This window comes from Ceratosolen solmsi, unplaced genomic scaffold (assembly GCF_000503995.2).
Source record: "Ceratosolen solmsi marchali unplaced genomic scaffold, CerSol_1.0 scaffold3, whole genome shotgun sequence".
Classification (NCBI taxonomy): Eukaryota; Metazoa; Arthropoda; class Insecta; order Hymenoptera; family Agaonidae; genus Ceratosolen; species Ceratosolen solmsi.
Genome location: NW_011948428.1, coordinates 3,537,874 through 3,609,962, shown reverse-complemented (window position 1 = coordinate 3,609,962; position 72,089 = coordinate 3,537,874). Strand labels below are relative to the sequence as shown.

Below are 72,089 nucleotides of genomic sequence, written 5' to 3'. Positions count from 1 at the left end.
TTTAAAATCTCAAATTTCAACAAGCTGCTTTTACTAATACACTGAATAATATGTGCTTAAATATGTGAAGGCTAAAATTTCTATGAAAATTTCCTCGAGTCAACATTATGCGTAAGTAAAAAGAAAAGACTCTTAGTATTCAGTAAAGACACGCTTATTAAAACATAAAAGAAGTATTGTCGCTGATGAAATAATAAATATTATACGAAAGATTGTGTAATGCAACGTAACGAGACGGCGACACAATTTGCTATTCTTTTAAGCAACATCTTCACAAATTCAATTAAATAATTGCGCCCATCGGGATAAAAATGCCATGTAAGCTTGACATAATGGATAAAAGAAGGATGCGGCCAAGGATAGCCAACACTCGTAGCCGCGAGCGAAATAAATAATAATCTTGGGTATTAGCGACTTGGAGTAGACGCGCGAGTCTTGGCTCAAGCTCCGCGCAAAATACGATGGGAAACGGGCCAAAATTGGCAATGAGACGAGACAAAAATCGTAAATTGGCTTATAGCTATAATTTGACGAGGTGGTGAGACGTTTCGCAAGCAAAAGAACCGAAAGGTCGGATAAAAGGATACGCTTCGCGCCCCCGCGCCAGGAATCCACATTCGCTCACCACGTATTGAGCCCGTGTACGGGGCCACGAAGGGAGCTGCGTGGGTTAGGGAAGATAGCTTGGGCGCAGTTTCTTGTAATTAGGGATATGTTGATGAAGGTTGAAACAAACTTGTGCACGCAGATGCACGCGCACGCCGTAATTAATTCGCGTTCTTTGCCCGCGGCATTTCTCTTTCTTCGTTTCTCTTCATTTTGTTACGTATAATTAAAATATACGCGTCGTTTTACCGTAATTCGAGTAGGGCTGCGAGAGTGAGAAAAAAGGTACCGCACAACATTGTCACTGCCAAACTAGTATTCAAATTTGTTTAAAAATTTAAATTTTATCTAACATAAATTTGTGGATATTGATAATATATACGACAATTAAAGATCTTTTAATGATTCTTATATATTTATCTAAACTTAGATATTTATAAACGAAGGATATTATTATTGAATAAAGTTCCAGTATTGTCCATTCAATTGATGACCAATTAATTATAAGGATATAGTATAGCATAATTATAAATTTTAAATATTTAATGTAATTTTATGTCTAATGAGGCGATAGAATGTTTGATAACCAAAGAATAAAGAAATTTTTTTTTAAAAGCATTATATTTTCAATATCAGCGTTTTATTCTCTATCCTCGATATTAAATGAATCTTCAAAGCTAATTGAAGATTAAATAAGAAGATTGTTTGTCGTATTTTTTGAAATAAAAAGATCTGAAATCATTGTCATTTGGAATGTCAATAAAGCTCGTATGAAAATTCGAAAATCCTTAATTTCTATGAATAGTGCAATGCAATAGTTTCAATTGCCAATGTTTTCAATCTATATCATTTAACACCCGTGAAAGCAATTAAGGACTAAACAACCATTCGATAATTCAGCGTTCGACAAAAAACGAAATTTCATTACGTATAAAAATATATAGGTAACGATTATAGCATTCGTAATACAAACGGTGCTCATTCAGATTTCAGTTAATTAATTGCTATATGTACAAGCACGAAGATTTGTTTACCCTCTGTTCCTCTTCATCGCTGTTTCTTTCCATTTTGTTTATCATTCATTAGCTTTTTATGTACCGACGCTTCCTTCAAACTATCCGCATATGCCGGTTATCACTTTTATAGGCTTTAATATAGAATCGTTGTATTTTATATGTAAACAATGCGCTAGTTTACATTTATCGACAAATTTCACAATTAATTGCATCCCATTAAATATAGAGTTCTCTTCTTTTTTTTTCTTTTTCTTTTTTGAGATTGTATAGAAACGTATAATGATAGTCGCAATGCAGACATTTAATAGCTTTAAGTGGCTACCATATGTTTATGGTAAAATAAGCTCCAGAATGGCGATGAAATCCACGGGTAATGTAAGCTCTATTCACCATATAGTGATACATTCTAGGGGAAACTTGTTGTTACTGAAAAGTATCTTTCTGTACATTTGTATATGCAAGAGAAATTCTTGGTGCAGATTACTCGATTTCAAATCAAATATAAGATTGCATATTTGTTGATAATGTTGATCGATTACCTGTATTAAAAATTATTTGTGATTATTTTGGGAAACCTTGGTGTTTTCAATGTTACTAAATACAATACAAAATATTATTAGCCAAAGATTATCTTGAACGGCTCTATGTATTTCATTATATTGGTATTTGATTATTTATATTTTCTATAAGTTTGGAAAATATATTATGCATAAGCAAATGTTTTGTGTATTTAAAACTAAATTAAACAAATTACATTTAGATTCAATGATTATCTTGCATACTTTAAAGTGGATGTAATTTAGTATCGAAAGGTTCTTATATAAATTTCGAAATATACAAATTTTAAAAAATAGAAATATATTAATAAAAATATTACGTTTTGAGGGCCGAAAATACGAAGTAATATGCTCTTATTTTCATCCAACTTGATCGATATTAAATCAATTTTCAGCGCTCAATACGATATTATATTCTATTCTTAATTCGTCATTAATTAAATCGTTTAGATAAATTCGCTTCATTTTTATGATTCGAGTTTACATAATAAATTATTTTATTATTTACTTAAAAATGACAAATATCGGTTGATCATTCATTAATTTTCATTAATTGTTGTCTTGATTGTATTCTTTAATTAATCATCGTTAAAACTGTTACGAATTTTGCTAATCTATTGTGATTAAAGTTAATAAATGCTTCAAATTGATTAAAAATTTTAGTTGTGAGATTAAAAAACTTAAAATGATTACTTGTTAAATTATCTTATATGAAATTATAATCATTCGCTAGATAAGTACGTTAAAAATTAAGTTTTAGATTGTTTGTTGTACTAATATTAAACTACATGAATTTACGAGTCTTTACAAGCTCGTACAGACATCCTCCCAAAGGAAAAGGCAACGTCGAGAGTTTAAAAAGCTCCAAGAAACTTACCATAATTATTTACTTTACGCATTGCAACAGGAATTTTTTTCCGCGACGGAAAAATTTCCCATTCCATCGTCGTTCCCTCATTCCACTCCTACAATGCGGAGTGAAGTCGCTTATTATGCTCGTCAATACTACATCGATTTATTCGATGATTAGTTGCCTATGGATGTACTTTCTTGCCACTCTTTCACCCTTCAAATTCAAATCCTTAACCGCAATATCATCAAGAAATGGAGAATATTGGCATTTATCGATATAACTTTTTCAATAAGAAAATTAATCAACTGACAAATAAATGAATAACGTACATCTTCATTACTCGTGTAACAGCAGCAGCATTGCTTGAGATTAGAATGAAAAAAATTTTCATGACAAATAAAGGACGACTTATCAAAAGTAATTCCTTCTCTCTCTCTCTCTCTCTCTCTCTCTCTCTCTCTTACTTTTTTCATTTTATCGCTCACCCTATCGTTAGCTTTTCTTTTATCTTCTCGTCATTACCTCTTTATGACAATCTTTTTGCCACTTGTCTTTTTCATCGACCGTACATATATCCTTATGATACTGACGATTAGAAATTAATGCTCCTTCCTGCTTTCACCTCCCCTCCTCACTCTCTTCTTACATCTAACAACTTGAATTTTTATGCATTTCACACACTCTTTATCAAGTATACGAACCGGATCTTTAAAAAGGCCATAGGTTTTTCTGTATGGCTACGTAAAAAAAAAAAAAAATGGACTTCTGTGAAAGATATTTAATATTTGTGCCTTTCTTAATTCACAATTTTTAACATATTCTTTTATTGAAAATTTTTATCTATTTGAATCAACATAAAATCATCGAATAAGATATTGATAGAACGCATATTAAAATAAGAAGAAAATTTTTTTTATTTAATAAAGAGATTTTCAAAGTTATTTCTACTAGATTAATTATAAGATTAAGACATTTTAATAAATTAAATTATTTAAGATTATTAAAAAATTATTTTCTCTTCCTCGACTTTCACATTTAGAGAAAAATGTTTGAAAACTATGCTGATAATATTATTATGATACATTTAAAATTCTCAAATATTATTGTCAAATATAAGTCGTTTTTTTACATTTTTTATGAATGTAATTATGCAAATCCATATTCTCTGCTTATCTAACATGCAATAATCGGAAAAATTTTTTAATTTTCAAAATTACTGCAAATTTTCACAATCTAGTCTATCGAAACTCCAAAACTTTTTAAAATATAGCTTTAAAGGATTCCAATAGTATGATACTTTTTGAAACGAAATTGGGGCAAATTAAAAATATACATTTTAATAATACATTCATGCAGTTGAATTCGTTTTACGCGATAATATAAAAATCAGTTTATTAAACTAAATTAAATAAGTAATATGAAGTATATCAATAAATATTTACTAATGAATTATACAATTGATACAAAATAACATTACTATAAATCAAATTTTATTAAGATTATCGTTTTAAATAGCCACTTTATATCAACAGTTTTCATTGTTTATTTAAAACAAAAGCAATTTTTAGTACGTAAGATATTTTTAAATAGATTTACGAAAAATACATCGATGTTATCAACGAGGACATTGGAATTAACTACAGTTACCTTCCTTCAGAAATACTAGCAACGCATAAACTCGGAGTACTCCTTCTTACGTAGGAATAATTTTTAAATATAATTTGCAATTTCCCTCTATTCTAATTGTTTAGTATTATACATGGGCGTACATTAAGCGGTTGCAAAAAAAAAAAAAATAAATAAATAAATAAAAAAAAAAAAGAAAAAAAAAGAAATAAATAGTCCCCTAATTAAAACACAGTTTTTTTAAAACGTCACTTTAATTTTTTAAATTAATATATCATATGCAGCTGTATTTTCGCATTAGATAGTAATTAGAGCGATTGCACGTTTGAGACCAAGTCGTACATTTGCTCCTTTCCCTGGATTCACTCGACGATACCACTACACTTTTACGAATGCATCCACCCCCTCATAGCCTCGGTATACATCTTCTGGTTCTCCTGTACCGCCTTACTCTTGTTGCCTTTAGTTGAGCCCCTCAGCCACTTTCCTATCTTTTACCTCTAATGAGATTAAAGGATCATCCGATAAGCTCTTTGGACATCCTCTACTTCGTCGGAATATTTCAACTTGGTTGAAAAGCAATGCGGACACCCCCCCCCCCCCCCCACACACATATATATATGAATGAGTGCGTTGGTGTGGGTGGGTACGTCGGTGTGCGTGAATTTACGAGGCCGTGAGAGTACGGAGATGCTCATACACATGTATCTGCATGCACGTCCATACCTATATATATCTACATATCTACACACATCAACACATATACGTAAGTATATACTATAAACAAAATTATATACATAAAGTCTTATTTATGCTAGCAATTTCGGCTCTACCTCTGAATACAATACAGTGACAGAGAGAGAGAGAGAAAGAGAGAGAGAGAGAGAGAGAGAGAGAGAGAGAGAGAAGTTGAAGGGAAGCGAGAGCGTCGACAAATATAATTGCTAGCAGCGCGGAAGTAAGAAGTGGAAGCAGCTGCTACAGTCTTAGCTCCTCGTCGCGAAATCTCGATAACGTTCTTACGGAACAAAGACGGAGGCGAGAAAACGACGCGCGCTTCGCGATGGGTTAATTTTTTTATTCAAACGTTACACCTTAAGGCGACAATGCGATTTGACGGCTTTTCTTGCCCGAGAAGCAAAAGAGAAAGCACTCATATAAGTTCCCAGTTTTCCTTTCTTCGCCACCTCATCTTATTCCTTCCTCCTCTTCTGCTCTCATTATTCCACTTTCTTTCTTTCATTTTCTTTTTTTGTTTGTTTGTTTGTTTGTTTGTTTGTTTGTTTGTTTGTTTGTTGTTGTTGTTGTTGTTATCTGTCTTTGTTAACCGGCCGATACTCTAGCCGTTGAGTTCACAAACGAGTATCGAGCGGAACTTTGTCCTCCCTTTGCACAGCGGTCACAATAAAGATATTTTCCTCCGAGCGGCATAACATGACGCTTCTTCCGTGGCTCAAGTACGTAATACATAAGACGTCTTTGGGAAATATCTCGGGAGCGCCGCCTAAAGCCTGTCGGGCAGATTTTGCGACTAGCCGAGATGTTGTCGCCATTATTCCTTCTTCCACAATTTATTTTTTTCTTCCCTGTCTTCTCGTTGTTCCCTCCGTTTATGCTTTCTTTTTTCCTTTATCATAAGCTGGCGCTCCCGGCATAAGACCGAGGCGTGAACTCGAGCTGTGGGTGGGTTGGGGGGTTTGGTGGTCGGGTTCCGCGAGGGACGGGATGGGGGAGGGGGAGGTTCGGGGTGGTTTGGGGTGGTTTGGGGGACTCGAGGCGGGAGGGGCCGAGAGGAGTTTTATATTACGTTTACGAGCGTGCCGCTGGAAAGCGCTCGGGCGACTGTTTCCCGGCTTTATTGCTAATATTCGCGAAGGTTTTTTAACGGGGCGATATTTACCGTTCGCGCCAGCGTGTCGAAAAGCAGTAAAGCCGCGTGAAGTACGAGCTGCGAAGCTTAACTGGAGCGGGGCAGACACATACGTGACGCTGCGGCTGTATGCATTCCCGATAAACACATTTTAAAAGTTCGATTCGTGTCTTAAGGCTGAGCGCGAGATATTGTTGGAGGTTAAAAGGCAAAATGAAAAAGTGAATCAGAGCGCCGATATCGGCAACAATAATACGGCATTTCCAGCGCACCATATCACGCGTATTTTATTAATTTTTATTAAATGATTGCGTTTTGGTTGCGAAATGCGCGTGCGCGACTGAAATTGGCAATGAAAGGTCTCGTAAAAATTTTAATCCAGCGGAGAACTTATGTTAATTGCAATTTAAATAGTAGTAATTTAATAACTTGAGTACTCGGCGAACCATTGTAATACTAAATTATTTAATATCGTAAGCTAAGAATTTTTAGCCAAGTACTTGTGCTCGCGCAAATTTCATCGAGGAATGAAGAAAGGGAGAATTGTAAGAGATCGTGAAAAAAAATTAAATTAACGAATGATAAGATATCGTAGTCCGAATGAAACTTCTTATAAACAATGTATTATGAAAAATGTTAGTATGCTTCGATAATCAATAATTTATTCTTTTCCAAAATTTTGTTAGTTCATTTCTTTACTGCAATTTACATCATAATATATTACCTATTATTAACTTATTATTACTATTTAACTAACCTATTATTACTATTATCTAAACACAACTTTCATTATTATAACTCATATTAGATTTTGTAATAAATGTAATTTATTTTTTAATTAAATATCTTATCGTTTCTATTACTTCGCGATTATCATTTAGATAATCATACTAATTAATTACACTTTATTCTAATCTAAAACAGCCTGCTATCAGTTAATTAATTTAAAAAATTTGCATTCGGATACGTAATTTTTCATTATTTATAACAAATACAATTATATTAATTATGCTACTCTTTACGATATTTAATAAGAAACTATTTTTTACATTCCCTGAATGCTTTTCTATATATATATATATATTTTTATGTGTAAATTTAGTTATAAATTTTTCAATTTATTACTCACTCGTAGCAGAAATAATATTCATCCAGTTAAAGCATTAATGTGTATTATGAGCAAAGAATATGAAACATCAGAAAATGAAAAGAAAAAATTCATATATAATGAGCTTGCATTGATAAAGAACAAAATTTAAACAATAAATAGTAAAAATAAATCAAATAATGAAGGTTAAATTACATAGATAATAAAGAAATTGAAGAAAAGAAGAAAAATGTGCGTACCTTGTATAGAGAAAAAGTCGTATGCGCTATCGTGTAAACAGAAAACTTGTCTTCATCTGTTTTTGTTTGCCAACGCGAAAAATCGAGATGAATCTTTCCAACTAAACGACGATTCGGCCGAAGAACAGATTTGCTCAAAGACGACGGGAAAGCAGCAAAGAACTTCGCTCCTATCCTTTTCTTTCTACACGCATTCTCTCTCTCTCTCTCTCTCTCTCTCTCTCTCTCTGCTTCTTTGCCTCAATTTCTCTTATTATTATGATTATTATTATTTCTTCTAACTCAATTTTATTTAGTGTACACGAGAAATTGCTTTGTAGTGATAAAAATCTTCTAAAATACGAGTTTTCAAGAATAAATATTTTGAAAGAGTAAACCATTGATTAAATAGACTATAAAATAATATTTTATTTAAATAATTTTTTATTTTATTAAAGAGTTAATTAGAATATTTTACCTGTTAAAGATTAAAATCTATTTATATTCATCATTATTGTATGATCTAACATAAATCTTACAAAATTATGAATATAGCATTTCAATTACAGTAAGTTTATTAGATTAGGAACAGTAATAATTTTTTAAATCCACTGAATAAATAAAGAGGTACTATCTAAAAAATTAATGTGAAACATTTTATGTAATTAATTACCTAGATGCTTAGAAATAAGGAACTATTAAATCGTAAAAATACCTTAAAAATTTTCCAATTAGTAAGAATAATCGAATCTTATGGATATTGACATAACGTAAAATAAATAATTGATACAACTTTTAATAATTAATACAATTTCATTATAAAATTATAAAAATTTATAAAATTTTAGAGAATTTTATTTAAAATTGGTTGTCACCAAATACTAATTGCATTGAGCAATATGAAATTAATTATTTCCATTCTCTTCATTGCTTTTCCCATTCGATATAAATAATTGATTACATAAAATACAATTGTGTTCGACACTTTGAAATGTAAAATTATAGTTTTTTCAAGTAAATATTATGAATCTACTTGTAGAATAATATTTAGTCGAATGAATAATATATAATTTAAAAGTATCCAGGCTACTGTTATTAATCGAGCTCATTATAATTACTCTAATTTAAATTTATTAAATATCTATAGCGAGTGTGGGGAAAAGTATATTCTGTATGTTCGTACAGGAGTTTTTCATAGTATGATGATTTTAAAAATTTTCTAAAATATATTTAAATTCATAAACACAATCATAATAATTTCTGAATTTTCATTATGAACTTTAGTAATATTATGGGAACGTAGTTTTTTAAAAAGTCTTTACTCACATTAAATACAACATTTTGTAAAACTTTCAAACATTCGTGTGCACGTTTGTCTCACAAAAATCCTACTTGACTTTTCAATTAAAAGACTTAAATGAAGGAGAACTACTATTTTTTAATGTTACATAAACCATATATAAAATGATTTTTGTAGCAAAGATTTATTCGCATACAATAGAAATGTCGCTATCGTCAATGTTAACTAGCGTAGTAACATAACTAACTCTAAGCTATTGAATAAAATTTGTTGTTGACATGTAAATATCAATAAAAATTTTATACTCATTAATATAAACATAAGTAATAATTATTTACATTTTTTTTTAAGAATCAAAATAGTGACCTACATTGCATAGAACCGATATAGAAATATAATTTTAAAGACATTCGATAATCATTATAATTACTGTATTAGCAAACATTTGATATTCATTTATTAAAGATATATGGAGCAAAAATATTGCCGTAAAAATTTATTTATAAAAACGTGCCTTAATATTTAATGAGGGAAATGTATTATCCGACGGTGCAAGAGTAATTATAAGCTTAAATGCAATAAACACACGTGGAAGAGTACAATAATTCCCCCTTCGTCGCGAAAATAAATCACCGGGCATAAACAAAAACTGTTGAATTACCAAAGGCGCAGTATTTTTTGCCACTCGTATCGCGACCGCGAGTTCTCCGCAGAATCGCTAAAGGCGCGTAAGGATTTCACGTGGAGCCGTAAGCAGGATCTCGCGCGACTCACAAAAGGACTCACGATCGACGTGCCCTCGTGTTTTCGTCTTAAAATCTGGCCTCCTTTTAACTTGGCCGTCAATTTATATTTTTCTTTCTCGCCAAACACAAAAGATCGTCCATTCAATTTCCAACGAGATTGTTTTCCCCGGCGGAGTAAAATAAGAGGCTGCGCGTCAACGACGAGGATCCCAAAGAAAATAAATTCCTCGCCGCCCACAGCAAGTATATTTTCATCCCCCGCCGCCCCCTCGCTCCTTCCTCGCTAAACGCAGTGCAAACTCTTTGCGGCGGCGTTGCTGGTGGTGGCGGCGGTGGCGTCGGCGGCTGGACGTCGTCGTTTTTCACGTTTAAAAGGATGCGTCGTCTCCAGACGTTTATAAGGGGACAGACGTGGAAAGAGGAGCGAGGAGACTCCGCTGTCTTATCGTTTACGAAACACGCAGAACATGTGACAGTGGCCATTTGTTACGCTAAATGGTAAGATTTATGCTGGCGAAGAATCGCGATGTTGCTCCATGCCCTACTTGAGACACGAACGATCGCAAAGCTTTTGTTATTTGTTTAATCACTTGATTTTCAATATTATTCTCATGGCTAATTGTCATCTCTTATTCGTACTTCATTCATTGCAAACCTTGGCATTTATCGCCATAACATTGAAAAACGCATTCCCTGATCTTATTTTAGCTCTCTAATGCTTTGTTATAAATTTTAGTCATATATAATACGTCGATTATATTGTGATAAATAATTTTCGAAAAACCTACGCCACTTAGCAATGCAACCATTTTGTAGTAGCAACTAATTATTATCTTTTTTTCTCCACGAGTTGTCATTGCTATAGTTTATCGTTATTGTACAAAACAAAAAAGAAGGAAAAAAAAAAAAAAAAAAAAAGAAATAAAGAAAAAGATTAACGAAACTGAGATAATTGTACGTGTAATATAAAAATTATTTAATATAGAAAAATTCTAACTCTATCAAAGATATATTAAACACAAGTTTTTATTTCATAAATGTATTTCATTGTGTAAACAATCATTATTGGTTATTTTAATATGCATGGATATTCTCTATACACATACTGTACTACAATATGAAATATTATTAAATTTATTAGGAATTTGCATGATTGAATAATGTAAAGAGTCCAAGTATCATATAATATATCTTATTTCTTTCTCACTAATTTCAGTAGTAATTCATTTTTCATAAACTTCCCATAAACTCTCCCAGTAATCACACATTCATAATTACGAATAAATAAATCTCAATCATTTATATTTGTAGCTTATGCAGTCAAAAAAGGCAAATAATATAATCAATTTCTATAATATCTTTTTCATACGTAGAGCGAAAATCCTTTCGTCTTTAAAATTCATGAAAGCCTGCAGCTACGTGATAGTTATAATATACTTGCAAAAACGAAATATCAATGTGCGCGGTATACATCGACTTCTTCATGATGAAAATGAACAAACAAAAAGTCAAAGCACATGTTGAAGGTAAAGAGAGAGAGAGAGAGAGAGAGAGTGAAAAAATGGTCGTCCTCCAAGGGATAGACTCATAACAAGACGGTTTTAATGCTCGATATAATCCTTTCATACAGTCAGAAAAGCTCGAGTAGAGTCCCTTCATATAACCATATTCTCGCATAGACGTAAAACTCAGGTTCGAGCGTTTCGGCCGCGAGATTAAGTCGCAGTTAGAAAACGGACGGGGCTACTTCACCGCTCATTTCCATAAGAACAATCGAGGGAGGCGCGTTTTCCAAATTAACTCGTTGCCGAAGTGGAAGGGGGAACATGCACACGAAGCATCGTCCATCTGTTTTTCAAGTGTAAATTTAGCGCTTACTCGCGTCTCCTCTCTATCTTTCTCATTGTTCTCATCCCTACTCATGTACGAGAAGCTGGAAGTTTCACGCACTCTTAGGAACTTCTTTAAAAAAAAAGAAAAACAGCTCTCTACGATTTATGATTTAAATGCAAGGATTAAATTTGAAAATGAACGAAGGGCGAGAGTCGACTTGAGAATGGAAAAGGAGATAAACGTCAATTTGAGAAGTAAAATCTGGGAATTCCGTTTATTAAATTAATTTTCACATGCAAGTATAACGTTCGACTATAATGAAAAAATAATTTATCCTTACTCATTGACGCAATGACTCGATGTCAATATCATATATGTAATTATGATCTTAATTGTGAAATGAATCAAGCAAATCGTGTTAAAAGCCTTTAAATCAATATTCTGCATTTTATATCTTTATAATTTGCAATTGAATTTTATATTTTTACATAGTCGAAATATAGAATCTTTCAAAATATCAAATGTTCTTCAAGTCCATAGTCAAAGATAATAGATTTTTTAGCTACTGGAAACCTTAATTATTATTAAAAATTCCAAATTTATAAACATTTAATAATATTCTCTAAGACCATTTAGGCTCACAATCCTTTATCTGAATCCTATATTGAATATCTGCACTTTTTCCGTTATTTTTCACCATTACAAACAATTTATTAAATATTTCATCAGAAAAATCGGTATTTCTTTACGAAATATAAAATCAACTGCAATACTCGATAAATACCTTTACAATTCTATGTTCTTACTCGTGATATTTACAAAAATTGCTGAATAAAAGAAGAACAAAGGATGCTTGAAATCAGTGATATAGAAGTAAAACATCGAGCGCTTCGAATAAAAGCGTCAAGTACTTTCGAGTGTCTAAAGGACGACAAGGAAGAATAATGAAAGATAGTAAAGAGAGTAGGAAAAGAGTCCACAGAAAACATCACTTCAATGTCCCTCGTATAAGGTAATACAAATGTTCAGGATAACAAAACATTATTTTAGACTTGTATAAAGATCAAATTGGCAACTTAATATTGCATTCGATTAAACAGTTTCTTAATATTTGTTTTCATAAACTAAAAAATATATTTCAAGGATATACATAATATGCATAATGGATAGATACGATAATTCTTAATAACTATTCTTCGGTAATACATTTAAAATTATCATTAATATAAAGAGATTAATTTTTATAATTATTTCTATCTGCGTAAAAAATACCTATCAATATATTCACAATGTTATCTTTTAAACTCAAATACAATTCATTATTATTTTAAGATTCATTATAAGTTAAAACCTAATGCAAACTAGTTGCAGTTGTAAATTATTGTCAGTCAACGCAATTGTGTTAAACAATGTAATTTATTATTAATACAGTTTTGTGTGTGCGTGTGCGTGTGCGTGTGTGCGTGTGCGTGTGCGTGTGCGTGTGTGCGCACGCGCGCGCGTTTGTGTGCGATTTCATAATAATTTAAAAGCCTCTAATAAATTCTTACAAATATTTTCAAGATATTCCATAGAATGATCTCAGTGTATTATTAAATAAGCCAAATTGTTTCCTAAGCTATATTAACTTACTTAAAATTGTTTAATAACATTAAAATGACATATTGACTATTATTCTATTATAATTACAATTAATATTCGATATCTTGTAAAGAATAATTATCATTATTGATGTAGATAAAGTTCGAAGTTTATGAATTAGATTTTTCAGTTACTGTGCATTCAATATAAATTTTGAAAAGAATCGTGAAAACGGTAAGGTAAACTTCACCTAACCCAATACCAATATATTAAAACGCTTGTTTGTACGAATCTTATTAAAGCCGTATATTTTAAAATACATAAGTTTTGGGACGAAGTGTTTTGAGAAAAATTGCACGACTAAGGTGAGCTGAAATAAAGCGATTGGTAGATAAATGAGAGAATTGAGAGAGAAATGAGGAAGAATGAAGAACAGGCAATAAGAAGATATAAATGCATGTATAGCCAAATGGACAGTGGTAGTAGTATAGTGAAGAAGTAACAGAAGTTAAAGCAGTGGGGATGGCAAACAGCGAAGCGACAACCTTATACCGTTGATTTTTGCCTCGCTCGAGAAATAGAGTAAGATGAAAGAGAGTGCAAAGTCAGAGGGCGAGGTAAGAATAATCCCGAGCTACGATTGATTATTTAAGACTCGGAGCATCTGGCCTCTCTAGCCCTTCGATTCTAATCCTCTTTTTCTATCTCCGCGTAGAGGGTCGAGAGTCGGAGCGAGGGCCGGATCTTTCCTCGTATATTTGTAAATTCACTGCCCGCCTCCTTCCACCCTAACGAATTCGGATTAAAGCTCCTCTCTGTTGATTCGCGTCAGATGCCATGCGGGAGGAGGGAGGGGGCCGACCGCCGATAAGCGCGAAATTGAAAAGCCGAGAGGAGTTCTCCTGTGCTACGTACAGTCCCGATCCCTCCCTCCCTCCTCCCTCCTCCCTCCACCATATACCCCTGTCCCTGCCCATCCACAAGTCTCTTGGAAGGGCTGCACAATTTCACACGGTACGATATACTTACGCTGGACCGCGGACTGAGACAGAGAAGGAACGAGAGAAAAGAAACCCGATCGAGGTCTGAATTGTAACGAGACCCGGGTATAGACGTATGATAGGAGTGGGTTGAGTGGCTAAAAGTGCCGATATCTATTTAGTCTCTGGCAACATGACAACTTTAAAATCTTGCGTGCAAACGATGAATTGAAAGGGATTACATAGACGTAAAGAAGCTCTGCTCCTAATTTATGGACCGGGGAAACGATTCTACATTACATCATGAAAATGAATTCTAGATGGGACAATTGTTCCCCGAGAAATTAATTTATATAAGAGTTCATTTCATGGGAAAGAAATGCTCTTTCAAAATGCAACTATTTCTTTCTAAACAAAAAATTTATATCTATATTCATGTCAAATTCTACATATTAAATTATCAACATTTTTTACTATAATATGCGCTTATATCGTAACCTATTATGAAGTATCTATGATTCAAGAATTGACAACTTTTTTTTTATCCGATGACACTCGACAGTCTGTATAAAAAATAATAGCGATAATCTAAATCGATATAAAATCATATAAAACACATAAAAAAATGGGAATTATAAGTAACTACGTCATTTTCATCATCGAAGATATAAGTCTGTTAATGCATTACGTTTGAAGTAGAAATATCTTAGTTTAGTCAGTCTGTAATAAAGCAAATTCGCTGCAATTGATCGGATTCTCAAGTTTGAAAACAAGCATCATCAAGTATTGATAACTCAACTAGAATTAATTTTATACTGTGAATATGAATTACCGATCGTTCATTTACTTCATAAATCAATTCGTGCAAGTGTTTAAGAAATAAAACATTCTGCGCTGTGGTATATTGAATGCAAAAGTCAAAACTTTGTTGTATATACATTAATTTATCAGTTATTCATAGTTGCTTAAACTCTTATTATCTAATGCAGAAAATTCTTTGCAATGTAATGTCCAAATTCTTAATATAAATGCTTATTTTACGCATGAATATTAAATAACTTTTTTTACAAAATCTTTCATTGACTGTATTGGTAAAAATTTGTAACGATCCTTTGTTTTCCATACATTTTTCAATTAATTTTTGATACAATTAATAATTAATTCATTCGTCGTTAGCGATGTTCTTAGAAATTAGTTTACCACTAATAAAATAATTATTGTCAATAAGAACATCTCGAGTTTGTTGACGACGATATCTATATCTATATATATATATATATATGTCTGTGTATATGTATACGTTTCTCTCTCTCTCTCTCTCTCTCTCTCTCTCTCTCTCTCTCTCTCTGTGTCTGTGCGCGCGCGCGCGCGCGCGCGCGTGTGTGTGTGTGTGTGTGTGTTGTGTGTATGTGCGGTGATAACCATACTATATTTCAATACTAAATGATATTTTGAGTGGATTCAAAATTTTAATTATCAATTCAAAATAGATGTACATTGGAGTGAGAATTGTTTAACGAGAAACGTAGCAAAACTAGAGTCATACAATTATTGCATTATATATATATATATATATATATATATGGATGAAAGGACGAAAATAAGAGAATGGAATTGGTAGAGAAAGTGATGGGACAACTATTCATTAAAGTTGTCAACTTAGTGATCGGTTGATGCGTAATGGTCGAGGTACAGCTGGGACATCGATATTGAGTATACGTGTATTGGTGACTAATCGCGGGCGCCTACTGTACTACTCAAATTGATTGGAATTGTTGTCGACTGATATCTCAAACTCTATAGTTCTTGTAGGGATAGATGATCCGAGTAAATCCTCGAATCATAAAGTAGGAGAACTAGAACTCACGCGTCAAGACCTTTCCATCGTAGTATTTTAATAATTTGCACGTAGTTGTACGACAAGCTGATATCCATCGGAGGGTATAGTCGAAGAAAGTATTCAAAGGTGCATAATTGAAAGCAGCCGAATAATATCTAACGGAGCTCAAGAGTAAGATGGTGAGGGGGGAGAACTTAAGATGAGAAACAGGAGAGAGATGGGAAGCAGGGAGGTATCGTGAAGGGTTCTTCTCCGGAATTAATTTTCAAGCTTCCGCTAAGAGATCCACTCAGCCCGCTTATCATATCACTCGATTTGAGAATGTATTGAACATTATCCATAACAAAGAGGTTTGGCCTGACTGCCGCATGGATTTTAATTCCTTTAGAATTTAATTTTCTTTGAGCTTCATATTTTTGAACGATTGATTTACTCAAGTGAAGCACTTTTCCGTCCTATTATCAAATATATGCAGCAGCTGCAACTGCGAGGAGTATTGCGACAAAATTTCAACTTATATAAAATGCGAGAGAGTAACAATTGAATTCAATTACAATAATAGTCAGCTTAAGTGTGACTGCCGCTTACGGCAATGAGCTATCAAATAAAAATTAATTTGCTATTCGCATTTGATGTGCAAGTGTGAAAATATTCCATCTTATTAAATAATCGCGTACTAGTGCGTCTAATGTAGGAGCAATCATATCGCCATGGATTAAAAATATCGCTAAATGTTAAAAAAAAAAAAGAAAAAAAGAAGAAAAAAAAGAAGAAAAAAGAAAAAAAAACGATGAAATTTGTGGCCGAGCCAATAAATAAGAAATAACTACGAGAAGAATAGCAATAAAACCATAAATATAAATTTACGTATAATGTAGTCATTTAACATATATTGATGTTGATTTTCTGAATTAGTAATTTGACAAACACGACCCTTACTATGTAATCTATGGTCAGTCGAGTAATACGCGCTGTACATGCAATATACAACGCTTACAGTATCGTCTGAACAAAGTTCGCATATGTTCCATATTGGCTCTAGTTAATCGGTCGGTGAGGGGTGGGGGATAGATTTGATATGAAATTTCCTGATTTACATATGGAGCACAGGAGTCAGCAATAATTCGAAATATGATTATTTGCTACTACATACACCTGTATAGTCAAATATTGTAATAATTCACAAATAGCGATTAATTTTCAATAAATTTTCGCCAATCGCACTAGCGAAATTTGCTATTAAATAATTCATTCGCTTCTTTATTTTGCCTTGTAATTTTCATATAAAATAATCGAGAGAAAAAATTCCCCATAATTGAATATTGAATGAAAATTCGATGATATCAAAATCATGTAACGCGCTTGATTGCTTGATTCTGATTGATAAAAGATCTTATTTATAGAGAAGAGATATTTTTTTTTTTTTTATTTTATTTTTTGTTTTTGAGTTTATCTTTTAATAATCAAAATTAAATCATTTTTGTCAACAATTGAAGAGGCTGATTAAATCGGAATAGATGCAAAATGAGTGAACAACAGAATGAACGTGAGTACAATATTGAAGCTTATGTTAATATATTAAAATAACATTAGCAATATAATTTAAGCGTAAAAGAATGTTCTTTTCATCGTTAGTGTGGAAATGTACGTGAACTTTTTAATCTACTTTTACTCAAGAATAATAAAAGTGCGAATTTTTTATGAAATAATAAGGTAAAGTATTATAGAGTACGTATCGAAATTATATCTCTCCTTCGTATCTTAGATGCTTTCATGGCATTTAAATTTACAATTTACATTGATTATAACATTATGTTAAATATAATTTAAAAGAAAAAAAAAAAGAAAGTCTCAATTCATTAAATTAATCGATGATAATATTTGAGTTCTTAATTAAAGAAAATGTTGCAATACATTTCTATCGTCAACCTTTTCAAGTCTTGGATTTCAGATATTAATTTATAAAATACACTGAAATGGAAAATTAACAAAAATGAAAACTATTATCGCAAAATACATTTGCATTGTTTGTTAATAAAGGATGAATTTGACAAATAAAATTGTTTACCTTATTTATAGAATAATGACAGTTATATGGGAATCAAGCGATCCATGTGAAGGAGAAAGGGAAAAATAGAAAAAGCTTTTCATAGTTTTGAGCGGAAGAAAGAAGCAAGAAAACACGGAGTGTCATGGCAAGGGGAAAGGAAGGCGTTCAATATGCCAGATGCCGCCGGGAATATTGGACAAAAGTTTTCAAGAAAAGAGTATAATTTCACGTACGCACTGGACGGTGTACAAGTGAAAACTACTTCAAAGATAAAGAGAAAAGAGGGAATAAGAAATGGAGAGGACAGAAGAGAAAAGTGAAACTTTCTTCAGTGGCGCCGAATCTCCTACGAATGACAAAACGCCACCTGGCACTAAACATACATTATATTCAGAATGTCAAAATATACGGATCTTGTAAGTTATTTTATTCAAGGAAAAAAATGTTGATCATTTATTTCTTAGACAATGTAAACGAACGAGAGTGTGGGAAAATAAAATGAGACGGGATATAAAATTACTCTGTGAGCGAATATCGTCCCACTTTTATTTTTATAAATAAGATTGACGTTTTCTAGGTTAACAACTGACTCACCACTGTTTAAACGCTAAATAAAATAATTTTTAATGGTGAGTTTAATAAGATCTTTTAAATAGGGTGGTGGGGGAGGGTGGGGGTTTCAAATTTTTCATCATTTAAATTGTCTGTATACTGATACAATTCGTAAATTTTTTACAATTGCTATTTGCGTATATGTAATTTAATATTGTAATGGATGTCGAGAAGAATATTCACACAGTTGCGACAGCGAGCGTGTAGTTTGATCTCAGCGAAAAGCGGGTAATGTGGGAGTGAGTAAGGCCATAATATGCTTTATCAGCCTCTATCATGCTGAGAAGGAAATTTTAGAGATTTTTCTTGACAGTTTTGTGAACTAGAAATGCTCGCTATACGCAGTCTCTTGGTCGCATTTATTATTTCGATTGACTATGTTAGTATTTGATTACGCGACTCACTCTCATCTGCCACTGCCAATCCACTAACGACAATCTTAAACAGAACTGATTCCCCAAGTTCTTTGTTATATATGAAACTACACGAATTACCATATCTACATAGTTTCTAATGTGTAACTAACAATCACGCGGGCTAACATTCGCAAGTCATAAGTGAGCGTGATATTAAGCAGACGGAAGATCGATTGAACCCGAGTATTATGTCATTGTAACAAATATTCCATAGTTTCGGGACTATATTTTGATAGAATTATGTACATAAAAGGAGGAAGTTTACTTATGTAAAATTTACAGCTATTAGCAGTTCAATGGCTTATCTATGCTATCTTATGGATTTCCTTAATAATGGATATTATTACAATTAATCATTGGCTTTTTATTAAATATTTCTCGAATGAGCATTTCCAATGATGGGAGTTAATAATAGGTAACATATGTTATGTTAATTATAATAAAGCTTATTCTAATTATATCAATATTGTATTTATACTTAATCATAATACATTATATGATCAATATTCATTATGAAACGAATAATTTTTCATAATCTAAACTTTTTACAATTCCATTACGATGTGTATATATATAATGCATATATTATAAATGTAAATAATTATAAAAATAATGTCTATAAAAACAAAGTTAAAAATCTATCTTACAGTCTTTAGTTAATCTAATGTTTAATTTTTGTCCTCGTAATTACTTATCCATGGAAGATTAGAATTAAACTGTATCGCTCCTTTAGAAAAGATTTTTTTTTTTTTTCATTGCACACGTACGTTTATCAACAATGGTACAATAACATTGACAAAAAATTGAGTTTTATTACTAAAAAGATATTTATTTAATATTTTATCGATTAAACGTCATTGGTAATAATTATATTGAAATAATTATGTAATACGTTATTATAATTACAAAAGTGTGCAATAGATTGACCTGTTCCTCATATTTATTTAAAGCATATAATTAATATTTTATTAGTTCGATAATATTAGTAACAATAAATGTATTATATCTGAGAATTTTTTAACGTCATTACTGATTACCCACTGACTGTATCGTTTTTTTTTGTTTTTTTTTGCAAATTTTTCCATCAGCTATTATAATTAATCGATAGACCTCTTACGACAAATGACCAACTATCGCGGCTGCAAGAAAAATGTGTCGGATCATATATTTGCTATCACATCTACAATTGTAATTTGAATAATATGCGCGTTTATGTCTATACGTTATCTTATTTATAATATGAGGGTTGGAAAAAAAAGTATAATATGTATTGCGCAAGAATTTAATGAATTTTTTCAATTCTTCGTTGTAAAATTTAGTTCATAATTTATAATTGACTTTTTATGGCTCTCTCGCTTAATTGGCAAAATACAATAAAGAAATGCCATTAAATTCTAAATCGAATAGTCGAGTTATTTGACATAAATGATAATCTTGTTTTGGAAAATCGTATATCGTTCATATTGACTTGTAGTATTTCCATTCTAATAGAATATAATATTTGATTCGAGAAAGAGCTCTTGATTTCCAAGCTTATGCTGAATTATATTACAAGCTATTCTGCATGTAAATTGGATAAAATTGTTTTCCGTTCACTCGAATGAACCAAATTCCACTTATTTATATACACTGCCCTACTTTATTCACGAAATTCATTCACGAAAAATAACAAAAATTAATTTCGTCATATTGCCTACGCACAAGCCATAGGATAATTGCCATTGTAAATACAAAAAATCTGATATTTATACGGTGATTATTTTCAATACTTTGCTTACATGGCATTGAGTAACTCAGTCAAGTGTGTAAGACGTTCTCTTGCCTCACGTTTCACGAGAAAATCGTATTTTCACTTGTCATCGTATAGTTCACTCTTTAACTTTTCTTACCTTGGACTTTATAGGTGCTAAATTCCATAAAACCTCCATCGACTTTGTCCCGATATAGTTTGACGCCGTCGGTAAAGTCGAGAGGCGGGGAAGAAAGGATGGACAGTTCTTCCCAACAACGAAGATGTTCATATCTTTTATTTCTATTTTTATAACTTACATGATATGTTTACGGATTCCAACAGCATAAGAAACTGCTATATAAGACTTGCTTTCGCTTATAAGTAACAAAGCCTAGGAATCATCTAAAATAATGTCAATACGTATTTTCATAATTCACAAAACTTTATTTCCACGCTTAAGCATCCACTAATCAAATATACTATAAACATTGTAAATTCATTATTCTCGAGAGAAAAAATGTGCGCATTTGATATTCATCGAGTCTGCGATCCCTAATTACTTCACATATTATCTCAATCTGAATATACAACAATAACACGAATTCAGAGTTAATAGACACACCTATGCATTATACGAACAATGACGATTATTATCCATTGATATAAAATTAATTTTATATGACCAAATATTAAAATAACGGTGAAATATTAAGTTAAGAGCTATTCGGAACACGAACAACAGTATCAGGAATGCTAATCAATTCGTCTCTCACGTTTCTTTATATTCGGGTAATGAAAGAAACTAATATCAATGTAGAACGTCCAAATTCCATTATCTGTCGCATGCTCTGGCTCTCTCGCTCCGTCTCCTCGATTTCTCGTCCTCTCGATCCTTCTCACTCTTCCTATCTATCGATGCGTCTCTGCGGGCGCATTTAGCGATCGAGCACGTGTATAAAGTCCCTGCCTCGCCACCCGCCCCCTCCCCCCGCACTCACCACCCTCTCCACCCTCATCACCACGTTCGGGCTTCTTCGGCTATACAGCATCCAGCACCTATATAGATGCAATTAATACTTACTGCCGAGCACGTAGCAGTTTGTAGATACACGTGTCTCTCGGTGTGAGCGCGCCATTAGTATCCGCATTGGGGACGACGTTCGCGTCCCACAGCACTTTGACTCTCCTTCGTACACTCCCTCTTCCCATATACATTCGCGTTTATGTATTGAGGAGGACGATAGGGATGCCGAAAAAGATCCACGAATAATCAGATTAGAAATTTCGTAAATATTAATTTGCCCGTCTCTTTTACTATTTTCTTTTTTTTTTTCTCTTAGTTTTTCCTCATTTTTTTTTTCTCCATAGTCTTATTCTATCATTCCATCATTCTTTCTTTGCATGGATTTACTCCTTTATTTAGGCACGTGATCGTTAAAGGGAAGAGAAAAACAAAAAAGAAACGATGTCTTTGCTTGTGCAGAATCCCATAATTCCGAAAGATTACCGAGGAGAAAAAAGAAGCACTGGTCTTTTTAGCCGAAAAATGTATTGTAAATTCAATGTGCTCGCTTTTTTAAAATAACGCATCTATCAAATTTTATAATAAAAAAAAAATAAATTATTTTTTATATCTATTAACCATTGTGAATTATTCATATTATAATTCTGCGAATGTTGCAGTGCCACGAATATAAAGAGATCCTCGTTTATATCCGATTGAAATAAAAATATAAATAAATAATTGGTAATTTGAACTACATAATTGGAAGGAGAGAAAAAATGTACGCCTTTTAATTAAATAATATGATGATGAATGTGCTGGAAACTGACGAAAACAACAAAAGTTTTTTTTTTTTTTTTATTTTTATCAAATATAAAAAAAAAAAAAAAATTAATATGCACGGAACGTTTATTTGAATTGAATTCTTTTTTTATTTAACATTCTTAAAAGCCAGATGCAAGTTGCTTCAATGAATAATTCATACGCATGTGTACGTAATTCTAAAATTTTGATATCTCTCGATGTGCTTATATTTAAATGAAATAATTATTATCGACATTTATATTTATAAAAATTCTAAATACGAATGAATAATTAGAGACAAAGCATTTCATATTCAAGAAATATTTTTTTAAATTATAGTTTATAATTTTAGAGTGTCACAATAATGATTATGAAATCCGCGTATTAAAATTATTCGAGACTGAAATTTAATAACTATAAAATTTATATGTCCAAGTTTAATTTAGATATTCGAATAATTTGAATATTAAATTTGAGCCATTGGAAATCTAATATTTATGGGAAAAATATACGGTTTACTAATATTAGATATGAAGATGTTTTATTCAATTACAATTTATAAGTAAATGAAATTTCAACAATATGATTATTATATAAAGTAACTAGCTAATAAGTGCGCGGAGATAATGATAATTAGAAATGTTATCTTCGCGAGTTAATTATTTAATAGGAAATAATAAGAAACAGGAATAATGTTGGTAATTAGTGAAATTAATCTATCGTAAATAATGCTTAAAATATAATTTTTCGTTCGCTTTTATACGTCAAATTTATGAAAAAGCTCGTGAAAGCGTTGTTTTTAATAAACGAAAGTTAAATTTATGAAATAAAAATATTAATGCTACAGCTAGTTGTGACAGAACATGGGCAATAATATAAAAAGATTCATAAATATGCGATTTCATATTTATGCGCGAGAGCTCATTGAACGTCCACTTTACGTAAAGCATAAATTGTAGTGAGATTCTCGGGCGGAAAATGCGGAAAATACGACGGCACGCTTACGGTGTCTATCGTTATGATCTCATTACCGTATATACCACTGCCCTTTATAAATAAATTGGAAATTCTAGGGACATTAGTAATGTAATAAACTTCGAAAATTAAGGCAAACACAAATATAAGTACTCGTTTATTTTTCAGTGATGAGACGCGGGCGTAGAAAATCCGATTACGTCCTTAGAAATCGAACTCCCTTTAAACTTTGACGGCATATTCGCGTATTTATAAAGTAAAGGGTTAGTGACACCGCTTTAATACAACGTCAAAATGTACTTGTTTCCGAAAGAGGAGGGAAAGTGACAGATACGAGGATGAGCAAGGTGAACTTGGATTTTACGGCGACGATATTCGGGTGTGAATTAAGCGCTTCAAGCGTTGATGGGAATTTTTTATTTTAAGAATAACTGAAAGCTCCAAATATTTCATCAGCTAAATACAACGAAATATAATCGACAACGCATAATCTTCAATTAAAATGAAAACATTAATTTAATCTAAGATAGATAACAACCGATGTGAGAGCATCGATTAATTTAATATTTAGGATAACGTAATATGATTATATTGAATTAATTGATTACCGAGTTGATTTATTAGAGAAAATGAATAGCTTAATCGTAAAAAAAAAAAAAAAAAAAAAAATAAATAAATAAATAAATAACCTTTGATAAATTAATATCTTTAAACAAATAAATTAATTAAAAGTAATTTTTATGTGCCGGTTATTAAAATTTTCTTTTTTTTCCAAACAACAATGAAATATACCATTTTTAATTCTTCAATATTATTAATTATCTATAATTAAGTTAATTAATTAAATTACATAAGATAATATACTTTCATATAAAATTGATTACGATTATTTGTTTTTATTGATTTATCTGATGTTTTTATTTCAATAACTTTTTAAAATATTTTGCCGCAATAAAAGAACACTATAAAGTTGAAGTTCTGAGAATTTCTCTCATAAATTTCTCTCATATTTTCTCAACTATTGCTTTTCAACAATATCTTTCTATTCGATTAATGCAAACTCAATCAATACGACACTGCCTAATAAATACATTTATAGGACAGATAAAATAAACAATGTATGTGTAACAACATATTCTAGGCATTAATTATAAACATAAAATTTAAATAATACTACCTGTGACTTAATGATTAATATTAAAAATATATGTTATTTATTTTGAAATTTATATAAGCAAATATGTATTTACTATTCATATGATTCAAAATATTATATATGAATGTGATTTCTTAGAGTACTAAAGTTAAGAGACATCGCATCGTGAGCTTACAAATTTTCATTTTACGATCGCAAAATTGATAGAAAACAGAGATAAATCAGTGGATCTGCAAGTTTCTTTCTATACTTTAACCGTGTTTGATCAAATGACTTTAGGATATTGCATATGGAAAATTCCTTACCGTCTGGCGCTCATGTTAATATCAAAGGAAAAGAAAATGAATTTTCAAAAACTATTATGGAAGCTTGTAATTATAAAAATATCAAATTCCTGAAATCATCATTTAAAGAATATTTTAAAATACTTCTAATGATTTTCCATAACGCTCTGGTAAAATTATTTTAAAATTTTAATAACTGAATACCCCTCTCGTCTTAAATGCCATTTATCTAATGTATTCAATATTCTTAAACTAATATGTAAAGAAGTTATTCTGATTAAATTATTTTACGTTATATCATATTAAATGTATAAATGAATTAGTTTATAAGATATATAATTATGTAATAGATAATCACGATCTCGGAATCCTTGAATGCAGATTTTAATAAATATTCTAATTAAAATGGAATTTAAAGTAATGGTATTTTGTGTAAAAACAAAAAAACAAAAAAAAACATAAAGCTTTATGCGTTGACGAAAGTAAATATATACTACTTCACTCGAGAGTTTACAAGGTTGCTTAAAAATTTTCAAAATCAACTCACTTTCGTTATAATACTTTCTTTGGCAAATTTTCTTTTTAACTGTTGGAATTTTTACATATTGAAGAGATGGATGTTATCGATAACCTTTGATATATATATATATATATATATATATATATTGTAATTTAAATAATTATACGTAATTCTAATTCCTAAATTAGGAAAATATAAGTGGAAATGATGTTTAAATTTCTAAACTGTTAATTTGCAGTTAAATAATAATTAAATAAATTACGAATAAAAATAATCAGAATTTGGTTTTGTATTATTTAAAAAGCTAATTTTATTTAACAATGTTTTAACGATAAATCAAGCTAATGTTTAAGTGATACGATAGAAAATATTTTAAAGAAATTCTTCTTAAGGCAACATTTTTCAATAAATAAAATATCGATAAATATTTCAAAATACCACACCAAATCACGCACTGGGAATAAAATGAATTTTTAATCTGCTTTTTAAACTACGAATACTTATTCGCATTTATTTTTCAGCGACGCTAGAAAATATACACTAAACCGGAAAGTGGCCATTCTTTCAAATATATACAATTACAAAGATATAGAAACAATCGAATTCAGAGAAAAGGAAATTTCGATTGTAAAATGCCTCGTCGGGGACAACTGATTGAATTGAATTCTCGATAAGGCAATTAGCGTACGAAGAAGAAAGGATCGAGAGTGGTAGATATAGAGACTCGGAGCTCTTTTACCAGAGCAAAACGAGGAAAAAGCAATAGACAGTAAAGGTAAGACGATAGAGTGAAGCGAGATAGACAGCGGGTTCGCGGCCGGTGGTGGGAGGAGGTGGAGGAGGTGGAGGAGGTGGAGGAGATGGAGGAGATGGAGGAGGTCGAAGAGGTGGAGGAGGCAACTCTCCTTTGTGTATCTCGGCACGAGTAAGAAGCTCCCCACATTAGAATGCAGCGTGTTGGTCTGCAATCAGACCGGAACAGAGACCCTAACTAGCTATGGATCCCCCGGAAGCGAAAGCTACCAACCTGCATGCAAGCAGAGTGTGTGTATACGCCCATATATATCTCGGCGAAGAACGTTCGTTTCACAAAGTTTTTATGTTTAAGGGTGATGGTGTGCGAACTTGCTGCATCCATGACGGAATTTGAAAATCCTCGGAAACTCATGCACCAAGTATAGGAAAAAATTAGTTTCGTCCCCTATTTACTTTTAATTCCACTTGTTTTTTTTTTTTGTTTTTTTTTTTTGTTTTTTTTTTTTAAATTTTATTCAAGCATTTGTGTACGTCGTTGGGATATTGTTGTCATGCTTTATGTAAATATTGATCTCAATTTATTTTTATATATTTTTATTTATATTAATGTTTAAATATCGTATCATTTAACACGAGCTCGTTATTTAATTTATTAAAAAATATAATAAGAATTATTATAATTTTTTACCACTATTATCATATTTTACATATATATATATATATATATATATATATATATATATTAATATGTAATATGATAAATATGTATTGATTTGTTTAAAAATAAAAATATATAGTTAGAAATATATATTGTTCTAAAAAAAATATTAAAGATAAATTATTCCTTTGTTCAAATTTTCAAAAGTACTTAGTAAAAGTTGTGGTTGAATAAAAATCAGGATTTCAAAGTAACCATATAGAAGTTTCATATTCTATTCAAAGTGCACAAATTTTAAGAATTATGAATGAAAAATGCATACGCTTTACATTCTGTAACAGCATGCAAAAGAATTACTTAAGTAATATGTATATTTATGTATGTATGTACACGCGTGTGAATTTGTGTATAAACATATATATATATAAATATTCCGTTTCAACTATATAAATTTTTCTTTTTCAACGTAAGAAAATAACATAGTTTATAAATCTTTCTCACAAAAGCTTCTTGTAAAAACTAAAATTAATTATTATTTTATAATAGATTGTACGATATTTCTTACTGTACTAGACCACAATAATATACAAAATTAATTATTTATTATAAAATACTATCTTCACTATTTATTTATATCGTATAATATATGTAAAATAATATAAATTTTATTTTGAATTAGCAAATCTTTACACAACTGCTAAAGTATTAAAAAAAAAATACCTTATTTATAATAAGATACAGATAAGATATATTTCTGATTTTGAATCCATCTAATATATATACTATAATATGAATTATTTTACTTCATTAATTATTATAAACTAACTTTTACATAAATTAAAATTAAAATTTCACTACATTTATTGTCTAATAGAAATGATTATGACGAGAATTGTGTTAAATAAACTAGAGAATAAATTACATATTATTATAATACTTTTTTCAATATTTACTTGTAACATTTATATAAACGCAATTAACAATATGAAAGAAACAAAATATGTGAAAAAACTTTCAAACAAAATTTAGAAACAATGATGAAGATGAACAGCAGTCGATGCATTGACAAGGTATTTCATAGTAAAATATTATTCAAAGTTCATGAAGAAACATGGATTAAAACACAATAGAATGACGTAGAAAATCAATTAATACATGACTACGGGGAAAGTACTTTTCCACTTAATAAATCATATGTCAAAAATAACCAAATTACATATTGTATCAAGTTTGAAAGTAAACAAAGTGTTTGAACAACATAATGGTTACATGTGTGTATGAGTGTGTGTATGGGCGCGCACGGGCGCGCGTGATAATTTTAAAATATGTGTATACAATTAATTAAACAGAAATAATATTTATAATTTAATGAAAATTTTATTTATACCAAAAGCCATATCATACTCAGATTCAAATAAATATTTTTATAATAATAATAATAACAATAATAATAATAATAATAATAATAATAATAATAATAAATGAAGAAATGTAACAATTGTCTTGCACTTAATATGTTTTATCAGGATTTTATATAAGTTTTACTGCAAAATTTGAATTACGGTTATTGTTAAATTAACTGTAGCACGTTGTTAAGAATACTTAAATATTCACATGGACTTTACATATGATTATGTTCATTTAAATATATTTGTAATTCTATATGAAAATACTGAATTATGAAGTACCGAAATATGTAAATTACAAGATACATTAGCAGGTAAGATTATATGATAAAGATCATCGAAGCTTGTGAGATAACAATATGAAATGCAATTCACGTTTCGTAATTTCATATATGTTCCAAGACGTTACAGATTTAAGCGAAGCATTAAAAATTTAGTTTTTCAAGTTTATAAGGAAATTTCTAAAATCTGATTTCATTAAAATTAAATTTTCAAAATCCAAATGATATTAAAACATATTCAAACATTTAAAGAAACATTTTTTATTATAGTAAATATGCCATGTCAATGATGGATCAACTTTAAGAAAAATACATTATAAATAAATATAAAATAACATATTTGAAGAAAGATTATTCATTGAATGTCTACTTATATTCGTTAGAAAAAATTCGTTAGAAAAAAATGATTAAAACGATATTATACTGTCATTACAACGTCATAAATCTTCAAACTTTTATAAATACATAGAATTTTTAACAGATAGAATAATTCTTTTGTAAATAATGTGCCAACTAATATAAAAAAATCATGAAACTGTCATTACGGAAAAAAAGTTTGTATGTTTTTCATAAATAAAAAATAAAAATTTATAACAAAAGAATATATTTCGTAACCAAGCATAGAGATTCATCGATAAAAGGATTTCACTTAAAAATCTATTTGTAAGTAATTGTAAATCTATTTGTGAAATTATGAATAATTGAATTAATAGAATGAAAAAGATTTAAATCGGCTTCTACTTGAAAAATAATAAAAAAAATATATATATTTATTGGTACTAGATTGGTTATATTCATTATCTGTAACGACGTAATGGCGGTTAGAAGGGCAAATGCGAATAAGTCCGTAAGCAATGAGCGAGCAACGTTTCACCTAAAATAAAATATCTTTTTAAATAAATACATGATTATACATGAAATATGATAGAAAATGTAGATTAATGAAGAAAAAGTGAATTGGAAATGTGAAGAAAACCGGGAATAAATAAAAAAGTATAATAAATACTATTGATGCGTGATCGCGTGTGTATGTGTGAATATAAACATTAAAATATTTCAATAATATGAAAAGCATGTAAAATAATAATAAGATGATAATTTCTTTATCGAATGTTAGTAAAAAATTATAAATATAGTAAAAAATTAAAAATCACTTTATTTTTCATTATATAAACAAGATTTTAGAGAATACAATTACTTAATAAGTATTTCAAATTCATATTTCAAAAAGTTTATGTACAAGTACAATTAATTGATATAAAACGAAAAACTTTTATAAACTTTAACGAACGTTATAATCAAAAACTCACGAAAATAATATATAAAAAAGAAAGTGAAAGCATTGAAAATCAGTGAAAAAAGAATTTATCAAACTTTAGGAACTGTGGAAAACTAAAATCATTTGATGTATACAATATGCTACCCACAATATCACATTATTAAAAAAAATCCAAAATTTTCTATTGAACTATTGAAGTAGCAATATGAAAAGTTGAATAGAAAAAATACAAGAGAGATCGAAAGATATAAAGAAAAAGAGATGGAAAGGGAATAGAGTTAGCAAAAGTGAGAAATAGATAGAATGAGAGAGGAAAGAGTGAAAGAAGAGGAAGATAACTGTGGTATAAAAGATTCGATTGCATGTCACAAGCAGTCCTCAGACCCTATTTCGTCGCAATCGGTTTTTCATTACCGGAAGTCCAACCAACCCGGCTTTATTCTTCGGCAAATATCTCGAGTCGCCGACGCGACCAACGAACGAACGAAATGGATGAACTGTCGTTTCCCTCTTTTTTTAATTCTCATTTTGTTTCTCCTCTCTTCGCCGATCGAACGACGTTTGAACTCGAATGACGATTGTATCGTCATCACATTGGTCCCTAATCTAATCATTAAACATTCTAGAAAAAATTTTCTTAGATTGATGTAAGGGAAGGTTTTGAGCATAACACAATGACACATCTAATATCGCCTCCCTTATCACTTGGGAGTAAATTTATTGTATTAAGATAACGGAGGAGGCATGCACGGACATCTTCTTTGGATTATCGTTTATATACAATACTTATAGTTAATTATATCTGTAAAATGAATTAAATTATACCTTTTGTTTAAACTAATTTTTAGTTCATTTTTATATAGAGACGGTTGTTTAATTATTTCGTTCATATTAAAAATAACAAAACAATATAATGTATTTGATGAAAGTTTGTTGAAATGAAAATTTCATTATTATTTTTCATCCATCGATGAATTTGTTGGAAAATATATACTCCCTCAAACTTCGTCGTTCGATGTATTATGGCAAATTTCTTATTAAACCTTCTTTCGTGAGATTCGACAATTTAATAAAGAAGAAAATATATTATGTTTATTATTGGAAATATTATCATGAAACAATTTGTAAAGATATTTTCAAGGACATTATTTAGATGCTTTTCTCAAATAATGAAATTCGCACTTTCGTGTCTGTATTATTTATTAACTATTGCCATTACTGGACAAATGAGCAAAATTTTTTAAAAATATTTTCATTGACCTAATTCGATTCATAATAGAGCTAGTAGCTATAAGGAATAATAAAAAATTATTTTTAATGACAATATCAAACCAAATATTTTTAATCGTTTGTTAATGGCGTTTCCGAGCACGGATAGTAATGAATTAATAATTAAAAGTGTTCAGAAATAATTTTTAAAAAGTTGTTAAAATTGGTTGTTAACTATTAATATTTAATTTAGATTATAATTTATAGAATTAATTTGAAATAAGTATTACAAAAATGAGCATGAAAATTTTAAACATTAGCATTGAAAATAAGGAAAATATAAAATCTGTGGAAATCATTCGTTAATTTTAGCGTTTATAATATTCTTAAATTTATATATAAGTAAAGTAGTAGATAAATAATTGAAAAGATCTTTCATTAATTGCACCTAATAGACTAAAATGACTTTCCATCCAAGAAATGTACGAAATGAAAAATTAATCATAATATATAGAGTGAGAGATTGGCAAATATAAACTCATCGGGTGCTAAAAATGAATTACATTTATTTGTAGGAACATATATAAATCTACCATATAAAACATTTTAAATTAACGAAAAAGTCGTTTGGCAACTTTTTAATATACAGACTATGCAGACTACCTAATAAACTTACGCTTATACACTTATGCATATGGTTAGAAAATTTGCTAAAAGCATAATTTTCTTCAAAAAAAAAAAAAAAAAAAAAAAAAAAATCAAATAAACAATTTTTTATCGTAAAAAATAACATAGTAATATAAGAATAATATAAAACATAAAAAATGATTACACGCATTTCGAAATTATCGAAAAAGTATATATTCAATTTTAATTATACTGTTTAATGAGTTTCAAAGATAGATTTTTATATTCAAATTATTGAGATAAATATGATTTTAACATTAATAAAACTACTGTTATGCCTATCTCGTACTGTATTGCATTAATCTAGAATTTATTATTTTTTTTTAAAATATAAATCACCATTGTCTATTCATTACTACATCCTCCTGCTTAGGAGTTGAGTAAACAATTCTCTTGATATAATTATATAAATTTTATTTTCTAAAAATAGAGAAATCTTATATTTCAATAATATATATACACGATATTATACCAGCGAATAATTCGACATATTACTTCAGCTAGCTTCAAATAGACTAATGAAACATGTAATTAATATAATTTTTACTTTATTATTACAATTTCTCTAAATATTTATAATGTAAAATCAATATAGAATGAAATGATCTAACACTTCTATCCATATAGCTTTACAAATTTCCCGCTCTATCCCCTCCTTGATGACATTATCCTATACTATTGATTTCCTAATTATCGTAATAACTTGCAATGCATTTTTCCAAAGAGAAAAATCCACTTGATTAGTTCAAGCTTGTATCAAGTTGCGTATGTTTATAGTTTCAATGTTTGGCGCAAATCAGTGACTTATACTATGTGCGTCTTTTTTTAGAACAAAAAAAAAAAAAGAAACGTTATGCGCATATCGTGGATGTGGACACTTTAGTCATATTCGTAAACAGTTTTCTTAGTGCAACAATAATATATCGTATTATATACAACATATGAACATTTCGATTAAAATTTGCATACAGAAAGTATTTAGTTTATTTTTATACGATAATCAAGTATAGTAAATTTTTCATATACGCAGCAGTGCAATAACCAAATTTCGGCGCAGACGTAAAAGGAATACCGATATTATTTATTACCTTTTAATTATAATCATTTGAAAATATTCAATGAGCTGAAAAACATGTCTCTGTCTACTGATAATGAGATCGTTAAACAACCAATAAAGCGCTTAGAAATTCCAATAAACAAATTTAATGATATTGCTATTCCACATCATCTTGATCTCCTCAGGAAGCATAAAAATAACATAAAGAAAGTAAGTAAATTTTATTATTCTTATATGATGAGAATTGTTTTTCGATAATAAAACGAGTGCTTTGCGTTTCCAATAGTGTCAAAGTGTTCGAGACTGGGACAAAGTGTATATGGAAGAAATAAATGCTACGAGAATAGTCAAACAATTAAAACAACTAATTCACGAAATGGAGACATTACGAGGACAAGTGTTGGACAGCGATATTGCTACTTTTGATAAATTAACATCAAAATCCAGAACAAGTACCTTGGACGCTATAAACGAATATTTAGGTTATTTCATAATTCCATTTATAGTTTTATTTTATATTAAGCATTCACGAGACATTTAATAATTTATTTTTTATATTTTAATAGAACTTGTTTTAAATTTACCACTTATTAACAAGCCGTTAACCAAAGAAGACGAATCCGTGGAAATGCCATTTGACAATCATTATCTTCAAATGCAAGCCGAAGAAGAAGAATTAGAGAGACAACAAGCCTGCTTGCAAGCATGGGATTATTTACAATCCGATTTACAACAATTGCAACAACTGTTTATCGATTTTAATCAAATAGTACACGTAAGTTTTCGTTTGTTATAAGAAGTAGAATTTTCTATTCATACGAAATTCATATAATAATGACAAATTAATATCATTTATTACAATCAGAGAATAATGTGAAATAAAAATTGGCAGATATTTTTAATAAATTTTAGATGCTTTTAATAGATTATTTAACGTTAATTATTACATATATAAAATTTAAAACGTTTTGGAAACTGATTGAATCTTTTAAATGCAATAATATTTAATATTTATAGGTACAATCTGAATCGGTAAGCAGAATTGAAAATGACATAGTGGAGACCCAAGTAAACGTTCAAGATGGTGAAAATTACTTGAAACAAGCATCAAAATACAAAATTGTAGCATATCCATTGGCTGGAGCATTACTCGGAAGTTGTTTGGGTGGACCGGTCGGACTACTAGTAGGTTTAAAATTTGGAGGATTGACAGCTATTGGTGGAGGACTTTTAGGTAAATTTATAATACTTTTTATTTTCATAACATTTTTGTAACGGCTTATTGTCGTTCATAATATTCCTTATCGATTAAACAATATTCGACATCGAGCTAGTATTACACTTAATATTATTGCATATATATATATATATAATTGTATGTTTATGCACAGAAATACAGGAATGGTTTTAATTTGAAAAATAATTTTAAATACTAATTTTCTTTCAGGATTTACAGGTGGTACTATATTAAAAAAGAAGTGTCACACGGATTCAGAATTAAAGCTGATTGCAGGTCCTTCAGTTTTGGAAAATTCAAAAATTTCATCAAAAAACTCCAATGAAAATCAGAATAAGAAAGATTCATGACCTACAGAGAATATTGAAGATAAAAAAATGAATTTCTGCACTGTTTGTTAGGAAGTAAAAAATAGCTATATTTTGTTGTTTTTCATATGTTGTAATTACGTAGGTCTATAATGTAATACAAGACAAATAATTATCTCCTGTGGAGAAAAAAATTATGTTTAGTTCTTTAAAGATGTAACTGTGATTATTATAATTATAATTATAAAAATTTATAAATACAACATACCAAATGTTATTATTATTTTTGCTAAGAAAAAAAAAAAAAAAAGAATTGCGATATCATGTATATACATAAAATTATGTATGGCATAAAAGTTTGAAATATAAATAAATTTTATATAATCAACAATTTGCATTTCATATTACTCTTCTCGTAAAGTATTACTCTCAAGACAAAAAATTATAACCAAATGACAATATTTTTCTCACTTATTAAAAATAAAATATTTTATTTATTTAGTTTAAGTAACTAGAGATTAATCATTCCTAATGAAAATTTAATATTTGGTTGATATGAAATTTATTAAAATTTTATACTAACTACTAAATCTCGAAAAATAAAAAATACCAGTTTGGTATATTTTTTAGAACGAAGTGTGACACTTCTTCTCTTTAGTTTTCTAATGTTGACAAATCCGCCACTGATCTACCATAAATTGTGTAGCAAAAAGTGTCGGATTAACAAATTGTAATTTCTAATTGCTTTGATTGCTTAAACACAAAATGAAAAAGAAGAATAAGAAAAAGATCAGCGGAAATGAGAAAACGCTGAAAAAGACTGAAAAGAAACTCAACAGTAAACACAAAAAAGAATTGGCGGTTCTGAATGAGGTTAGACGGTGTTTAAGACTGCATTAATAATAAGTATACCTGTAATTATAATCATTGATTTTAAATTTAGGAAGATATAGAAACGGTTATTGCTCAAATTGAAAAAGAAGAAGCATCTAGACAAAAGGTTGTAGAAGCAGTGGTTTCACCACCCTCTCGTAGAGTTAATTTTACATTAACCCCTCATCCGTTTAAAGATGAGCTTATTATGCTTGGTGGCGAATTTTGTAATGGCCAAAAGACAGTAGTTTATGGTGATTTGTTTTTTTATAATATAAATAAGAACGAATGGACGGTTGTCAAAGCACCTTATGCTCCGCCACCAAGATGCAGCCATCAAGCGATTGGTACACAATCGAACAATGGTGAAATTTGGATCTTTGGTGGAGAATTTTCCAGTCCATCAGAATCACAGTTTTATCACTATCGAGATTTGTGGAAATTTCATATAGGAGAAAAAAAATGGGAAAAAATATTGTAAATACCTATCATTATTAATCATTGAAGGGACTCAAATATTACTAGTTAAACCATAGTTATCGTCGTAATTTTGTAAAATTTATATTGTCAACAGTTATAAAGTGACAATTAATTTGATTTATAGTCTGTTCCTTTATAATTAAACGTGTTTTTTTCGACTAATATATAAGTTATTGAAATATTTAACAGGGCTCCTGGCGGACCTTCAGCGAGAAGTGGTCACAGAATGATAAATATAAAAAAAAATTTATATGTCTTTGGTGGTTTCTACGATAATCATAAAGATTGCAAATACTTCAATGATATCTATTGTTTTAATATGACAAATTATGTATGGAATAGAATTGAAACTTCAGGTAAATATTATTAATGCTTCTATTACTTGGATAAGTATAATAATCTCTCATTTAGGCAAATATTCAAATTTCCAGGGATTCCACCTGTGCCTCGATCAGGTTGCATAGTGTTACCCACGCCGGAAAACAAAATTCTTATTTACGGAGGTTATATTAAGGAAAAAATAAAAAAAGATGTTTACAAAGGCCATATACACAGTGACATGTTCTTACTAACTCCTGAAAGTAAAATTATTACAATATTTTATTAGATTTGTAATGTTTATTACAAGAATTCTTATTAATGTAACAATCTTTTTATAAGAAAATGATGAAACTGGCTTAAAATGGAAATGGTCTACTGTAAAACCAAGTGGCATAACAGTATCACCTAGGTGTAGTGCATCAGCTGTTATCGTTCAACCAAATATAGCTTATATATTTGGAGGAGTATTTGACGAAGAGGATAATGAGGAAGAACTGAATGGAAGGTTATTTAATGACCTTTTTTCATTAAATTTGAGCAAGCCACAGTGGCATAGAGGTACAACGATTAAATCTAAAAAATATACTTTCTAGAGAGATATTGAATAAGATAATGTGAGATTATTGTTTGAAAATATGCCCGTTTAGTTCATTTAAGTGGGAAAACTGATTTGGCTGTACGTAAAAAAAGACGGACAATTAAAGATAATGAAAATGAAGAAAATATTGAGGAGAATGAGATAGAAGACAATACGGAAGATGTAGAGACCGAAATTGAGAGTGCCCTTGCAAGAACCGTAGTGACAGATGATGACGGAATCTTTACTGTAATAACTATATTAATATCCAGGTCATCGGGTACACAGTGAATAAAATATATTTTTTAAAAATTAATTTTCAGGTCACTCTTGGTCCTACACTTTCAACAAACAAAGTCACATCGGATGTCGGAGTACCTGTTTCAGATACATTCACACCAGCAGCAAGAATTAACGCTAGTTTAGCTGTAAAGAATAATATATTGTACATGTACGGAGGCATGATCGAAGATGGAGATAAACAATATACGCTAAATGATTTTTACAGTTTAGGTAAATTATGAAAACAATTTTCTCATATATATAAGTAATTATTTATTATTCATCTCGATAATGATGATGCATAGTTTTTATATTTACTAACTGTTAATAATATAACAAATAAAATATTCTTGTCATTTGTGATAGAAGAAATTATTTTATTAATACTCTTTCTATGTCGATTAGATTGTAAAAAATTGGATAAATGGACAACGATAATAAACGACGATATATCAACATTAGTCTTGTTAGACTCTAGCAGTTCTGAATCAGAATCCGATGAAGATATCGATGAGGATAATAATGAAATGGAAGATGCATAATTTACTCATTTGTAAAGAAATATTGTCAAATCTTTAATTATAAAATATTATATACAATATAACAATTTGATTAAAATGTAAATTAATTTGTTGTTTTTAAATCAATAACAGGCACGATTATTCTTAGAGAAAAATAAGGTCGAAGTCTAGTAATTTATTTAATTATAAATTTGCAAACTTATATACATATATGATGAATTATTTTGTTTTAACTTTGCTCCTTTAATTTATTGGATGAAAATTTTTTTCTTTTATTCGATTGTACGAAATTTTTAAATTTATTTTCAATTTTCACTTTCTTTGTTTGTATTTTCTGTTTTACTTCATTAAGAACTGCTTGGTCTTTAATTATAAGATCGATAAAACAATTAAGATCGGTATTACTACTGATATTATTTTTATTTCCTTTGTAGTTTTTCGCTTGAGAAACTTCAATTTTCAATAATCTGCTAACTCCCGATATAAGATTAATATTTTCCTCGTACAATTTTTGATCTTCCAAAGTATTAACAACAATACAGCCTTAAATAATTTTATAAAGTCAATAATATATTACATTATTGTGTAATACATGCAAGTAGGATTGAATATTATACCTTTTGCGTCCTTTCGTTTCGGCACATTACTTAATAAACTTCTTAAAAAGGAAATTAGTTTCGTAACTTTATTAATGTCCTGTTCCAATTCAACGTTCCGTAAATCTTCAACTTCTCGATTAGTTGGATAGGAACTTTCCAGTAAGGACGTTTTAAATACGAAAGTTGATAATTTTTTTGATAATTTCGAGTACAGATCATCGCTAAAATACGGAGTTATCGGTGCTAAAATCCTCAATGTTACTTCTAAACATTTTGCTAATGTATATCTATGACTAGTAATGACATCGATCTCTTTACTTTTAAATCCCAATTTTGTTCCTTCCTTAAAAATGATTCAATTTTAATTATTTAATGTCATACTTTACTTTCATTACGTTGAATTAAAAACTCACCAGATAATAATCACAAAATTCATAATACATAAATTGTTTTATACTTGATACCGCTTTATAAAAAGCCTTTTCATCAAATCCGTTATTAACAGAATCCACCATGAATGACAGTCGACTTAATATCCATTTATCAATTGTAGTTAAAGTTTGAGGAAATACAATTGGATAGTCGTTTGTCATTTGTAATAAATATTTACTAGCTTGCCAAATCTTATTCAGGAAAAATTTGTTTTGTTCGCATTCGGTAATATCGAACGTCACCGTACGCTCTAAATAAAATGTTAATTATCTTCAAATACAATCTCTCTTTTTTTTTTCTCTTTTTTTTTTCATATACGTTGGGTGTGTGATAATAGACGTAAAAAGCAGAGTAATCTCATTCGTATAAAGAAATAAAAAATTTGATGCTTTACAATACCTTTAATGTTATGGGAACATAATGTAAATCGCAGAGCATCAACGCCACAATTAGCTATACCATTTGGATAATTTTTTGTGTTCATGGCTACTGTTTCTTTTAATTCATCTATGTTCAAAATACCAGTGAAAAAGTTATTCTCTACTTGTTCATTTAAGCTCTAAAAAGTATAATATTGCAAGAAACATACAAGTAAATATAATTTAGTTTATTTATAATTTATAAATAAAAGTTTTTTTTTTGCTTTTAATTCCAACTCTACCTGTAAAGAGACCCCATTTATAACGTTCTCTGGAAATATTACATTACCACGACTTTTTGACATTTTTTTCTCTTGGGCGTCACAAAGAATTCCGTGCAATAATACCTCCTGTTAATAGAAGTTTAATTAAATTTTATAAAAAAAAAATGCAAATAATTATGTATAAAAGGCATACGTTAAATGGAAGTTTATCGGTCAATTCCAGTCCTAACATAACCATTCGAGCAACCCAAAAAATTAAAATGTCATGTCCTGTTTCCATAATACTTAAAGGATAATATTTTTTAAGATCCACTGTCTACAAAAGCAAATTCATTTACATCATGTAATTCTTTCGATTTTATTAATTGGATATGATAGTTTATTATTTTTCTTAAATATAATAATTAAATCGCACATTTATACGATAAATTAATCGATTTCAATACTAATTTATGAATAATTACTTGATTTGGCCAACCGAAAGATGAAATTGGTAATAGTGCGGAAGAAAACCATGTATCGAGGACATCACTATCCTGTTGAACCCAAACGGAATTTCCATATTGTGTCCTAAAATGTTTTAAAGCTTCGTCTTCGGATGATGCAACTACCCAATGTTTAATATAATTTTGTTTATAATAATAGGCAGGTATTTGATGACCCCACCATAATTGTCTTGAAACACACCAATCTCTAAAAGTAGTATCTTATAAGAATTGAACTTAGTTATGGTGACAGATTTATTAACTACAGCCATAACTCTAAAATTCATAAATTTATTTATTAATACCTATAATTAGTATCGTTAAGCCAATCAAGCCATATGTCATTATACATTGAAGGATTAAGTTTTAGCGATCCATTTTTAACAGCTTCAAATGCTCTTGATGCCATATTTTTACAACTGATAAACCATTGCTCTCGCAATAATTGTTCTATAATGTCTCCTGTTCGTGAACATCGTGGAATTAGCATGGGATGATCTTTTACTGATTTTAAGGCATTCAGATTCACCAACTCCGTTAAAATATTTTCTCTCGCAATGAATCTTGGTAATCCCTGTTATCACAAATTTATGTTAATACGTTTTATAATTATGCGATATGTTATTTTATCGAAATAAAATATTTCACCTGAAAACGACCTGCCTCTTTCGTTAATTTGCCATCTTCGTTAATGACTTCGATCATTTTTAAACCATGTTTTTTGGCAATGTTGAAATCCAACTTATCATGGGCAGGTGTTATTTTTACAATACCTAAAATAAATAATTTCATATATTTAACTAAATTTTCAAATTTTAATATTATGCTGCTCGACGCTTTGAGCAATTGTCTTAAATGTACTATTTACACTCTATTATTTGGAATAATTTAATTTAAGTACCCGTGCCAAAATCTCTCTTCACATTTTCATCAGCTATCACAGGTAAGGAAGTTTTTTTCAAAGGATGCCATACCAGCTGACCTATAAATTGGCTATATCGCTCATCATCTGGATGAACGGCAAGAGCTACATCACCTGGCAATGTCTCAGGCCTTGTTGTTGCAACACTTAACTTATCATCTTTAAATTAAATTTCTTGTATAAAAATTTCTTGTATAAAAATTTCTTGTATAAAAAATTATATAACATGAAAAAAATGATATTGGTAAAATATACCTGAATTTATTAAATCATAAGAAATTTCGTAAATTTGTCCGAAAGTAACTTTATTATTATAGCCAGACACCGACAGGTCTACTTTCCCAGTTACAGTCTCAAATTCTAACTCAATATCGGACAAAGTACTACCCAAGGCCGAAGACCAATTTACTAAGCTCTTGTCTCTATATAACAGCTGTCTTTTATTCAATATGACAAATGCTTCCTTGACAGCTTTACTGTGATGCTAAAATTAATACAATTTCAGAACCGTCTAAAACTTTAATTAATTAAAACAAATTTAATTGTATACGCACTTCATCCATAGTGAAATATTCTCTTGACCAATCTACGCTCGCTCCCAATTCTTTTAATTGATTTTTAATTTTTTTACTTTTATTATTTTTCCAATCATTTACAATTGTATGAAATTCTGTTCTAGTCAAACTATTTCTTTTGATATTCTTTGTTTTACTTAAATATTTTTCTACTACAGCTTGCGTAGCTATACCGGCATGATCAAACCCTGGGACCCAAATAACTGGAAATCCCTTCATCCTATACCTAATTATAACATATAATACATATTGTAATATTGTAATGTTGTAATATTAAAGCAAGTAGATATTTACCATCGTGCTAGAATATCTTGAACTGTCACTGTCAAAGCATGACCTAAATGTAATGTTCCGGTAACATTTGGAGGTGGTAAAATCATCCTATATATCTCATTGGTATTTTGTGGTTGAAAAAATTTATTCTTTTCCCAAACCTCGTACCAGCCTTGTTCTGTATCCGATGCATTGTAACAGCTAGGAAAATCTGTATAATTTTATTATTTATTCATTATCTCATATTTATTTTAGATTACATACATAATGTTTAATATAAGAAATTACCATTTAACCGTTCGGGATGAACAGTATATCTTCTTGTAAACTTAATGTGTACAAATTTTCTTGCTTTATATATATACATTATAACCTATTAAATTAATAAATTATTTCAAATGCTCTGGCAAATAAAATTATATATAAACTGGCGTAGCAATGTATCCTAATAATTGTCGCTTAACCTTAAATATTCTCTGTCTAATAAAAATTCACCGTATGTCAAACAAAATTATACATGAAAAATAAACCAAAAGTTAGTTATATTGTATAAAAGTAATTGAAATAAATATAAATCGAGCACATAATGTTTTTATTTTTAACAAAGACATAAACGTAGCAATTTGCAAATTACAATTATTATGGTAACCTACCGCATCGTGAATATCTAGCAGTTTTCAATTAAACAAAATTAAAAGATCGACTTGTTTATTTTCAAAATACGTACCTAATATATTCTGATTTTTCGGTAATTGAATGTCGCATAGTATTGTCAGCAAAAAAATTTATTATTTACTGCACGATCGAACATAAAAAAGTAACAGAAATACGATTTTTGATAATTATTTTCACGGCTTTAAAAAGTACTATCGGTCAAACTTAATTTACTTGACCGTGAAGTATTAATAATTTATAATAATCGAATGTTGCACTTATAATTAACAACAACAACAACAACAAAAAAGAAAACATGAGTCCAACCTAAAAAGTTTTACACGATATTATTCTATTTAAGTCTGTGCAAGTTCAACTCCGGTTATCAGAAGACCGAATACATCTGTTATATTAAAAAACGATCAAACCTCACTAACAAGAGAATAATTCATTACGCTGATGTTTTAATTCATAACTTTCGTATAATTATATGTACTTTTTTGTCACAGACATTCATCGTTCTTTTAATGAAACATAGAAAATTCGCTATATTGTTAAATTTGCAAGCGCAATGTTTTTATGTAGAAATGATCTTATTTTATTTAATAATAAGTTAATTAACTCTTTAAGCCGTATTTTATTGTAAATAATTTTATTTTTAAGAATATAAACAACGCAAGCATAAGAACTATTTAATGACTCTATGAGTGGGTGTAGCACTTATTCGATCAAAAATTATAATTTAATTCACTTTCTTTTTTTCATGTTATGAAGGAAATTGAAAAATATTTCAATAAGTAAACGTTAAATGAAACAATCCATATTATTCTCTCAATACTCAACTACATTTCCCATTCAAATTAGCTAACTTCAATATACAGATAGATACTGTCAATCATAAAAAATCATTAAATTTGTTTAGATCTAAATTAAATTTTTTTTTTTTTTTTTTTTTTTTTTTAATGAAAAAACAATAAATTTATTCTATTCGATAATTTTAAACGTACTATTTACTATCTATTCTATATGCATAAATACACCTATGCACCTATATCAATATACCACCTATAGTAAAGATTATATAACAAAAATATTAATATTTTCAAAATTTGTCTGAAAATGACTGATTGATCTTTTAGATTTGTATGGATGCCATAGATTCGTAACGATATCAAACGTTATCCGACTTCATTTACATTAATGTTTTTAATTAATTTTGTAATTATTATTATACAGATTTATAGAAAAATATGTTTATATAAATTAATTAATTGTTCAATTTTCAATTGTTAATAATTTTTGCCTGATCTGGTTAATATTTATTGATCAATGATATTCTTACTCTTTATATGTTATTTTGATATGAAAATTGTAATAAATTATGACTACGAATAGTTTATTAATCAATTGTTAATAGATAGTACATTTTAGATAATTATTAATATTTTGGGAGCGGGCAAATTACGTTTGAATACATAGGAATAATTTTTGAAGTAATGTAAGTAATAAAAATATAAGATTTTTACATAAGAATGTGGCATTAATGGCTTTTCCATGGAAAATAACAAAAAAATAAAAAATTGTGTACCATTTAATTGTCCAAAGGACACAATGAGAGAGATACGTGAATATTTTATTTTTACCTTCCAATTTGAATGTTCCCGGATTGCACGTGATCCGGTGAGTCAGGTAGTACTCTGAATTCGCAAACTCTATTAAAATTAATGCAGGAAGTTATTGCCACTTGAAGAAAGTTATAGAAAGTGACAGGCAGTCATGTTTGAATAATATATTGCCGTGCAGCAGTAAAGTGTAGTACTTGTGTAAGGGATGGTTATGAGAAAACAATATAGACAAACATGGTGTACCTACATTTTCCATCCAATTTAACAGAAGAAGAATTGATGCTACAAGCAAAATACAATAAGTTAAAAAGAAAGGTAGTTTCCTGTAGTAATTCTTGTACCGTTGAGGTTATGTTTCATTGTTTACATGGAATTTTTCTTCTTTGTTTTGTTTTTTTTTTTCTTTTTCTTTTTTTGTTTGTTTTACAGACAGTTATATTGTATTCTTAATAATAGAAAGACTTATTTGTTTAAGTTTCAAAGCTATTTTCTAAATTTTAATTTAATTTCTTAGAAAAAGGCATTGCAAGATTTAAAATCGCCAAAACCTGAACCAGAACGTGTTCCTCAAACTCCTAAGCGCCCTACAGAAGCTAGAGATGCTCGTGAAGTTGCAAAGAAATTAATTAAATCGGGTGTCATAACTGCGCCCAAAACCCCGAAACGTCCAGAACAAGCTTTTAAGAGACCTAGAGGATTAGAACGAAAATTAAACAGTACGGAGAAAACAGTATCATCTTATCAGCCATTCTCAGCAACACAACCAGAGGAAGAAGATAGTGAACCAACAAGACCAAAAGTGAAAGGTCTTTATGATAGTTTTGTATCAGCTACCGACACTGCAGACAGAGGAACTACTGAAAAGTCTGTATCTGCAAAGCCAGAAGCAAAATCTATCAAAGGCAATACAATATTTGTTTCGGGTTATAAAATATCAGAAGATTTTTTAAAAAAACATTTTGCTACATTTGGCAATATTCTGAAAATAACAATGGAAGCCGAGAAAAAGTAAGCAATAATATTAATTTAATATTAATTTTTAAATAAATGCTTACTTATTCAAATAATTATACTCATAATAATTTAAAGTATAATTATCACTATTATAGCTTTGTATTGAAGTAGAAGATGTTCTACCTTATAATTTTTTAATTAATAATAATAGATTAATCAATGTTTTTATAATTTATTCATCATTTATCCAGTTGTTTAATAATTCTGCTCATTATTCAGAAGATACATATTAGAAAATATGAAAATTAAGTCGATTATAATTAATATGATAATACAGTTACAAAAATAATATTATATATAAATGATCAAACTTTTGAATAAATTACTGTTTTTCATTTTACATTCTTTTGAATTATAGAATTAAGTACCAAAGATAGTGAATCTTAAAACGAAAAATGTATAATTTGTTGTATTATTATTAATTGTTAATTTATTTTTATTACATTATTAATTGTTAATTAATTGTTATTATTATTAATAAAAAATATAATTACTTTACATTTTAGACGTTACTTATATTTAATTGATTTGCAACCTAAGCATCATATATTGTTTTGTAAATTTAATTTATATATTTCAACAGAGGTTTCATAACTTTTGAGAAAGCAGAATCAGCCGAGAGATCAATAAGCGAAATGGATGGAATAATGGCTTCATCGATTCAATTGAAAGTTTCTATGGCTCGAAGACAACCAGTGATTGATCCCATAAATGACACAACTTCCAGTACAATGTGGTCATCATTAGCGGCAAGTTATATGCAAAAGAGTAGTCACAAGGATAAACGTAATATGGTTATTTACGATGATGATTTCTTTACCTAATTGTAAAAATAAATGTAATTATAGTTATTAAGGAAATAGATAGATTTATTTAAATAAAATTTTGGACCAAATAAAATGTTAAATTTTATATTACTTCATATTTTACAATTTTAATTATGAACTCATCTTTAGTGTGAATATTTTTAAAAGTGTACATTTACATAGTGTTATATTTTCTTGTGAAATTATTAAAGAGAACTCACATTTAATAAAGTATAATTTTTATATAAAGACTCTTAATAGCGTGATGTTTTTGCTTTTGTAATGAAAAATTATCTTGACTGCACAAAATGAAATAATGGTGTAAAATAAAATAAAAATATCTTTTAAGTGGATACAATGTGAATATGAAAGTTTCTCCGATAATAAAGCGAAAGTATGTCCAGGTTTTAAGCGCTATTATATAAAATAACGTATAAGAAACATTTTTTAGGATGTTTTCTTTCAATAATTGAAAAAAAATATTTTGTAATATATATGTATATATATATATATATATATATATATATATATATATATATATATATATTTTTTTTTTTTCAGTTTATTTAAACATAAAATTTGAATAAAATGCTGATCAAAATATTTTTTACATTTCGTTGTCATTGGCATTTTTAGCTACTTCGAAATCTAATTAATTATTTACTACATACTAAGCATTGTTGATGAGTGACAATAGTAGCAGTTGATTATTTTATTTGATGAGATATATGGATTGAAGTAAAAAACGTAGAATTGTGTGGGAAGTTCACTCGCAAATTTATAAGGATCTGAAAAGTAAATAAACAGCAAACATATTTTAAAAGCTTTTAAAAATATTTGTAATATTTATTATAAACTGTTTAACATGACTCAACAATATAATAGTTCGATAACAATATATAGATAAATGTATAATTTTTTATATAAAACGTGGTTATCATAAATACATTAGGACGTGAATCACTTTACATAGATAAGTATATAAGTTTCGGACTTATGCGTACACGTCTTAATTAAAAACAATTGAGTTTTATTTGTATTTTGTAACCCTTTGAGTGTTTTTTATTTTCCCTTAATTAGCATTCAGATCTTTGCATTAGAACTTACTGTGCAATCATTTAAAATAAAAATTCTACTCTCAACTTATATCTACTGTATTTAAAAGAATTCCTAAACCGATCGCACATGCAGAGAATGAAATTTGAGCTAATTTTCCCTAGAAAAATGGTAACATTTTAACTTTAAACTTTAAAATAATAAAGTTAAAGAAAATAAAGCCATTTTAAATGTATAAATCAGTAGAATAAGATTAAAAGAATGTTGACATTTTGCGTTGTTATCGAACGATCATTTTAAAAAATGATCATTATCCGCGAGCAACGTTCTCATGTCTCACTTGTTTAAAGTAGCATTATTTTCTTTTTTGTCTTTTGTTTTTGTTTTTGTTATTATTTTTTTTTTTTATTTTTTTTTTTTTTTAATATTAGAGCGCAAACAACTAAAAATATTTGTATACGTATAATGTAGCGAAGAGAGTAGTATAAATATAAAGTATATTTTACGATGTATTTATAGAAAAAAAAAAGAAAGAATGAAAGAAAGATTATCTTAAAATATATATTATCCGTCTAAAGTACTTTAAGAAAATTCTTCTCGCATCGATTATAAATGAAAAACTACACAGACAAATAATTTGACTACGTGTGAAAACGAATACACTTAATGAAAAGTCAATAGAATGTGTTTTTACATGAAATTTTACGCGTTACACTTTTTCAAAAGCACGACGTTTTAAATAAGCGAACCAAAGGATTAGAAAATAATGTTGAGACCTCTCAAAGCCTCATACATACTTACGCTCAATCAAACGATCACTTGGGTGGATTGAAGTAGTCCCAATGATGATGATGCGTGACGGATCTCGGGGTACAGATGCAGAAGATGATGAGGCCAGCTATGAGTATCAGCAGGGCGCACATCGCTAACTCGATCCGCCTTACTTTCTCCTCCCCTCTGGCTGTATCCGACTGACCTTCGAATCTAGAAACTACAGAATCGACAAAATGCCTGAATGAGCGCGTCCCAGCAAGACTCAACGCTCGGAACAATTGCCCAATCATTTCGGCAACGCTCGGCTCTACCTCTACGACGGATCGCTGTTGTGGTGCGGTTGTGATGGCTGACGATAATAATGGCGGATTGACTAGTCTGAAAAATTCTGGGGGGATTTGTGAAGTGTGGAAGGCTATGATTTTGTCTTGGGCCTTTGATGATTGGGTGGATTCTTTCGCGTGACGAGTGGATGATCTTTGGGAGGACATATCCGTCGGCAAAGACGACGGGAGTTGGGAGCTTTCGCGGGGTGGATGATGCGATGATGGCGATGATGGCGATGATGGCGCTGCTCCCTCGTCCGAGGAAGAGTACGATATAACAGCACGTTGGGGTTGGACTTCGTTGGATGTTACGTGTTTGATTGGCATGCTGTTGTTGCCCAGTGTCGCCGGTGTAATTATACTGTCGGGTGTTACGGAAATCACGGGTGGTAGTGACTTTACCGGTGATGCTGTTTGTCTGATGGCACCGGGGACACTTCGACTTGGCGATGTAGATCTCGATCTCGAATTTAACTCCGGTCGATCGCCCGTGACTGCCGTCGGCTCGGATGTTGCCCTGTCGGATGCTCGAGTCGGATGCCCGTAAGTTGCTACAATCGCAGCCGCCATTGGCTCTTCCATCCTCTAAGATATTGATTTTTTTTTTTTTTTCATTTCGATAAATGACTTGCTGTTGTTATAAACCGCTATCAAGCGGAAGGATTACATTAACAATTCATTAATGCAAACAATCCTTACTCGTCACGCGTGACATTTCCGTGATAATTCCGTGGAATTTATCGCGTATAAATTGGAAAATGATATTTGGATCTTCAGTTTTACAAATTCGAATTATTCATAATGTATGGAATTTTCTTTACATTTATACCTTGAAAATCATAATAAGTATTATAAATACAAGATAAGTATCATTACTTAATTTGATTATGATAGTGAATAAGTTCTAAAGAATAAATTACATACATCTGAAAGTGACATTTCAACGACTTCGTTTCTTCACAAATAGTATTTATTATTGTAAATTATTATAAAATCAAATTGTTTGTAATGGCATAGAAATTAATTAATACAATTGAATTACTTTAAGCTAAGAATATCGATTTATCCAAAATCATATCAGCATCTCGACGTTTAAGGACCCACCTCGGTAAACGATGCCGACGTCACAGTCGCATCGACGTCGTCCATGGCAGTGAGGTCAGTGGTAGAAGACGACTGCGGTAAGACGGTTCGGCCCATTTCTACGGTGGACACCTGCTCGTTGCTCAGCGGCTCAACGATCAGCAAAGGCGAGCTTTCCCTTACGAAGGGACGCCTCTCGACCTCACCGTCAGATTCCTCCGTGGTGTTGATCCTCTCGTTGCTGGTGCCGATGCACGCGTCCTCCATTACGGACTGCGGACGCGATTGCGACTGCGATTGAGCCGCCATTACCGCTTCTGCCGTAACCGCGAAAGAATTTTAACAAGCAAAATTGATAGTGCGGAGCTCTTATTTGTCAAAATATTATTGAAACGCTCTTTCTCACAGTCTCGTTAAAATCTTCATAAATCATGTGTCTGTATCGAGTAATGAAGATAAATTATATAAGCGCACAAAGTGCCATTGTACATTTAAGATGCGTAAACATTTAATATCGATATTTAATTTGCAACTAGTGCGCATTGGAGTAAATAGAAAATTTATGATCAAGCTATTTCATTAGCCAATTCTATATACAATATCAAGTCATTAATATCTTGTCACCTAATTGATCTCTTATGGATATAAGTTCTTGAAGCAGTGAGGGATGAACACCGCCCTCGGCTTCGCCCTTGTTCGACATCTCAGTCGCGGAGACTACAATGGCGTCGATCTCCGAGGCCACGACTTTGTATGCCTCTATTTGCGAGACGGTTAGGCGATCGACTTTTAGATCCGTCACTTCAAGGCTCGGGATTTTAAGTGGCTGCTCGGTGGAAAATAAGGCCGAACGAATAAGATCTAATTGGCATGGATCGAGTCGTTTAAATTCACCAGAGGACGGTATTTTTTGCTGGCTCTCTCCTACATCGAAAACAATTAACATTAAAGAATCTATTAAATTGAATATCGTTCAAATGCATTTTTCTCTTGTCACTGACTTTTATACAAATGTAGAGAAATAATTTATCTCGTCCTTATTCCAATTAGTCTGTTATATTTTTTAAGTTAAATTAAAATCGTAAACAATGAAAATTTCAGGTTAAATTATATGTGTACGTATATATATATATATATATATATATATATATATATATAGTTGATAAGTTTTATAATGAATTATTGACTATATTACTGAGAATATTGGCAAAGAAGCGACATAAAGTTATGAACAAACCCGTGTCCATAGCTCGCGGTTCATTTGTATCCCTCTGTTGCTGAACTGCATCCGGAAGTGGTGGAATCGTTGGCATCAAGGGCGTTGCACTTCTTGTACTGCTGTAACTTCCTACCGTTGGACTCGGTATCCTCTCGGTGCTTATATATACCTTCGTCGAGCCGCTTCTCGAGGGTGTGACCACGAGCTTAGCCGCGGTAATTTCTTCCTCGATGACAAGATCATCTGGCAGTGGATCTGTTTGAGTGGAGGCAACGGTTTCCGAGAAGTCTGGAGTGATTTGCCGCACCGGGCTCCTGCGAACTTTACGATGTCGGGGAGGTCGAGGTGGCGCAGGCAATGGCCGACCTTGCATTTTGACAACAACTTCGCCACTCAATAAGTCCTTATGAAAATCGTCATCGTTCTCCAGGGAATAGTCGTGATCGATAAATGGCATCGATTCACTCGATTTTCTGACCGAAGAAGGATATTACATGCAATTTCATTTACGTAACTTTAATAGGAAAAGTCGTAATTTAACGTGTTATATACAACTGCTAAGCTGTAAAACTTATTTAACTCTATTCGTAACATTCACGGATAATTAGGCAATTTTATAAAATTAACATTAAGTTTTTGGTTTTAATGCGAAAATTTCCATGAATACAATTAAAACTTTCAATAGCATCTATTTAAAAATATTTTTAAATTTCTCAACATTTACAGCTTTTAAAGGCGTTTAAGATCTTAAAATTCTTTTCTGCTACTTACATTAACATTTATTCAACTATTCAAATTCACACGAAATTCGATACGAATGATTTGGATACGAAGTAGTAAAATATAAATTGAAGACTGTAGATCAATAGAGGTATATTTCGCGAATCTTATTATAGAAAAAAAAAAAAAAAAAACGTATTTCTATAATTATCAATAGGATGATGACGTATTTTTCAGAACAAAAATTATTCTTCCGCTATTCTTATGCTACTTATTCACAATTGTTTGTTCACAGAGTACGAATACTTTAATATCAAATTACAAAATTTTATCATTAATTTATAGCAGGTGGATATTAAATATGAGCATTATAAAAAATATTGATCTCATGAAATTCACAATGATATTCTCTATAAAATTAAGATCTCTTAAATATCTCAATAGTGTCCATTCACATAAGTACACGCAAATACAGACAAATAAATACAAAGTGAGAAAGGGACCTTACGGATACCTTATTGAGTTAGATTTGGTAAGCCTTAGGGTGCTATAGGCTCTTTGTGGTCTCTGCGGAGTGGTTTTGGTGGGCCTCGGAGCTGTGGCATATTTCTGCTGCCGCTTTCTCCTGGGGGGTGGTGGCCTCGGTGGCTTATCCTTTTTCTCGATGACGGCGTAGCCAGGCAAGCTGGGCTCGCGCGACGACGAGTCCCTCGGTATCGTCGGCAAATCATCGTCAACGTACCCAAAGTCATTCGGCAACGAATCTGCGCCGTGGGATGTGCGGTCGTCCTCCGGTGGTAGAGAGGCTGTCCTGGAGATGGAGCGCGTGCGTTTCGGAGGCACGGGCGGTACGATACTATCGAGGTCCTGCAACGACTCGTTATCCTCCGGAAATTCGGGCGGCGGAGTCGGTGGCGGAGTTGGTGGTATCATCTCATGAGACTGATCGAAGGAGTTGCCGTTGCCGTAACCATTGCACAATGCACCGTCAATGGTCCGTAAGCTGATGAATCGGGAATAAGATTTTCTATAAATCTTAGCGATGTGGTGCGACACGTTATTGTGAATAATAAACATAAATAAATAATGAACATATAAATTTGGTTAGCTCGACTCGAATTTGTATGAATTTGTCATTGAAGCATAATCCAAGATTAATGTTCACCTTAAATCAGATGACTGGTCCCTTCGCAGTCGTTTTCTACGACGAGGGATGGTCGGCGGAAGCTGCTGCACCATCGGGCTGAGCATGAGACTCTGTTCCTCGATCGGGAGCTCCGTATGGCTCTGGCTCTTGATCGAGTGCTTGGAGGACTTTCTTCTCTCGGGTTTGAGCACGACGATGTTGTCGAGGGGTTCGCTACTGTGCTCATAGTCCGTAGGCGTTGGAGGCGTCTCCGTTTGGTAGACGATTCGATGCCGCGATAGGCTGTTGACTCGATCAAGACTCGTCTGTCCAAAGGACTCCTGACTACGACGTAGCGAGGCGCGATCTCGATTTGGCCTCTCGGGAGGAGGCGTCGCCTCGAGCGATTCCAGAGACTCTTCCTTCCGTTTGCGGAAAGATCGCATGCGTTTTGGCCGCTCGGGTGGTATTTCATCGGCCAAGGCGTTACGTGGCCTCAGGGCGTCCCTGAGGTTAAATAATGAAATTGATATTACATTGTTGTGCTTTTGCTCAACTTTGGCCAATTTCATTAATTATCTTATATTATAAGCTTACCTTATTTCGCTGATTAGGTGGAATCTCATATTTTCTTGACTGATGCCCTTTTCTCTTAAAAAGAATTCATCCGAGTCTATTTCTTCTATAACTCCATGACGGCGTCGCTCGCATGAACTTCCGCTCGACTGTTGGATCTCCCGGTCCGACCTGATGGATGAGCAGTCTTCGTCTTCCGACATACCCTCGGAATGTTCTCGGTTTGCATCGAAAACACGTGGATCCACCGGTGGAAATCCAACATCAAACACTTCTTGCTGATGATACGCTGTATCGTCTTCTATCTAAAAGGATTACTTCACTTTAGGAATATCATTTGTAGATGAAGTTTAAGTTGAAAACACTAGATAATTATTTTGATTTTATCGTTGATTAATCTCTACCATTTATCAGTAAATCATTATTAATTTTTGATAAGACAATCTTATAAAAGTGGCAAGGACATTTTCAATGAAAAAAAAAAAAAAAAAAAAAAAAAAAAAACAAAACAAAAAATTAGATGATATAAAATATTCGAAATCTATGATTAGAGTAGATCGGCACAGTATTCTATTTGTCAAATTTAAGTTTATACTTTAGAAGTTTTCCAAAATTCGTCAAAAACTTACATCGGGATCAATGCTCGATCCATTGACGCTCTCGACCAGACGAACTTTTTTCTTTGGCTGTTCATTTCCAATACGATTCATTAATTCCTCGTCGCTCACTCTTGGATCTTTAATGAGTTGGTTGCCGAAAATAAAATCCTCTTTCTGTGGGGTACATACATGTTAAAAACTTGTTAAAAATATTATCTATAAATCTATAAAATAACTTAAATAGAAAATTGCTTTGGTAATTTAATATTATACAAATATATATATGATATACACATTCTACAAGTTAAAAATAAATAGCAGTATCATTGTTAACGCTTTGCTCCTTACAAATGCATACTTGTTAATTATTAAAAAATAAATTGTATTAATAATATTGTTAAAATCTTACAGCTTGCGCATTAAATTTGCAACTTATTAAATTCAAAACAATATAACTATACGTCATAAATCATTCAAGCTCACTTATTTTTAATAAAGTATGATGTATTCATAAATGAATACAAAACTGCTTAAGTATTTGAAAAACAAAAATACTCATATTGTTCAATTTTACTTTTGTGAAAAATCGTATTATTTCATAATATTTATAATAATCCAAAAAAATTAGGGTTAGTACTTTTTGCTTAGTGAATGCATTGATATATGATAAATGAGCATAGAAATAATTAAATATGCTTTAAAACAATTTGCGATTTTTTAAAGGAATTAATTCAATTTGAAAATGCAACATACTTATTTAGTTCGACCATTCAGATTACTAAAACAGGTTTAACAAATCAAGCACAAAGCCTTAAGATTTATACTTAACACACTAAACAAGATTTTAATATATATGTACCACCTTGGACCGGATGTTATCCTGAGGTGATATATTCTTTTCTTCTTCGTCCTCCAGAATATCTTCATCGTCCACTACGTACGTTCTCCTTTCTGTATTTTCCCACGGCAATTTATCTTCCTCCTCCTCCCCCTCCTCCTCCTCCTCCTCCTCCTCCTCATCATCATCATCATCTTCCTCATTGTCCTCGTCATCATCCTCGCCGTCATCCTTCGACGTCTGAGGTTTTAGCGAAAATCTTGGCTTCTCAAAAGACGGATGCAGCCAGGGCTTTGATCTATCGATGATATTTTCATCCGTGATCGACGATGAATCGTGAAAAAATCGTGACGTGTCGCCGAATCTCTGAGCCCAGCGCTCACTCAACGATAATGACGATTTCTTTGATCGCGGGAACGTCGAGGATTCAGTCGACTGCGATCGAGATTCTTTCGGCGATGATGTGACGTAGTCGGCTTTGGCTTTGGACTTACGCTCGAACAATTTTGGACGTGGATACGTCGAAAAGTCAAAAATGTTGCGACGCGAAGTTGTATTAGAATCTCCCTTCGGTGTCTGACTCTCATCCTGTAATTTCTATAGTCATAGAGTATGATAATTATATACTTTATTATCATTCGAGCCAATGTTCTCGCAATATTCAATGAAATTAAATGCAATTTGTATAAATTTATTTGTATTACAATTATTACTTTAGCTCTCAATAATTAGATAGGGCAGTACAAGGACGTGGCAAGTACAGGATTAGTAATGATCAGTTAAATATTCTTGCATTAATGCGTCATCACTTTATTCGTGTACAATGCAAATAAAATTAATTATTGATTAATGATCTATTTTTAACAAGATAAACTCTTTTGATACTTTATCACCTCGATCGTAACATTTAGTTCTCTACTTTGAAATTTTTATAAAAAAAAAAACTATCAAATTAATCTTACTTTATTCCCCTCAATTCCCATCAAATGAACTATTTAAAATGAAATTCTACGAGACTGTTCTTTTATTTAGAAGGAAGTAGAATAGCATGAAAATCCATAACAATTGAAAGGAAGAATTAATTAATTAATCGTTAAATGCAGATTATTCTTACCTGTGAAATTCGTCCTGAGGCCGTTCTTCGCGGGCGTGTCAAGGACTTGGGCAACTGAATGTTCGGCTTCTTAATATGAAATTTCGATTTATCGGGCAAATTAAATTTCGGACGTTCTGGCAGATGGAATTTGGATCTATCGGGAAGATGGAACTTGGATCTGTCGGGCAAATGGAACTTGGACTTATCGGGGAGGGAGAAACGCGGCCTTTCCGGAAGAGCCATACGAAAGCGCTCAATCCTGCTGGCCTTTTGATCCATTCTGGGTGAGGATGGTGGCTTGGCATTAGGCACCGTCGTCGTCAACGTCGTCTCCGTTGCCTTTTGTCGGCTGTGGGGCATGGAGAAAGTGGATTTTTGGATACTACGTAGCCGAGAACGAATTTTTCCAGCTTGATTTTTAAATTTCTCATGGAATCCAGTGCCATTCTCCGGCTTTGACAGCTCCTCCTTTAAAGATATAGGGGTCATGTATTTCAGATATTTAGTTCATTGACAAATGGAGAAAACTTTAAATAAAAAGATTGCTGATGATCAATGAGAAGAAACATTGAGAGGATTAATGTTTGAAGATAGTTCTTGTTCTCCATGAATTGTTCGATTATATACAAGGATAAACTTATTTTATTATTATTATTTAAACGTAAATAAACATTGTTATAATATAATAAAAAATATTTTTTCAATTGTTCTAAATCTTAAGAAAAGCGTCATAAATCACATAATCTGTAATTATTATGGAACTGAAAATTATTCATTTAATTTATTTTATATTATTTAACATTTTATGCAAAAAACATAAAGATGATAAAAAGATTCGAATTATAAAAAGTATAAATAAATATTTGGTGTTATAATTTGATTAATATTTTTATTATACTAGAATAAAAAAAGAATGAAAAGGTAATAAAGATGCAAGGAGAATAAATTATCCGATACAAATATTATTTCGCTAAAATGCTTCTCGTGATATTAAGGAATATTATTTTATTTACTAATATAGAAAATAATATGTACTGCCATTAATAATCTACGTTACAATAGATTTGAAAAAACCTTAGTAACTGTACTGGTAAGTAAGTAAGTACATAAAGTACGTTCCTTCGGATTCTAAGAATCTCGTGAATAATGTCATTATTAATGCAATTACTTAATTACGAGTGTATGTTTTATGAATTGAAACATAAATGTTTACATAAGAAAGTAAAAATTTCTATTAATTATTTTGATTTTTACGTTTGGCTTCAAATTATAAATTTATTTGCATATCTATAGTTCAGGCAAAAATTAAGCTACTCAGAATGTAATTCTTAATAAAATTTCCGCTATTATAATAAATATTATTATTATTTATAAGTACATAGTTAATTATACTTTACTGTTAACAATAAATTAAATCTCAAATCGTTACATTGATTCTTGGATTACACAATCTTTGCTATTAACCTATTACTTAAGCAATAATTATTTACATTGTATCTAATTATCTTTTCATACGTATTGATTAATGTAAATATTCAATATTTATTAGAATACTTTGCATTGAATATTTTAACTTATCATCGTAATTATAATTCACAAATTTTGTAAATAGCCGTATAGTCAATGATTATTTGAATAATTTCAATTCTTAACTTTAATCTACTATTAAGTTTTTTATTTTATAATATGAAGTGATGTCAGATATTATTGACAAAAAATGAAAATAATCAGATACATGTTTCGTATTTACGTTCAATGGAATTCTCGAAAAGTAGTTCATGCATCTAAGCAAACTTTACTGTTCCTCAATTGTTTCATTTGCAAATTATGACCATTTGCCATCATTTTGAAGAGAAATTTGAAATACATGTGATACGCATAATAAGAAGTTCAATGATAAATGTCACATCATCCCAGGATCAGGCTGGACGCACCTGATTGTTCGGGGTCGCGACATTGGTGCTCAACTCATTTGCCACTGTCAGGGAATTTTGCGAATCGATATTGAGTTTTCCCTGCTGGACGCCGTCGAGCTCGTCGGCCGACGTATCGACGGTCTCGTCACCCAGATTTCTACTGTGCATCGCGTGGTCCTCGATGCATCCGTCGAGTGGCAGGACGACGTCACCCTCCAGAATATGAGCGCGTTCCTTGAAGCGGTAGCGATCCTCGATACTGTCATCGCTGTCAGCAACCGGAACCATATCCGTATCCGTGATCTTGACCACGGGAGCAGCTAGTCGGGATGACATCGAGTTCTGGGAGATCGCCATCCGCAAAGCTGGAGTGCCGATGGGCTCGTAGTCATGATCCCTAAGAAACGCAAGTTATCTTAGAATGAACTTATGGTATTTTCTCTGCTTTTCTTTATTTGTCATCTTTATTCTTTTACATTTTTCTTTTTTAAGATTGCAGCTGTAATTATACGTAATATACACGACTTGCATTTGCATGTTTGTACGATTAACACGCTTGGAATTATATCTTATTTCAAATTATAGTTCTTTTTGCGTATTTCATATTACGTAATGTCGAGTATGTGCGGCTACAGTACAGGAACGCGTGAACGTGAGTTTTTTTTAAAGGAATATACATTCTGGTGAGATTTTGAATTATAACGAATTTTGTGCGAAATAGTTGACATTTTATTGGCTGAGAGCTAAGAGAAGCTTATGTTTATAATTATAATTCGCTTAACTATAATCAAAATATTTCATCAGAAAAAATTTATATACTTAATCTCGAAGTTTATATACAATTTTAATATTCGTTTCTTCTATTGATTATATAAATAATCAACGTGCGAACGTTAAAGTATGATGTCATTCAAAAAGCTAATTCTAAGTTTACTCGAGAATACAGCGTCTAGTGTACAATAATTTTGAAATAATTAAATAGTGGTTGAGAATTATTAGCCTATTATTTTAATGAAGTTGGTATTGAAAGTTATGAATTAAAACATAGATAATTCACTATATTTTTAAAGCAATAATATTGAGAATATAAATGACAGTCACTATTATCAGAATTACATTACATTTTAGCATTCGCAAATCCATTTATTATATATAAAACATATTTTATACATTGCAAAATATGTATTTATTTAGTAAAATTCTGTTAACTATTTTGTCTAATTTAACTAATTTGTCATTGAATTAAATAATATTTAGATAAAACTACCTTAAATCTACGAATGTATAATCAAAATGAAAAAACTAGATTAAAGGTCATATAAAATTATTGTATTAATTTTATGTACTCTACGCATAGTATTTATTTCACAGTTTATTACTACTTTAATACCAGAAAACTTTATTTATTGAATAATTTGACGATTAGCTTTTTTTAGACTAAAGTTTTTCAAATTGTCTACTATGATACACATGATTTGCGTTAATCCAAAAAAAAAAAAAACATTATCTAACAAACTCGTAGTGGAAATGAAAAATATATAAATACAATTATATTTTATAAAGATAATAAATGAATATGTAGATGTAAATTCATTTTACTGGACTGTTTATGCCCGTGTCATTTTCATAAATAATTCACCCAATTAATTGTCATCGCAACATTTGACGTTTTGTAACTTCACTCAGTTTTCGCATTATGAACAATTAAAAATGAGAAAATTCAGTCTCAAATAAATTGATATAAAACAAATTTTTCAACATTTACGTAAACTTTCCATATAATGATACATTATATATATATATGAAAATTTTTAAAATTCTTAAAAAGAAAAAAAAATCGAAATTAATATTTTAACTAGAATCAGCTTAATAATTATATTTTAATAATTACATGACTTTTATTTTGTTACAATTTTCCGAATTTCTAAACTTAAAAAAAATACGAAAATTTGGTTTGTTTAATTAACAAATGGAAAATATTTGTGAAAGTTTATTGAATAAAAAATCTGTCTCTGATAGTACATTAATTCGTCCAATTACCGAAAATAGAAATTCTAATTAATATACGAGCTGACATTGTTACAATATCCTTACGAGAATAATGTAAAACAGTCGTAAATTATATTATCTAATTGATATTACATAATATTGAATGGTCATTAATATTTTACAAATAATTTTAATAATTTAATTAAAAATGAAGTCGAGAAAATAGACTGTAAGAGCTGTCATGCAATAATTATAACTTCGTTGTATCGATTAATATTATTTAAGTTTTAAGTTTATATAATACTAATGAGCAATTAGTTTCAAAATCTGTGAAAATATATTGCTAAATAATGAGTCCGTTACAAGTGAAAAATTTTCTAGATAATATACATTTACATGAAATTATAATAATAAAAACTTATAATTAGTTTTCTAATTCATATATATATATATATATATATATATATATATATTTGTAACATTATGATAGATTTAATTTAATTAACTCTTGTTAATAAGAGGATAATTTTTTCATTTTTTAAAAATGGATTTATTCCGTAGTGACTCATTTACATGATTCTAAAAATAACATTATTTTTTCTCATATTTTTCAATCCATTACTTTTCAAGCTAATTGTATATATTAAAAACTTAATATATTAAATTGTAAAATATTCCATAAACAAAATATTGTATAAATGAGCTTTTTTTTTTGATAAAGAAATTATTATTGTCATAAAACACCTATACATTTGTCTTTGGTATATTTCACCTGTTGTAATCCTACATTATAATGCATTTTTATGAGAATTAAAAAAAACTTTATTAAGAAGAGATTTAGAAATCTCACAAAAAAAAACGGTCGCATAATAATTATAATGAAATTTTCAATTATTTCGAATACTATTTTTTTTATTTGCCTCTTATATAATTTTCATACGTTTCAAGTGGATATTAGTAGAGTAAAATCTACAATATTACGGATATTTTTGTATTTTACACTACAAGTGATTTATAAATCATTAATATTTAAAACATCCGATTTACATTATTAAATTGGTCTTCAATGTCCAACTGACCTACATTTTAAGTAAGGAATGATATATTATAGATTCTCCGTTTATGGGCGTCTTGTACGCGGCAGCTATACATAATTCATGATATATAATACTGTAATTCGTTATGGTAAACAATAGTAAATTTTAAATAATAGTTCAGAGCTTCAGTATGCTTCCTTTAATATAAACTATCTGTAATTGAATATATTGCGAAGAGAAGTTGAATAGTAACATAATATAAATGTTTGATAATTTTAGCAAGTAATCATTGAGCTAAGAAAGCATTAACTACATGGAATGATAGATTTATGCCGCGACTAAGGTTTATTTCGGAAAAAATAATTGTAATTGTAATAAAAAAAAGAATGCCTAGCTAGAAGATAAGAATGGCATGTAGAGCATGCAATTTATCATTAGGGATAAAAATAATTCTTTCTTTAGCCGTTGCGCTTCATTGAATGTCGTGATATAATTCGCAATCCTTTTCCACGAATACTTTTTGCAGAGATCGTCCGGTCGCGCTCGTATTCCAAGACATCGGCCGAGTAAGAAATGCGCATCGGCGAGCCGTCATAGATAAGTCGCTCACGAGAGCGAGCACGCGAATAAAAAAGACCGAGGCAACCCAGATAGAGAGAGAGAGAGAGAGAGAGAGATAGAGAGAGGTAGATAGAGAGAGGGAGAGAGGGAGAGAGAGAGAGAGAGAGAAAGAGAGAGAGAGAGAGAGAGAGAGAGGAGAGAGAGAGAGAGAGAGAAAGAGAGAGAGAGAGAGAGAGAGAGAGACGTCGAACGATCCGCGACACTGGACCGGGCCACCGCTCGAGATCTGCCCGGTTCTATCTATAGCCAAGCCGAGCGGACCTTAAATAGTCCGCGGTGGTCAAACGCACTTACGCAGCCACCGGCATTTACCTCATCACTAAATGCAATACGCAAGCGACCTCTCTGTCTAATATCGCGCGAGGTGTCGCTCGGGCAGAGAGGGGAGGCTCGCAGGCGCGAAAAACCCGCCCAGACGGAGGAGAAAGCATCGTCGTAGAGAAGGAAAAAAAGGGCAAGGTAAGCGGCCCAATTATTGGCCGTGAATCTGGCGGCTCACCACCGAGCCCCGGCTTAACTATTTATTTTCCCGGTTAATTTTAGAGTGGATGCGACGCTACGCTAGGTGCGCTCTCTCCCTTTCTCCTCTCTCCCCAGCTATTAAGCTCTCTACTCTCTATACTCTTCCTTCTTTCTTTCCTTCCTTTTCGCTCGTTGCTTCCTTGTGAAATAGTTCATTGGAAATAGAACGATAGGCATTACGGCGATGCAGCCACTCGGCGTATTCCGTGTGAATATATTTAGTGTCGCGGTATGTACAGCTGAGTGTCGATAATTCTTTTAGCTATCCGAGGTTATAATAGCCGGAGTCGATAGTTACGGATGTGTGACTGAAAATACATTTTCATTTATGCTATACGACCATATGGAAAAGACAGCGTAACTTTATCGTTAAATACAAGCTAATGGTTATGCCGACAGTCGTAGCATCTATATCGGACGATGCTCTTGACCATTGAAACGAGCGTACCATGAGCAATTATTTTTTGCGCTTAATTACTTTGACGCACCGAGAACCACATGGGAGCCGCGTTCAACGAGATAAACTAATTCCTGCGACCTCGTCAAATAATGCGCGATAAAGAGGTTTCAGCCGTGGACTCTAAGTAGCCGCACATTTCCATGGCTCGAAGATCCATTCACTTGTATTAGCAAAAACCGATTAAACGTCATGAAAATTTATTATATCGTTTATTTACGCGATTATGTGCGCGAGCCTCGGATCTTTAACTTTAACAATAATAATGATAATGATAAAAGTGTCGTTGTACATAGCTGTGGCATGTCAAGCAGTCAAGCAGTTTTAACCTCTCTAAATTAAGACTACATAACTAAAACGGACATCTTCCACATAAATTTTTTACGACGTCTTCACAAAGGCACTTTATCACTTTACCGCTGAAACGCGCGTTTTCTTTTTCTATTCGCACTAAACTGGCACGAATGAATAAAACATTGGACGACGGTAACCAACCACGCGCACTGCGTAGGTGGCCACGATTTACTATCACGTGCTTCGATTATGAATATTCACGGCTCTTGTGAATCACAATGTCAGACGAGCGCACGGAGAGTCCCAGTAATCTCGACCTAGTCGCTCTCCCATCGCCAATGCACAAAAAATCTCCCACGAGAGTGCATTTATCTCAGTCCCACTTATGAGACGACGGTAGTGACGACGGCGACAGCGGCGGCGGCGGCAGCAGCCTCCTTACGAGGCCTAGCCGCGAGGATCTTATGCAACGCGACAAATGATGATCACTAGCCGGGGGTCGGTAAAGGCCAACGTTGGTAGGACCAACGTCCTTCTCGTCTTACCGAAAGGTAACCCTCTTAGTCCTCCTCATGGATGGCCGTGATTACAGGATGATTGCGGCCGCCCTCGTCCCGCCGAGTGCGCGCTCGTCCTTGGAAGGGGCGCTCGCGCGCCCCCGGCGGGTCGATACGCGTCGCGTTCAAAAACTCACCCGCATCGTACCGGCTGTCTCCTGCCGGCCGGCGGTGTCTGTACCATCCTGATAGCTGTCTGCCTCGGGGCCGGCCTCACCGTCGCGAGTGCGCTCCGCTCCGGCAGCAGCGAGTCGCTCCTATAGTACTGGCACGCGCAGCGCACCTCGAGGCTGGAGGAGGTGGTGGAGGACGCGCGGGAGGCGCTGCGCCCCCGACGCCCGTTCTCCATCGCCCCCACTACGAGACGCGTCCGCGACCCTCGCACCGCTCCACGCCCCCCGCCAACGCAGAGCGCTGCTCCTCGCCACGGCTAAGCGAGAGTTCGCGCTCCGCGACCGAATCGCGCGACCGCCTGGAGATGAGTATGGAGGTGGGGTTGACACTTTTGCCCTGAGTTGACGCTCCTGCCCGAGGTGCTGAAGAGCGAGGTCCTGGATCATCGGTGATGGACCGCCGAGCTGAAAATTAATCACACCTGTATTTCACGAGGATTTTCTTTTCAATGAGACTGCGAAATACAGACTTTGCTGGCGAGATGGTGATAAGCGTTTATCAACACCTGCCGATAAAGATTACACTTAATGAATAAAAATTCTATTCGACATTGAGCCTTCTCATCGGAGAATTCACTTTACGGTTAACAGGACATTTGTGCTTTCCGATGAGCTCATTAGAGCCAAATTTTGGGGGGGAGGGGGGGAATATCGAACTTCACGTGCTTTGGCATATACCAATGACGTAACGATAACGTATGTATTATAACGTATGTACATACTATGTATGTAGGCTAATAATTTGACATTTCACAAATACGTGCTTTTTTCCCATGAGTTATAATGTATTGTTGTGCATTCTTTTTTCTACACCATGACGCTTCGTCAATAAAATTGTTATTAAGTGTATGCGTACGTCGTGCTAATAATAATTACAAACCTCGAGGTACAATCGACAGTTTAAATAAATATATCAATAAGTCTTTAACATACATAATTGTCTAATCTGATAATAATTAATGTGCTTATTTATTTGGATGATATTGTAGCCTCGAAATCTACAAGTTAATTCAATGAAAATGCAAAGTTTTTCATGTTATTATATAAGAGGGATTGAAAATTAAAATTATACAATTTTCAAGGTAATCTGCCACGTAAATTTATATCTATTTACTAATTTGAGTTAATTGAGTTTTTAGTACTTTGGCAGTTGCGTAAAATTTAAGCTCAAACGATGCAATCCTTTAATTTCAAAACTAATATTGAATAGTTATGATTTTGTAAATAAAATGAATCATTAAAGTATTTTAATTAACAATCTGTTTATATTCGTATTTATAAATCATAAAAGAAATACTATGAATTTAAAACACTAAGTACTTTTATTCAACGAAAAATTACGCAAATTGTTGTGTCCTTGATTGGTTACCATAATTCATTCATCTCGAATTACTCACGAAAGTATACTTAAAACCAATTCTATTTGCAATTGTCATTAAAAATATTTTGATGACGAGAATTTCTCAGTTGACATTTTTAAAACACGATAATAATGTAAATGACAATTATGATGATGACGATAATGGAAATGATAATAACACTAATAACAGCAACAGCAACAACAATAGTAAAAATAAAAGATAGAGGCGGTAGTAGTAATAGTAGTGTAGTAGTAGTAGTAGTAGTTAGTAGTAGTAGTAGTAGTAGTAGTAGTAGTAGTAGTAGTAGTAGTAGTAGTAGTAGTAGTAGTAGTAGTAGTAGGTAGTAGTAGTATCAGTAATAGTACAAGTAGCCGTAGTAATAGTAGTAGTGGTACTGGTCGTAGTAGTCGTACTGATAGTGATAGTAACAGTGGCAGTAGTAGTTGTGATAAATCGCGGTGGTAGCGGTAAATTGTAGTATGAGAGCGGTCGGGAACCCCGGACGACTGCACAACCCTCGAAAGTCAAGGACCCAGGAGCGAGAAAAAGTGCGCGACACGTCATCCTTAACCTGTTCCCGTGCTCAGGACTTCCAGGGGCATTAATAATAAAGTCGCGAGTCGATAGTACGTAATTTCATGGGTGCCATCGTCGCCAGGTTATTGCCACGGCCTTGGCTGCTCCCACACACATTGCTCACTCACTTCCTTCGGCTCGCGCGATTAATGCAAGCGCGCGCTTTCGTCCACCTTCGGAGCCCCTCGCGGTGTAGCCACTGCAGCCGGGAGCACGTCATGAGCCCCGGGGGCTCCTTATCCTCGCTCGGCCTTGCGGAATCCCCAAGGTCACGGCAGGCGTTTCGCGGGCGCATACGAGCAGCAATCCAACCGGCAGCGCGTCTCGGCTGTCTCTGCCGCCCGAGATTAAATGGCCCGAGTGCCATGAGCGGACCGCGAACTTTGAGAAATATCGAGGTGAGAGCCAAGTGACGAGGACGCGAGCGTCGAGCGAGGCGGGCCCATTCGATGCTTTAATTGCGAAACGGAGAGAGATAATGAGCGATTCGAGGACAAGAGACGAGGTCCGCCGGCTGAATTGCAAGCCCCGACATTTGACAACTCGATGACCGCAGCTTCAGGGATACGATTGCGTACCCGGTACTTTTAGCACAACCCCACCTTTCCTCGACATAACTGTCTCGTCAGTTTTCCTGAAATAAGAAATAATTAATTTTTAACTTTATTTTCCTATTACTTTTCGAGCACTTCCGTTACAACGATAAGACGTGAGCTAGCAAATGAATTTTAACTGAGCAGTTTTTTTTAACGGGTTATGGCTAATGACTGTCGTGGAAAATTTTTGACATTTTCGGGATTAATTCACGATGGTAAATAATTAGTTGCCAATATTTTAATATATTTCTGCGTGTGAATTTTAGCATAGTAATTTAAATGTCGAAGTACGAAATTTTTAACAATTTTAAATTAACATCAGAAATTGTAGACAAAATATCAGATAAAGGTAATGTTAATTTAAAAAATTTTTTTTTTTTTTTTTTTTTTTTTTTTTTTTTTTTTTTTTTTTTTTTTATATAAATAAAACCTGCAGTTGTACGTCAGTTAACGTATTTTTGTCGCTATATTTCTTACTCTTCCTTAATTATCAATATATACATCACCATATGGTTATTTTTAATAACTTATTATTAGCGTACTATTATTAATAACTTAAAATTGTAATATTCAGTAATTTTTTCCTTTTTCGTTGCGTTATTCGCAATGAATTAGTTTTTATCTAAATCTGATAGAAAAATACAGAATAACGTGACAAACGACAGGTCAGGTTAATTTATTACTCAACAATTTATAATGAACTTACATACATATGTATATATATACATATATATATATATATATATATATAAATTATTAATATAAAATTAATAAAGCCTATGATTTGATTATTAAAACTATCATTACTTACATTAGGTCTTATAAATTACAGTTCCATAACTACTTATACGACTTCTCAAGTATTATATTAATTTTTTATGTTTCTGTATCTCTTGGGATATAAAAGAATAAAAAAAAAACGAAAAATTGCCAATGATTACATTCACATTTAAAGTAAAGAAAATTGAATTTAGGTAATTTAAAATAAAATTAATTAGTTATGATTTTAATATACAAAATTTCAGTTGACAACTATAATATGAAAAACTTCGAAGAATTTTATGTACAAAGGCTAGATCTCAAAGGATCTGAAAATTCTAAAATCGTTGTGTACGCCATTTAATAAGCTGAAGCGATAGAATTTATTTAAAATGGGAGAAATACTAAGAATATCTTACTCGCTTATTGTGCTGAAAACCAATATTTTCGTAGAAACTGAGCTAACATTGAAACTATTTAAAATATGTCAGAAATTATTTTTATCTTTTATCGATATATAAACGAAGTTGGAGGCAATTTAAAGATATGTATCATTATTTACAGAAACTATGCATGATAATTTAGAGAAATTCCAATTTCAACTTTACTGTGATATTTGTATATTTGAAAGGTTTTTTGCTAGTTTGTAGCCACTTGAAAAATTTTCGTGTCGTTGTAATGTTACATAAGAGGATAATGTAGTTAAAATTAGTTTTATTTTTATTTCATTAAAAAGAAGATTTTTTATTATTAGTTATGATGAATTTTGAAAATTCAGCTTAATATTCACTAATGACAATGTTATTTCCATAATATGGATAGAAAGTCGTTACGATATTATTTAAAGATCATTGGAAAAATTATTTCAATAGTATGATATCACATTGGATACGTATATATTTTTATTAAAATAATTATTTGAAATATTTATAAAATACTATTCACTGAAGAGTGAATATGAAACATGCTAAAACGTGATAATGTTTAGAATTATTTACGCCCGAATTAACACATACATATAACAGTGTATATACCATTTGTAGAAAATAAGTATTTAAGTAGTGGTAAAACAGATTTATATTTCAGAAACTGGAACGAAAGTGAAAATTGGAACATGAAAACCGAAATTCAGGCGAATGAGAAAGATAGATACATCGGCAATATTTATAGTTATTTTCCATATCTTTGTGTTCTACTTGTTTACTAACTAAAAAAATTGCTTTTTACAGAATAATTTTATTTAATTTTCGTTTTATCATTGTATTTTATGCAAATATAAAAAAGTTCAATCTAAATATAAATAATCATGGGTAAAAGCGTGTAAATGTGAAAATTAGAATGTATAACAATTTATATTACACATTTTAATGTTTAACATCTGTGCAAGGATATCGTAAAAAGATAATTAAAGTATATAAACGTAAGATTAAATATTAATTATCTTTGATTGTAAAGCTTATGTAATATGATATTATACTCATGAACTTCGTTTGACATTTCACAATTATAATTAATTATTAAGAAAATTGTTCTATTGAACGACTCGATCAAATTCGAAAGCTTATTTCAAATATATAATTGCCAAAATCAATCGTTATGGCTTCAATTTAATAACTTTCTATCCAACTGATATGGCTGATCTATTATCGATATAAAGTTATCATCATTAGACTGAATTACGTAATCGAATCGTTGAGAGACGATGATCGAAGGCAAATTTTATTGCTCGCATAGGATAGAAATTAATAATGACTCATTTGCATGCACCAGATGACATTCACCAGAAATATAAACGAGTTAATTAATTTTATTATTCCGTTCAATTGTTCATTCTATTTAGTTGGCGCAATCAAGGCTTTATATAACTTCATATGAATATGTAAATTCGTGGTGTATCAGCTTTATCGACGAGGAATAAGATTGAAAATGAAGATGGAAGAAAGACATCGTAGAGACTGCAAAATTGAAAATGCATTGGTCGGAAAGCGAAACTAGAGTGTGAAAGAATGCCAGACGCTACTTATTACTTTCAAAGTCCGCGTTATAGACGATCGGTAAAAATGCCAAAGAGCAGCGCGCAAATACTTGGGGGATGTCGGAGGCCTAGAGGTAGGGGAATGAGGCCAGACCTCAGTCCCTCATCCGCACATGTGCGAGCACATATATTATTGTATTTTTCAAGTTTAAGAACCGAAAATGAAACTTCGGCTAAACTCGCGAGCATGACGCAGCCGCACCCATCACTTGCCAGCAGCGCTCTACTTTTTGTTTATAAATAAAGCATCGCGGCGTCCGAGCAATTGCGCTTAAAATTTACCGTGGCGCTGCGCACATCCTGACCTTTCATCATTTGCTAACGATGCTAACATATCTGTTGTCTCACATCATTCGCTAAATATTCCAAATATTAGTACCCGCGATGCGAAATTATCTATGGTTGCTTGAATAAATGTATTTAGTCATCCTTATTTTACTATGAAGAAATGTTCCCGGTCCAGTATTGACAAGTAGTGACTTGTTACTATGGGGTACTTTCATAAAACTGGGTATTAATTGCTGCTATGAAGATGAATGAATTTTCCATGCTTATTAATACATTTGTTCTTTTAAATTATGATAAATTGTAACGAATAGTGGAAAATTAGATAAAATTTATTAATTTCTTTTGACTCAAGCTTTTATAGTTATTTCTGCGTTATAAAAATTTAATACTACGCTTTGAAAAAACTCATCTCCAAGCTATTAGAAATAAATACTTTGTAATTATAATTAGAACTGTTGTTTCCTTTCTTTTGGTCCATTATATGGAATATCACTTAATTAACAACACCCATTAACAAATGAATAATAATACTTTCACTGACTATCGCGCGAGCAGAAAAATAATTTAAACAATATTGTTATCGTTAATGCACGATTGTGTAAGATCTATGTAAATTGTCTTCAAATGAATGAAATTTTATACAAAGAAGGAAAACTTTTACAACAGAGTTTTCTTGTATATTGGCTACCGTCAATTCATCCGACATATATTAAAACAGTTAAATTATATATTAACTTGATATTTAACTAAATATTACTAGAAATAGTATTAGCACTAGAATGATTAAAGATAATTTTATACAAATTATAATTAAAACTAAGATTACAAGATAAGAAAATATTTTATAAAATGTTGTTGCTTAACAAATGTTTGCTCTTTAAATTTTCAGGCGGATAAGAGGAAAAATTTATTTAAAAACTCTTGACCTATAAAAAGTTGATGTAAAACACTAAATATATATCGAAACAAATTACATTAGAACACTAATAGGCACAACGATAAAATTAAAGTATATAATTTACAGTAAAATATTTATTGAACGGCGATTGGAAGTATTTTGTGCAATGAAATTTTATTAGAATATAAAATATTGTTCTATGAAAGAATTTTAAAGAATTACAATACAGCAAATAAAATAGTGAAGTAAATATAACGTATGTATGTGTATATATATATCGTAACGTGATCTATATATTGATATAATAATAATAATAGATTTAAAGCAAATTAAATTTATAAAATATAATTTAATAAGCATGTAGTGAAATTTTAATTGCAAATATTTAGTAAACGAGTAAAGCAATAAAATCGTCGTAATTGAAATAGACAAGAATGATTAATAAAAAATTTAATGATGTTTCATGTTTAGAATTGGGGTTTAGTATGAAAGCTTCACGAAATTTAAGAATAACTCTCAATCTCAAACGTAATTAGATTAATAATAATTTTTTTTTTTAATTATTAAAAAGCTTTTTTTCTTTCTTTGAATGTACCACATACAAAATATAGATTTTAACTGGTTCTTATTACATTCTTTGTCGCTCTTCTATTTTCATTGTCGTGTAACATTTACTATTTTTTTAACTTAAAAACGGTTGAAATATATAATGTCGTATAATAATTATAATTACTATTATAACTTTGTTATCTTTACTTCTTCTTAGTACATTTGTCATCCTAGCTATCATTTGATAAATCAATTCAGTTGATCAGTAGTTGTGGATTGGATAATTATATTTTAAAGGATTATTTATTGAAAGGCAAATTCAAAATTTATTTGTCAAAAAGAGCATGAAGTTTTTTTTTTATAACACAGAGCCTATAATTCAACATTTCGCAATTTTTGTATGTTGCGGACAGTAGAAAGTAACAGATTTTTAGCAGCGAAACTCTGATTCCGCTGCATAAATATTTTACTATTAAAGTTTTATTTATCCTTTACCATCATTTGTATAAAATTATTTTACAATTTGCGAAGCAAAATCGTTTGTGTTCGTAGAAAAAATGTTCTGTCAATCTTAACCAACAATGCTATTTTAACAAATTTTTTTTACTACTTACAGAAAAGTCCTTCGCAATGTTTATTTCACTTAGCACAGCATTTTCATTATGGATAAAACCATAAAATTATTTTTACTTATTATTTCTTATTTTTATTATAGATCTATATAATTGTAGCATTATCTTTCTCATAATTATTTTGTTCACTTCTCTAATCGCATTCGTATTTCACTTGTTCAATATACGATCGAGAATAATTTTCAAGTCTTGAATACTTATTTGTAGAAAAACGGATATTTGTTAATTAACAGATTTTATTTATTATGTATAGAAAGTTAAATCGAGCACATCATTTTTCCAACGAAAGTAAAAGCTTGGACATAAACACAGACATATGGACGTAATCGTCTGTATTTATGTATATTTGTTTAACTATGTGTGTGTTTTTTGTGTGTGTGTGTGTGTGTGTGTGTGTGTGTGTGTGTGTGTGTGTAGGGTATGTGTGAATGTACGGATGTTTATGGACGTTCAATTTGTATATAATAATGTGGAACGTCATAAGATATTTGAAATTGTCACACACGTTAAGTAAATTTCTCGATTAAATAAGAATGAGCTATGTCGATAATAGGTTTCTTCCGTAATTTTTGCTTTATTTTATACAATTCTCGACTGCTTAGTCTCTAAATCGATATTTTATATATATATATATATATATATATATATTTCTTTTTTTTTTCTTTCAATCATTCCATAGTAAATTTTTATACTAATTTATAAAATAGTTTTTTGAACATTAATTTTTATTATAAATTTACAAATTATTTATGTAACTAGAGCTCCAAACAAGCTTGTGCTAATCTTAGAATAATAATCAATTATCAAATTAATAATAAATTATATTTTTAATAGAAAATTATATAATCCTTTAATAGGTTTAATACTTCAATTTAATATTTAACAATTATTATACAAAAATAGGTAGACTGAAAGACCTAGACTACGAATGACTAGAGAAAATTACAAGAGATATTTCATGGAACAAAATGTAATCATATAACATAGAGAGATAAATTTGTCGAATAGATTTACCTGATTGATAACTGCTCTTTTGAAGACACTAATTGTAAGTAGAGCTTATAAAAATGGGAATCACAGTATTCGCATGCGCGTATTAAAGTTCCTCTCAAGCACATGTTTAAGTTCGTTATTAGCTATGTATACGCCTCGTACTAATTTAGTTCATTTTGCATGAATACAAATGCCGACATCTAAGTAACACATAGCACGAGTGGTAAAATTACCATATCATTCGATTCTTATGTTCTCAAATTTTCAACAAGGTACAGTGCATACTTATTCGTACTCGAGATATTTTACTCATTAGTTGTAACAGAAGTGCGCACACGGTGCAATGGACGAACATTTATTTTGGCGCGTGGATAAACAGTGAATATAGAGTCGCGAGAAGTGGATGCTTTAGTGAAATTTTCTCCAATGATCATTAGGATTTGAGCGAAAACGATTCTTTATTTTCTTCAAAATTTATTACCGTGCAAAGTGCAAAGCAGTTAAATTGAAATCTAATATTATTCAATCATTTATAATGATGACTCTCGTGTGAAGATTTATGAAAGGTTTGTTGTAGTTTAATTATTTAAAAAATAGTATTCAATACCAATAACTTTTGTTTCATTACAAAATAAACAAATAGATAAATAAAGTTTTTGTTTTACTAGTTTAGAGAAATTATTTTTTTTTCTATTAATAAGAAGAAAGCTCTAAGCATTTTTTTTTTATGTCAGGATATATAAAGGAATGCCATATATATATATATATATATATATA

The 72,089-nt window shown here is 31.0% G+C and overlaps 5 protein-coding genes across 5 annotated transcripts; 3 read left to right on the top strand and 2 right to left on the bottom strand.

Moving 5' to 3' along the window:
* The first annotated feature begins 32,928 nt into the window (after positions 1 to 32,928).
* On the top strand, positions 32,929 to 34,789 carry Syx17 (syntaxin 17). Its single transcript, XM_011501381.1, has 5 exons — positions 32,929 to 33,229; positions 33,306 to 33,501; positions 33,586 to 33,794; positions 34,037 to 34,253; positions 34,467 to 34,789. Exons 1-5 carry the CDS (start codon positions 33,095 to 33,097, stop codon positions 34,604 to 34,606), a joined length of 897 nt encoding a protein of 298 aa, XP_011499683.1. The 5' UTR covers positions 32,929 to 33,094; the 3' UTR covers positions 34,607 to 34,789.
* A 418-nt stretch (positions 34,790 to 35,207) lies between these two features.
* On the top strand, positions 35,208 to 37,708 carry LOC105363634 (kelch domain-containing protein 4). Its single transcript, XM_011501380.1, has 8 exons — positions 35,208 to 35,437; positions 35,508 to 35,914; positions 36,107 to 36,273; positions 36,349 to 36,498; positions 36,578 to 36,796; positions 36,886 to 37,064; positions 37,139 to 37,328; positions 37,503 to 37,708. The coding sequence occupies exons 1-8, from the start codon at positions 35,330 to 35,332 to the stop codon at positions 37,637 to 37,639; spliced, it is 1,557 nt and encodes a 518-aa protein (XP_011499682.1). The 5' UTR covers positions 35,208 to 35,329; the 3' UTR covers positions 37,640 to 37,708.
* Positions 37,709 to 37,928: 220 nt separating this feature from the next.
* ValRS-m (Valyl-tRNA synthetase, mitochondrial) lies at positions 37,929 to 41,953 on the bottom strand. Its single transcript, XM_011501456.1, has 13 exons — positions 41,836 to 41,953; positions 41,569 to 41,758; positions 41,254 to 41,500; positions 40,955 to 41,183; positions 40,679 to 40,858; positions 40,426 to 40,550; positions 40,083 to 40,351; positions 39,757 to 39,985; positions 39,486 to 39,608; positions 39,311 to 39,418; positions 39,049 to 39,208; positions 38,236 to 38,899; positions 37,929 to 38,161 (listed from the first exon to the last, which is right to left on the bottom strand). Exons 1-12 carry the CDS (start codon positions 41,912 to 41,914, stop codon positions 38,619 to 38,621), a joined length of 2,220 nt encoding a protein of 739 aa, XP_011499758.1. The 5' UTR covers positions 41,915 to 41,953; the 3' UTR covers positions 37,929 to 38,161; positions 38,236 to 38,618.
* A 1,899-nt stretch (positions 41,954 to 43,852) lies between these two features.
* Nelf-E (negative elongation factor E) lies at positions 43,853 to 45,727 on the top strand. Its single transcript, XM_011501379.1, has 3 exons — positions 43,853 to 44,141; positions 44,341 to 44,832; positions 45,419 to 45,727. The coding sequence occupies exons 1-3, from the start codon at positions 44,061 to 44,063 to the stop codon at positions 45,662 to 45,664; spliced, it is 819 nt and encodes a 272-aa protein (XP_011499681.1). The 5' UTR covers positions 43,853 to 44,060; the 3' UTR covers positions 45,665 to 45,727.
* Positions 45,728 to 46,331: 604 nt separating this feature from the next.
* On the bottom strand, positions 46,332 to 62,838 carry LOC105363704 (uncharacterized). Its single transcript, XM_011501455.1, is given in 14 exon segments — positions 46,332 to 46,434; positions 47,504 to 48,433; positions 48,917 to 49,202; positions 49,510 to 49,809; positions 50,123 to 50,577; positions 51,339 to 51,827; positions 51,990 to 52,457; positions 52,548 to 52,831; positions 53,156 to 53,299; positions 53,988 to 54,122; positions 54,153 to 54,551; positions 55,078 to 55,527; positions 56,994 to 57,372; positions 62,590 to 62,838. Coding segments are annotated over 13 exon segments (4,917 nt in total). The 5' UTR covers positions 62,802 to 62,838; the 3' UTR covers positions 46,332 to 46,434; positions 47,504 to 47,517.
* Positions 62,839 to 72,089: the final 9,251 nt, after the last annotated feature.

What these genes read in the sequence shown, in the direction of transcription:
- Nelf-E (XM_011501379.1), top strand. Translation starts at nt 44,061, where the DNA reads ATGGTGTACCTACATTTTCCATCCAATTTAACAGAAGAAGAATTGATG. An exon ending in ACAATAAGTTAAAAAGAAAG is followed by an intron (nt 44,142 to 44,340) that starts GTAGTTTCCTGT and finishes TTAATTTCTTAG; the next exon opens with AAAAAGGCATTGCAAGATTT. An exon ending in TAACAATGGAAGCCGAGAAA is followed by an intron (nt 44,833 to 45,418) that starts AAGTAAGCAATA and finishes TTTATATATTTC; the next exon opens with AACAGAGGTTTCATAACTTT.
- LOC105363634 (XM_011501380.1), top strand. Translation starts at nt 35,330, where the DNA reads ATGAAAAAGAAGAATAAGAAAAAGATCAGCGGAAATGAGAAAACGCTG. An exon ending in AAAAAATGGGAAAAAATATT is followed by an intron (nt 35,915 to 36,106) that starts GTAAATACCTAT and finishes AATATTTAACAG; the next exon opens with GGCTCCTGGCGGACCTTCAG. An exon ending in GTTCTTACTAACTCCTGAAA is followed by an intron (nt 36,499 to 36,577) that starts GTAAAATTATTA and finishes TCTTTTTATAAG; the next exon opens with AAAATGATGAAACTGGCTTA.
- ValRS-m (XM_011501456.1), bottom strand. Translation starts at nt 41,914, where the DNA reads ATGTATATATATAAAGCAAGAAAATTTGTACACATTAAGTTTACAAGA. An exon ending in AAGAGGCAGGTCGTTTTCAG is followed by an intron (nt 40,352 to 40,425) that starts GTGAAATATTTT and finishes TTGTGATAACAG; the next exon opens with GGATTACCAAGATTCATTGC. An exon ending in CCGATAAACTTCCATTTAAC is followed by an intron (nt 39,419 to 39,485) that starts GTATGCCTTTTA and finishes TTCTATTAACAG; the next exon opens with GAGGTATTATTGCACGGAAT.
- Syx17 (XM_011501381.1), top strand. Translation starts at nt 33,095, where the DNA reads ATGTCTCTGTCTACTGATAATGAGATCGTTAAACAACCAATAAAGCGC. An exon ending in ATAAAAATAACATAAAGAAA is followed by an intron (nt 33,230 to 33,305) that starts GTAAGTAAATTT and finishes CGTTTCCAATAG; the next exon opens with TGTCAAAGTGTTCGAGACTG. An exon ending in ATTTTAATCAAATAGTACAC is followed by an intron (nt 33,795 to 34,036) that starts GTAAGTTTTCGT and finishes TAATATTTATAG; the next exon opens with GTACAATCTGAATCGGTAAG.